Raw genomic sequence first — 72,089 nt, 5'->3', positions numbered from 1 at the left:
TGGTGTGGACTCCTGGGTTTTTCCTTTCCTGAACTGCTTTGTGCGGGTACAAAAATTCATAATTAAGTCCATTCGCATGCTCACGGCATCCCTTCATCAGGGGGGGCTTTCTTCTATCGACATCAAGGATGCTTACCTGCACATTCCAATATGTGCCTGCACCAGCGCTTCCTCATTTTTGCTGTGGGAGAGGAGCATTGCCAGTTTGTGGCATCATTACCCTTTGGTCTCCTCCCCACTCCTCTGGTCTTCACAAAAGTGTTGGCCCCAGTTCTGGCGTTGCTGTGTCTGCGGGGGATTGCGGTACTGGGCTATCTGGACGACCTCCTCTTGCGAGTGGAGTCCTCTGCCGCCTTTTTGGACGACGTGGAGAACACTATCCAGACCCTGAAGATGTTTGGTTGGCTTCTAAATTACCAGAAGTCTGCTCTGATTTTATCCAGAAAATTGAATTATCTGGGTCTGACTCTCGATTCAGCTCTAGCCAGAGTTTTCCTTCCTCTGGACAAACTCCAGAAGTTGCATGCTGCAATTCATCTACTGCTGTTCCACAGATGGTCCTCCCTCCGGACTTGCATGCGGGTGCTGGGCCTGATTGGTTTCTACCTTCGAGGCGGTTTCGTTTGCACAGTTTCATACAAGGTCCCTTCAAAAGGGGATCCTGGTGAAATGGGTCAAGTGTCCGAGGTCTCTGGACAATCCGATTCGGCTTAGCTGGGAAACCAGGGGGGGTCCCTGTTCTGGTGGCTTTGCTTTCCAGCTCTTTGGCAGTGCAAATCCTTTTTCTCCTTGTATTGGACAGTGGTCGCTACAGATGCCAGTCTGTCCGAATAGGGAGATGTCCTGGGACTGAGCTCCGCTTAGGGTTGTTGGATGCTGAAAGAGTCCATACTACCGGTCAGTGTCTTGAAACTTGGGGTGATCAGGCTGTGCCTGGATCGCTGGATGGATTGACTCTGGGGGCTCCCAGTATGGATCCAGTCGGACAATGCCAGGCTGGTGGTCTATGTCTACCACCAGGGCAGAACAAAGAGAGTGTTGGCAATCCTAGAAGTAGCCAGCATTCTTCGAAGTGCAGAACGCTCGTTCCGGGCCCTCTCCACCGTAAACATTACAGGAGGGAAAAACTGTCAGGCCGACTATCTCAGTCGGCAGGCGTTGGACCACGGAGAGTGGTCCTTTTCACACCTTGTTTTTCATTAGATAGGTCTCCGGTGGGGCTCCCCGAGGTGGATGTTGGTGTCCCGGCTCAACAGAGAGGTACCGAGGTTTGTGGCTATTCTGGAGGGCACCACGGATGGGCTGGTGGCCTCGTGGGGTCAGTATCGTCTGATATACGCTTTTCCTTCTCTCAAGCTTCTGCCGTGGCTTTTGCGCAGGTTTGAGGCCAAGGAGATTCCGGTCAGTCTGGTGGCCCCCGGACTGGCCTCACCTGTCTTGGTACACTGACCTGGTGCGACTGGTCGCCGATGTCCCTTGGAGACTGCCTGTCAGAGAGGATCTATTGTTCCAAGGGCCAGTCTTCCAATCCTGCCTTAGTCGCTGGCTTTGGCGGCCTGGCTGTTGGATAGCTGTTTGCTTAGTTCAGAGATTCTGACACTGCTGAAGGCTAGGAGGTCTACCTCTAGGAAGATCTACCATCATACGTGATACGTGAAAAGCATACATTTCGTGGTGTTAAACAATCCGGGTTCACCCTCATTCCTTTTCTGTGGCTCGGATTTTGACTTTCCTTCAATGAGGTGTCAAGCAGAAATTGGCTTTGAGTACAATCAAAGGCCAGGTGTGGGCCTTGGGGGTCTTCTTTCAACGACCCCTGGCCATGCACTCTCTGGTGCATACTTTTTTCAAGGGGCTCGACATCTGACTCCACCTGGCCAAGTCTTTTTTTTTTTTTTTTTTTCCTGCCTAGTGCCCTTCTCCTGTAGGGGACAATATAACCTATGGTTTGAATAATGGAGTGCTGTGTTCGTCAATTAACTCAGAGAAATATATTTTACAGTAAGTACAAAAGCACAAAAATCCAGTTCTTCTGCTACTGCTATTTGTCACTATTTTAGCGCTGCTTTTTTGTTTTTTACAATTGCACAGCAGCTGGTGTGTGTGTGTGTGTGTGTGTGTGTGTGTGTGTGTGTATGTATATGTATATATATATATATATATATATATATATATATATATAAATGTGTGTGGTTTTATTATGAATGGGCTGCTAACGCCCATTTCTTCTTGCTTTTTTTTTGTTTTGTTTTTTAGTAGTGCAATGTAACTGATGGTATATTCGTTCTGGTGCAGTGCATTGGGTTCTGGCACTAGAGTGCCATTCACAATGACAGGCACCACAATACCTCGGGGGCCTGATCTGTCCTATACTCTTAGCATGGTGGGAGGAAGGTGTGGAGAGTGGGGGTTTATTGTAATTAGGGGCCCGCAGAAGCTCTAAAGTAGACTTGGCTGGGGAGGGGGGGGGCCCGAGGGGCATCGGCACAGTAAGCTCCCAAGGGGGTGCCGGGTCCCTTGGGTGCCTCACCTAGGCCTTTAGGGGCACCCTGGTTATATCATTTTGGCACGATCTTGGGGCTCCCCAAGGAATTAGCTAGAACCCTGAGGTACTCTGCGCAATTTATGTACAAGTTGTGGTATAAGCTATACTTTCTCATGATGTATCATCTTGATCTATGTACTGCTAACGGAATATGTTGTTGTATGTTGAAAATATTTAATAAAAACTTATTGAAAAGACAGGCACCACAATATGTCACCCATAGAGCAGATGCGTTGCCACAACGCACAAGTAATATTGGGCCCCAAGTGTTCATGCACTTGCACTGTAAGGGTGGTTGTTTTGCTGTCACTGCATAAGCTTTGTTTTTTGCATCCAATATCTGTTTATGGTACATGTCATCCTCTTCTTGCACTATGCAGGCCTACCGAGTACAGGAGGATCCCTCAGCGTGGCCGGAGGGAAGAGAGCGGAGCCTACGGCTGCCCTGGCCGATGCAGATGCAGACCTGGAAGAGCGACTGAACAATCTGCGACGGGACTAACGTGTTAAATAACGTATTACATGGACTCCAAGTTTTATCTATATATTTTTTTCTGTTATGAGTGAGGATAATAGGTGGATAGGGTGGAACCTGGCGGAGGTTTAAATTAATGATTTGCGCATTTAACGCTTTGGCCTAAAGCCAGTTTCACGGCACCTATAGTGGATGCCAGTTTCTGCCCTCAGCTTTTGGCTGGTTCTGATTTCTTCTGTAGCTCAGACACTCCCTTTCCACAAAGATTATTTAAGTCCGAGAAGACTGTTCTGTCTTCATCTTGTGTCCTAATTCTGCCTTCATACTGGGTGACACATTATTATATAAAATATATACAATCTGTAAAACCAAAGGCTTAAAGAGCACCCGTGAACATAATGTCATTATTAAGGAAGCTGAGGGAGGTAGTCTCCATTCATGTTTTTCCAATAATGGGAGGTAGACTCTGTACATGGTTTTTCCAATAATGGGAGGTAGATTCTGTACATGGTTCTTCCAACAACGGGAGGTAGACTTTGTACATGGTTCTTCCAATAATGGGAGGTAGACTTTGTACATGGTTCTTCCAATAATGGGAGGTAGACTGTGTACATGGTTCTTCCAATAATGAAGGTCTTGGAGTGTTTTTGAGGTGTCTGGTTTAGGGCCCACCCTAGTGCTGAGTGCCTTAATGTTGTCTTTATAGTACTGGAGCAATGTTGAAAGATTATATTTCACAGGCCCAACTGTTATTTAGCATCTCAGGATAACATGGTAGGTGTAAAAACCCAAGTTAGGATTTGCTATATGTAAATTCAAAAAATGACTTCTCCTTTTGAGGCCTGTTAACAGGTGACCCAATTGTGGTTTTTAGGCTGCAGCCTCTCCTATCGTGGACCTCTCAGTAGTTATTCTGTTTTTATGGATTATGTTTGGGTCCCTAATACAAATAGCTTGAAACTGATCTGAAAAGTTTATTGTAAAAAAAATACGCCAATGCATTTCAGGGGAAAGGCCCCCTTCAGGGCATAATCATAACGTGTGGATATGCTGTTATCTCAGCCTCAAAGCAGTCATTTTAATTGATCTTGTCTGAAGTTAATCTCACACCTTATATTTAAGCCCTGAAGTAGGGAGAGGTAGTTCCCCCCAAATGCATTGGAGGTATTTTATAACAACTTCAGGCTCTTAGACCATTTGTACTTGGGCGTTCCTAACTTTACTCATAAGATGTAATTTGCATAGTCATCCTTCATAGCTGCAATGATAGTATGTATATTTAAAGGGGTGTGGTTTATTGGTGGAGGTGGTACAAATCCATTTGTATGAAAGGCAGGATTAACCCTTTTAAAAGGCACTAAGAACTCCATTACGGAATAAAACACAAGTCCCTACCTTCTCTACCCACCTCTATAAAAAAAAAGGCTGCACATTTTGGTGCTCTAAAGTTCTGCAACTGCTGAGGGTAGCTCAGGGGGGAAAAGATTATCCATAGTTGTCCTGCTTTTTAGTGTCATGTCTGTTATTACAGGGCAATTCCTACAAGCGGGCATCAGAAGGAGGCAGCGGCAAATAAAATGTAAACTGCAGTGACCTCTGTGCCATTAATCCTGCTATTCATCTGACCAATTTCTGGCCCTTGTCCTGATCTGGGTTGCGGAAATTGTTTGAAGGCCTCTGGAATGCGACTCTAGTGGAGAGGAAGAGAACTGCAGGCTAGCGGTCACAATGGTTCCTCAGACTTTGACTTTGGAACAGAGATTTTTTTTTTCTTTTTTTATATCCGGGTCACAGAGGTGACTGTAGCTTACATTTAAGTGTCATCCCTGTTGGCTCGCTCCTGAACTGATTGCTGATTTTGGGTGGCTCTCTGTTTTGGGTCTGATTTATCTTTATGGTGGTCTATCTCTGTATGTCCTTTATAGTCCATTCCTGTAAAGATGTGTCTTTGTATAATACATTTTACTATAATTAAAAAAGAATAAAAAAAAAATAAAAGTGTATTTATCATAAGACATTTAGTTCCTCTCCTTCAGTTTCATTCACTACGTGAAAAAAATTATTCTTTTATGGTATTTCTAGGTTATAACACCAAGGGATAGTTGATCCAGGGAATATCCCTTTTTCCTCTTGGAAGATGACGAAGGAAATGTTTTTTTCCCTGCAAATTTTTTTGCCTTTCTCTTGATCTATTGTGGGTATTTGATTGTGTGTGTGTGTGTATGTATGTGTGTGTGTATGTATGTATGTATGTATGTATGTGTGTGTGTGTATATATATATATATAATTTTTTTTTTTGTCCATGTTAGTTTATCTAGATGGACTTGGTCTTCAGCCTGACTATGTAACTAGAGTCACAGATGGCACTAGAAGCCTAATGGAAAACGAGGCACTGGATACAAATTTTATGGTAGATCTGAGAGAGTCAGTGGCTCTGGTAAGACTGCTTTTCAGAAAACAGGAACAAGGGGACCCAAAATTGAGAATCCACATATATTCAGTTTAATGAGAGCGCCAAACAAAAGGTCCAACAGCCCAAAATCCAGCACAGTGACTAACCAGCATTAGGTTAGTCAGTTAGAATCCCAACCACGGCATACCTGCCTGGAATTTACATATTCTCCCTGTGCCTGCATGGGTTTCCTTCAGGTATTCCGGTTTCCTACCACATACCAAAGATATACTGGTAGGATAATTGGATCCTGTCTGAATTGGCCTTAGTATGTGTATGTATGGATGCAAGTTGGCAACCTTTAGGTTGTACAGGGACTGGTAACAGGGACTGATGTGATTGTACAATATATAAAGTGCTGCATAAATTGAGAGTAAATGGGTACAGGATAACCCAAATCGATGATGAAAGAATACCCAGAAATAATCTGTAGATGTTACTGCACAGCTAGAATAGGTGTATCAGCAAAACACATATACAGTGCCTTGTAAAAGTATCCCCCCCCCCCTTGACTTTTTACCTATTTTGTTACATTACAGCCTTAAGTTCAATGTTTTTGTTAATCTGAATTTTATGTGATGACTAGAACACCATAGTCTAAGTTGGTAAAGTGAAATGAGAAAAATATATACATAAAACTATTTTTTAGAAATAGAAAACAGAAAATTGGCATGTGCGTATGTATTCACCCCCTTTGTTATGAAGCCCATAAAAACTGATGCAACCAATTACCTTCAGAAGTCACATAATTAGTGAAATGATGTCCACCTGTGTGCAATCTAAGTGTCACATAAACTGTCATTGCATATACACACCTTTTTTTTGAAAGGCCCCAGAGGCTGCAACACCTAAGCAAGAGGCACCACTCACCAAACACTGACATGAAGACCAAGGAACTCTCCAAACAAGTAAGGGTCAATGTTGCTGAGAAGTACAAGTCAGGGTTAGGTTATAATAAAATATCCAAATCATTGAGGGTCTCCGGGAGCACCAATCGAATCTATCATAACCAAATGGAAAGAACATGGCACAACAGCAAACCTGCCAAGAGATGGCCGCCCACCAAAACTTACGGACTGGGCAAGGAAGGTATTAATCAGGAGCTGCAGAGTTCCACAGCGGAGACTGTAGTACCTGTACATAGGATGACAATAAGCTGTACGCTCCATAGAGTTGGGCTTTATGGCAGTGGCCAGAAGAAAGCTATTACTTTCAGCAAAAAACAAAATGGCACGTTTTGAGTTTGCGAAAAGGCATGTGGGAGACTCCCAAAATGTATGAAGGAAGGTGCTCTGGTCTGATGAGACAAAAAATTTAACTTATCGGCCATCAAAGAAAACGCTATGTCTGGCACAAACCCAAAGAACACCATCCCCACAGTGAAACATGGTGGTGGCAGTATCATGCTGTGGGGATGTTTTTATTTGCCGGGACTGGGAAACTGGTCAGAGTTGAGGAAAAGATGGATGGTGCTAAATACAGGGATATTCTTGAACAAAACCTGTACCACTCTGTGCATGATTTGAGGCTGGGACGGAGGTTCACCTTCCAGCAGGACAATGACCCCAAACACACTGCTAAAGCAACACTTGAGTGGTTTAAGGGGAAACATGTAAATTTGTTGGAAAGGCCTAGTGACAGTCAAAGCCCAGACCTCAATCCAATAGAAAATCTGTGGTCAGACTTAGATTGCTGTTCACAAGCGCAAATCATCCAACTTGAAGGAGCTGGAGAAGTTTTGCAAGGAGGAATGGGCAAAAATCCCAGTGGTAAGATGTGGAAAGCTCATAGAGACTTATCCAAAGCGACTTAGAGCTGTGATTGCCACAAAAGGTGGCTCTACAAAGTATTGACTTTAGGGGGGTGAATAGTTATGCACATTGACTTTTTCTGTTATGTTGTCCTATTTGTTGTTTGCTTCACAATAAAAAAAATCATCAAAGTTGTGGGCATGTTCTGTAAATTAAATGATGCAAATCCTCAAACAATCCATGTTAATTCCAGGTTGTGTGGCAACAAAACATGAAAAAATGCCAAGGGGGTGAATACTTTTGCAAGGCACTGTATGTGAGTTACAGGACATTGATTCCAGGGATCCTGTAACCTTAGTACAGTTAAGGGCCATACACACTATAAGATTTTCTGAAGACTTTTTCCTTCAGATTTACCTTTTCTATGTAGTGCAAGGGCCTGCCCGATAGCATACAAATGTAAAGTGTTTAGGTTTGACCTCATATTATATGGTTTTGGTAAGTCTAAAGGAAAAAGACTTCAGAAAGTCTTATAGTGTGTATGGCCCATTACAAATCCTTCCTAGTTAATGTGCTATCTTTGAGTTCTGCCACTTGCAACATCTGAGCCCTGAAGAAGGGTTAGTTTTTTTGGACCCCCAATACACAATGGTAATAGGAACTGGATACTGGCTTTAACCCTTTCAAATGTTTGGACAGACAATTGAAAGAGATTGTCATCTTTATCCATTTAGGGCAAAGTGATTGTGTGAATGATAGCCCTACCCACCCTGAGCCAGTGATATTCACCTTACCAATGCTGCCCCCATCACAGCTGGCACCAGAATCTCCTTTGTGCACGAATTCTGAAACTAATGCCTCGTACACACGCAACGATTATCGGCCGTCTTTTGTCCAGTGTTGTTGTGTTGGTTGAAATGTGCTCTAGACTGCGCACGAATTTTCTCGGCCAACAAAAACCAACTTCAGAAGTGATGTCATGTGTTGGTTTACTTTCCGTGTGTTTTTTCTTCTCTGAGTATGCCCAGTCTTGCTCATCAGATTTCTGTCTGCTGAAATCTGTACTAACTGACGGAAAATCGGCCGTTCTGTTGACGGCCAACAAAAATTTTATAGCCTGCACACCAGATTTTTTTCGGCCGAAAATTCAGAGTCGGTTGTCTAAAGCATCATACTAACAAGCCGAAAATCGGCCGATCGGACGTTGGCCGAAAATTCACGGCCAACTATCAATGTGTGTGTATGAGGCATGAGAGGGAGAGTGTCACGTCCTTTGTTGCGTGATGCTGCCGTGTCCTAGAGATTGGTTGCTAGACGTGGTAGGAGGTCAGATGCCCCCCCCCCCCCCATTCCCAGCTGTTCCAGATATTTTCACCCAAAAAGGCAGCAGAAGGAGCTGTGGGGGAGTAATGATAATGGGGTGCTCTATATGGGATTTTTTTATTTTTTGCAATCCCGTATTGACAGATAAGATAAATGTACTATTCCTGCATGTTTTACATTTTCATTCTACTGTCTGTAGTTCTTCTGTAAAGTCAAGGGTGGCTAGCTGGATCTGGACCCCTCTATGGAGCAAACTTTACAATTTCCTCTATTGATCGCTAATCCACCTTAATCCTCAAAGAGGCCATTGATTAAGTCACACCTCGCTGTTAGGCCTGGTAGTCTGGTTTGAGCACCTTGCTTAGTCATCACATGACGTATGAGATCACTTGCGTTGGTGATTCAGAAAGAGGTGTGGCCTTTTAGTTCTCATGTTCCATCGCATGTCGTTGAACTTCAAACTTAGTCTGCCAGCTGAGGGTGTGTGTTTGTGAATGGAGCATTCTGTCTTATGGATCAGGTCACATGAGTATCGGTGCCTCAGCGGCTTTCCTTACTAAAAGTTTAGCAGGGTAAAAAGAATACTTTCACAGACTCCTGTAAGTTTGTGCTAGATTCAATCAACCCTGTCGCTCAGTTGTGGTAAAAAGACAAAACATCTTTTCTAAACCCAATCAGATTAGTTGGATAAAATTACCTCTATACTATCCTTTAGTAAATACAGGTGCATCTAAAAAAAAATTTAATATCATCAAAAAGTTTCTTTATTTCAGTAATTCAAATAGTGAAACTCATATTATATAGATTCATTACACACAGATTGATATATTTCAAGCATTTCTTTTATTTTAATGTTGATGATTATTAAAAAAGAATAGCGCACACATGCAAAAGAAATGACTATCAAATATGGAGACAATCCATAAATAAAAATGGGGATTTAGTCCCACCATATGGCCATATCGTGCTCAAGCCCACCACTACGTCAATGTTGATGATTATAGCTTCTAGCCATTGAGAACCCAAAATTCAGTATCTCAGAAAATTAGAATATTCCATAGGACCAATAAAAAAACAGCCGTCTGTCCTTCTCCCTGGGATGATCACAGAGACCATGTGATCCTGCTATATAGGATCACATTTCTCTGTGATCATTTAACAAGGCACGCCCCCCCACAGTTAGAATCACTCCCCTAGGCTCACATTTAACCCCTTGATCACCAACAGTATTAACCCCTTCCCTGCCAATGGCATCATTACAGTAACAGTGCATATTTTTAGCACTGATTACTGTAGTAATGTGACTGGTACCCCCAAAAGTGTAAAAAAATGTCAGGGGTCCGATCTGTCCGCCGCAATGTCGCAGTCCTGCAAAAAATCGCAGATCGCCGCCATTACTAGTAAAAAAAAAAAAACAATAAAAATGACATAAAAAAAATCTTTCCCGTAGTAAGTAGACGCGATAACTTGCGCAAACCAATCAAAATACGCTCATTGCGATTTTTTTTTTTTCTTCCTAAAATTGGCCTAAAATGTTAAAAAATGTAGATTTAATAAAATTTTTTTTTAAATGTCATATAAAAGAATGTGAAAAATATTTTTTTTCCCCAAATTTTCGCAATTTTTTTGTTTTATAGCGCAAAAAATAAAAATCGCACAGGTGATCAAATACCACCAAAAGAAAGCTCTATTTGTGGGGAAAAAAGGACCTGGTCAGGAAGGGGGTAAAATCTTCCGGGGCTGAGGTGGTTAATTACTGCATCAATGCGACGTCGCATGGAGGCAATCAGCCTGAGGCACTGCTGATGTGTTATGGAAGCCCAGCTTGCTTTGATAGTGGTTTTTGGCTCATTTGCATTGACGGGTCTGGTGTCACTTATCTTCCTCTTTACAATACCCCACAGTTTCTCTATGGGGTTTAGGTCAGGCGAGTTTGCTGGCCAATCAAACACAGTGATCCCATGATTAATAAACCAGGTATTTGTACTTTTGGCAGTGTGGGCAGGTGCAAAGACCTCCTGGAAAATTAAATCAGCATCTCCATAAAGCCGGTCAGTAGAGGGAAGCGTGAAGTGCTCTAAAATTTCCTGCTAAAGGGCTGCACTGACTTTGGGCTTGATAAAACGCAGTGGACCAACATCAGCAGAAGACACGGCCCCCCAAATCTTAACTGGTTGTGGGTGCTTCACCCCAGACCTCATGCAACTTGGTTTCTATGCCTCTACCTCCAGACTCTGGGACCTTAATTTCCAAATGAAATGCAAAATTTACTTTCACCCTAAAAGAGGACTTTAGACCACTAAGCAACAGTCCAGTCCTTTTTCTCCTCAACCTAGGTAAGACGCTTATGACATTGGCTCTGTTACCGGAGTGGCTTGACATAAGGAATGCGACCGTTGTAGCCCATGTCCTGGATACGTCTGTGTGTGGTGGCTCTTGAAGCTCTGACACCAGCTGTAGTCCACTACTTGCGAATTTCCTAATTCTTGAATGGTCTTTGCTTCACAATCCTCTCAAGGCTGCAGTTTAACCCTGTTGCTTGTTCACCCTTTTCTACCAAACTTTCTTCTACTCAACTTATTATTAATATGCTTGGATACAGCACTCTGTGAACAGCCAGATTCTTTAGCAATGACCTTTTTTGACTTACCCTCCTTGTGGAGGGTGTCAATGACTGCTGACTTGGCAGTTGTCCAGAAGACCGTCTTCTCCATGATTGTGTAACCCACTGAACCAGACAGAGAGACAATGTAAAGGCTCAGGAAACCTTTACAGGTGTTTTGAGCTGATTAGAGTCTACAATATTGAACTTTTTCTCAATATTCTAATTTTCTGAGATGCTGGATTTTGGGTTTTCCCTAGCTGTAAGCCATAATCATCAAAATTAAAAGAAAAAAAAATGCTTGAAATATATTATAATTATATAAATTAACTTTGTGATGATATTCTAATTTTTTGAGATGCACCTGTATATCCATGGGTGCAGGTCAGTTGCTGTCATTTATGGTATCAGTGCAAGAAAAAGTGCCCCGTCAGTGGGAGGAATAGTGCCCCATCAATGAAAGAAGTGCATGAATAGTGTCCCATCAGTGGGAGGAATAGTGTCTCATTGTTTGCATAAGTGGGAAAGAATAGTGCTCCATAGTGGTGTCAGTGGGAGGAATAGTGCCCCATCACTGGTGTCTGTGGGAGAAATAGTGTCTCATTGTTTGCATAAGTGGGAAAGAATAGTGCTCCATCAGTGGTGTCAGTGGGCGGAATAGTGTCCCATCAGTGGTGTCACTGGAAGGAAATTTGCCCCTTCAGTGGGAGGAATAGTCTTATTGTGTAAGTAGGGAAGAATAGTGCCCCATCAGTGGTGTCAGTGGAAGCAAACGTGCCTCATCAGTGGTGTCACTGGGAGGAATAGCGTCTCATTGTGTAAGTGGGGAGGAATAGTGCCCCATCTTTGGTATCAGTGGGTGAAATAGTGCCCCATCCTTGGTGTCAGTAGAAGGAGTAGTGCCTCATCTTTATTGGTTGGAGAAATAGCATCCCTTTCTTAGCAGAAGTAATTTTGCCCAAATGATTGTGTCAGTGGGAGTAATAGTGCTCCGTCACTGGTGTCTGTGGGAGGAATAGTGTCCCATCAGTGGTGTCACTGGGAGGACTAGTGTCTCATTGGTTGTGTAAGTGGGGAGGAATAGTACCCCATCCTTGGGGTCAGTAGAAGGAGTAGGGCTTCATCTTTGTTGGTTAGAGAAATAGCATCTCTTTCTCAGCAGAGGTAATATTGCCCAAATGTTTGTCTCAGTGGGAGGAATAGTGCCCCATCAGTGGTGTCACTGGGAGGACTAGTGTCTCATTGGTTGTGTAAGTGGGGAGGAATAGTACCCCATCCTTGGGGTCAGTAGAAGGAGTAGGGCATCATCTTTGTTGGTTAGAGAAATAGCATCTCTTTCTCAGCAGAGGTAATATTGCCCAATTGTTTGTCTCAGTGGGAGGAATAGTGCCCCATCAGTGGTGTCACTGGGAGGACTAGTGTCTCATTGGTTGTGTAAGTGGGGAGGAATAGTGCCCCATCCTTGGTATCGGTAGGTGGAATAATGTCCCATCCTTGGAGTCAGTAGAAGGAGTAGTGCTTCATCCTGGTTGGTTAGAGAAATAGCATCCCTTTCTCAGCAGAGGTAATATTGCCCAAATGTTTGTGTCAGTGGAAGGAATAGTGCCCCATCAGTGGTGTCACTGGGAGGAATAGTGTCCCATCAGTGGTGTCACTTGGAGGAATAGTGCCCCATCAGTGGTGTCACTGGGAGGAATAATGTCTCATTGTTTGTGTAAATGGGGAGGAATAGTGCCCCATCCTTGGTAGCACAGTAGGTGGAACAGTTCCCCATATTTGGTATCAGTGGGTGGAATAGTGCCTCATCCATGGAATCAGTAGAAGGAGTAGTGCCTCATCCTTGGAATCAGTAGGAGTAGTAGTGCCTCACCTCATCCTTGGAATCAGTAGGAGTAGTAGTGCCTCATATTTGGAATCAGTAGGAGTAGTAGTGCCTCATCCTTGGAATCAGTAGGAGTAGTAGTGCCTCATCCTTGGAATCAGTAGGAGTAGTAGTGCCTCATCCTTGGAATCAGTAGAAGGAGTAGTGCCTCATCCTTGGAATCAGTAGAAGGAGTAGTGCCTCATCCTTGGAATCAGTGAAAGGAGTAGTGCCTCATCCTTGGAATCAGTAGGAGTAGTAGTGCCTCATCCTTGGAATCAGTAGGAGTAGTGCCTCTTCCTTGGAATCAGTAGGAGTAGTGCCTCATCTTTGTTGGTTGGAGAAATAGCATCTCTTTCTTAGCAGAGGGAATATTTCACAAATGTTTGTGTGAGTGGGAGGAATTGTGCCCCATTATTAGTTGGAAGAATAATGCCCCAAGGGCCAGTTATAGGCAAGCTAAGGGCCACATCCAAACTACTAGTTGTAGAGATTTACAGGTTAAACACATTTTAGAAACCATTTTAATGCATTTTTTCTTCAGTATCCTGTAAAATAGTTTAGCTGATTATTTACAAAAGAAGCAATGTGAACCCATCAGGTAAAACACATTTTTATTTATTGATTTCCAAATACAAGTTCCAGATCTATTTGTCTTTGTGACATAATTCAGGAGCCATTCAGGATATTGTCAGGAGCTATGCCTGAGTTTCACTGACCTTTACATATAAATATGACACCTCCTGGAACGTACAGACAACATGGAGTCACAAAAGAGGAGAGGAACATACGGATCTCAGGCGTTGATACTAGTTTGTTGTCTCAGTCCTGCATGTTCTACATCAGTACGGGAAATGTTATCAAATTTATGACTATGTTCAGGTGTTCGGCCTCCTCCTAGAGGTCTGCGTTCCTGTAAGTGTATGCAAGATAGAATAAAACAAATGATCTTCAGTTGGAACACCCATGTAGATTGGAGCACCCCCATCTGGTCATCCTAGGGTAATGGTCGGATTTAGAGTAGACAGCACGATGGGGGATATGGAGGATTTGGAACAAACAGACCTTTTCACTAATAACGGTCCCTGTGGAAGGAAATATTGAAGGAAAATATCAGTAACTTTTATTTCTATACCTTTATTATAAGAAATGTGGCCATCTTGGTATTCGTTTATCTATGTGTATGTATACTATGTGGCCTCTTTATTTGGTACCAATGCTAGGACAGGGTCCTTTAGTAATCAAGCTAAGCTGCCCCCCCCCCCCCCCACACACACACAATTAGCTGTGAACGACTTCCAACAGTACTGGTAGCACATCCTGCCTTTTTTGTGCCCCCCTCCTGCAGAAGCCCCAAAGTCAGCTGCCTCACCTGCCTACCCTTCAGCCTGGTCCTATTATGAACCTCTATATAGTAACCTTAAAGCTGAACCCTAGGTATGGATTTTATTGCATAGTTACATTGGTCCAGTGAATGCTAAGTCCTGCGCCAAGTGGCTGTTCTTCTGCATAGTAACAACAGGAGGTTGCCTACTTAACATGGCCACCATTCACAGAACGCCTTTGTTTTTGTTTTAATGAATATGAGTCATATCATATATAAGAATATGATTGGACGAGGTGGATGGGTGGGGGCAGTGATCTTGGAAAGCACCTTGTATTGAAAAACATACAAGTGTTCTGTAAATGGCGTCTGAATGACCCCCTGTGTTTAATTTGCAGAATGGCAGCCAATCGGCACATGATCATTGTAGTAGTGCCAATAACTAAAGTGATTCTCTGCTTCCACAGCGGTCCGACTGATATAAAATATGCATACTTACCTTGGCTTAAGCTGAACCAATGTAGCTATGCAGTAAAGACTGTACCTGGAGTTCAGCTTTAAAGATGACCACACGGCCAATTACAAACTCGGGCACATTGTGACATACAAATGATATTCAGTTTGTAGAAGGCCTCTTTTACACAGGTGCTGAGGCCCTATACATGAACAGGCCATTTTTTGCAGTGTGTCTAGACTCCAGGTGCTCCATGCAGGCAACCCATTGAAGTCTATTAGGAAGAAGTGGCTGCACATGCACAGCCACTTGTCCTCATATGAGAGGCATGTGGGTGAGAAACCCAAATCCATAATTGGTATTGGGAAGAAGTGGCTGCACATGCACAGCCACTCGTCCTAATATGACAGGCATGTGGGTAAGAAACCCAAATCCATAATTGGATGTCAAACATCCAATTATATTTCAGTTTACTGCAGTCCAGAGATTTTTTTTTGATTGATCATTATGGGTTACTTTGCTTTACACATCACTGTACTTTATCTTTATTGTTGAGCAGTAATCATCCTGCCAACATGAACAGCAGTGTTTGTATCACTAGGGTGCTCAAGCATCAGCTTGGAGTTTGTATACTCTCCCAATGTTAGGCTGGGTTCACACTGGTGCGAACACAGAGCTTGCATGTCATTCGCGCTAAATTGCTGTGCAGATCACATGTGCAATGCAAATTCAGCCATAAAGTTTGTATGGCTGACTTTGCATCGCATTCAGGCCAAAATGCTACAGGACTCTTTTTTTTTAGTCCACACTGGAATTGGATTGCATGGGTGTTCACCCCTATGTAATCCGATTCCTGTACCATTTCACAGTTCACACTGCGATCTGCTAACCGATCTGGGAGTGTCAATACCTTTACATTGACACCCTTAGCGATTCGCAGATCTCAGTGTGAACCACTGTGCGATTCTGGTGCGATGCTGGAACCCATGCAGGATTGGCAGGGTTTTGTGAACCCAGCATTAATGTGGGTTGTTTACAAAGTTCATTTACACATTCATAGGTAATGAGTTTTAACGTAAAATGTACCTAGATCGATTATAGAAGAGACATTAGAGTGTAAGCTTCTCTGTACAGCAATGTGGTACATGTCTGGGTTATATACAGTATCTCACAAAAGTAAATACACCCCTCACATTTTTGTAAATATTTTATTCTATCTTTTCATGTGACAACGTTGAAGAAATGACACTTTGCTACAATGTAAAGTAGTAAGTGTACAGCTTGTATAACAGTGTAAATTTGCTGTCTCCTCAAAATAACTCAACACACAGCCATTAATGTCTAAACCGCTGGCAACAAAAGTGAGTACACCCCTAAGTGAACATGTCCAAATTGGGCACAATTAGCCATTTTCCCTCCCTGGTGTCATGTGACTCGTTAGTGTTACAAGGTCTCAGGTGTGAATGGAGAGCAGGTGTGTTAAATTTGGTGTTATCGCTCTCACTCTCTCATACTGGTCACTGGAAGTTCAACATGGCACCTTGTGGAAGAGAACTCTCTGAGGATCTGAAAAAAGAATTGTTGCTCTACATAAAGATGGCCTAGGCTATAAGAAGATTGCCAAGACCCTGAAACTGAGCTGCAGCACAGTGGCCAAGACCATACAGTGGTTTAACAGGAGAGATTCCACTCCGAATAGGCCTTGCCATGGTTGATCAAAGAAGTTGATTGCACGTCCTCAGCGTCATATCCAGAGGTTGTCTTTGGGAAATAGACGTATGAGTGCTGCCAGGATTGCTGCAGAGGTTGAAGGGTGGGGGGTCAGCCTGTCAGTGCTCAGGCCATACACCGCATACTGCATCAAATTGGTCTGCATGGCTGTTGTCCCAGAAGGAAGCCTCTTCTAAAGATGATGCACAAGAAAGAACACGAACAGTTTTCTGAAGACAAGCAGACTAAGGACATGGATTACTGGAACCATGTCCTGTGGTCTGATGAGACCAAGATAAACGTATTTGGTTCAAATGGTGTCAAGCGTGTGTGGCGGCAACCAGGTGAGGAGTACAAAGACAAGTGTGTATTGCCTACAGTCAAGCATGGTGGTGGGAGTGTCATGGTCTGGGGCTGCATGAGTGCTGCCGGCACTGGGGAGCTACAGTTCATTGAGGGAACCATGAAAGCCAACATGTACTGTGACATACTGAAGCAGAGCATGATCCCCTCCCTTCGGAGACTGGGCTGCAGAGCAGTATTCCAACATGATACCGGCCCCAAACACACCTCCAAGATGACCACTGCCTTTCTAAAGAAGCTGAGGGTAAAGGTGATGGACTGGCCAAGCATGTCTCCAGACCTAAACCCTATTGGGCATTTGTGGGGCATCCTCAAACGGAATGTGGAGGAGTGCAAGGTCTCTAACATCCACCAGCTCGGTGATGTCATCATGGAGGAGTGTAAGAAAACTCCAGTGGCAACCTGTGAAGCTCTGGTGAACTCCATGCCCAAGAGGGTTAAGGCAGTGCTGGAAAATAATGGTGGCCACACAAAATGTTGACACTTTGGGCACAATATGGACATTTTTACTTAGGGGTGTACTCACTTTTGTTGCCAGCGGTTTAGACATTAATGGCTGTGTGTTGAGTTATTTTGAGGGGACAGCAAATTTACACTGTTATACAAGCTGTACACTCACTACTTTACATTGTAGCAAAGTGTCATTTCTTCAGTGTTGTCACATGAAAAGATAGAATTACATTTTTTACAAAAATGTGAGGGGTGTACTTTTGTGAGATACTGTAAATGTATAATATGATAGTGTGTGCTCATGGTGAGGAGATTAGAGTGTAAGCTCCTCTGGTGAAGAGACGCATGTGACTGGCTCAGTGTTTTCTGTACAGCTGAGAAATATGCCAGAGCTACACTACTGTGCAAAAGTTTTAGGCAGGTGTGAAAAAATGTTGGAAATGAAGAATGCTTTCAAACATTTATATTTTAATTGTTTATGTTTATTAACTTGCAAAATGCAGAGTGAGCGAACAGAAGAAAATTCTAATATATTTAGTGTGACTACCCTTTGGCTTCAAACCAGCATCAATTCTTAAGATGGCCATACATTCTATACTTTTCTTATTCAATTTCCTTTAGATTTACCTTCAATTATGTAAAAAGGGACTGTCTGACTGCATACAAATTAAAAGTGTTTAGATTTTACCTCATATTATATGGTTTTGGTAAATCTAATGGAAAATTTACAAGAAAATTGTTTAACGCATGGCCAGCATTACACTTGCACAAAGCCAGGGATTTTGTAGGATTAGACTCAGGTGTATAATTAAACAATTATACCAAGCAGGTGCCAATGATCATAAATGTCATATGTAGCAGTGGCGGCTGGTGCTCCATGGGTCGGGGGGGGGCGTTTAGACAGACCACACCATACCCCCATACCCCCCCGGACCACACCAGCCCACACACTATACCACCCCCAACCCCCCCCCCCCCCCCGGTCGCTGGCTCACTCACCCTGGACATGTGGAGGGCAGGCAGGCAGCAGCGGCTTCCCCTTCAGTCTTCTGCTTCTCCTCCCTCCTTCTCCTCCTTGGCCAATGGCATTGCTTCGCCTTTTGGCCAATCGGGAAACCGGTCTCAGGACCCGCTTCCTTATTGGCCAGGTGGAGGATCCGTGTGACAATAGCGAATATTCATTCGCTATTGTCATAAAACTAGGTGGGCTCAGGGCGCAGTGCTCTGCGCCCCAAGCCCACCCTTTTTTGAGCCTATTAGAGCCTCTGGCTCTAATCACGTGCTTAAAAAAAAAAACCCTTTGGAATCCAAGCATCCGGCGCCCTGCATGTAGATTAGGGGGCTGGATGCATGGATGGTTGGGCGGCGCCCCTGTGCCCCCAATGGACGGGCCGTCACTGATATGTAGGTTAAAACACAGCCATTAACTGAAACAGAATTAGCTGTTTTCAAGGCTTAAAACTGGGTGAGGAGCAGCCAAACTCTGCTACTAAGGTGAGGTTGTGGAAGACCGTTTAATATATCACAGGTCATACACCATGGGAAGACCGAGCACAGCAACAAGACACAAGGTAGATATACTGGATCAGCAAGGTCTCTCCCAGGCAAAGATTTCAAAGCAGACTGGGGTTTCAAGATGTGCTGTTCAAGCTCTTTTGAAAAAGCACAAATAAACAGGCAAGGTTAAGGACTGTAGACACATTGGTCGGCCAAGGAAATTTGATGCAACAGATGAAGGACACATTGTTCTTACTTCCCTTCAACATCGGCAGATGTCCAGCAGTGCCATCAGCACAGAACTGGCAGAAACCAGTGGGACCCAGATACACCCATCCACTGTCTGGAGAAGTTTGGCCAGAAGTGGTCTTTATCGAAGAATTGCAGACAAAAAGCCATATCTCCAATGTGGAAAGAAGGTGAAGTGACTCAACTATGCATGAAAACATAAGAACTGGGGTGCAGAAAAATGGCAGCAAGGTGCTCTGGACTTATGAGTCAAAATATGAAATATTTAGCTGTAGCAGGAGGCAGTTTGTTCATGAAGGGCTGGAGAGCAGTACAACAATGAGTAAATGAGTATCTGCAGGCAACAGCGAAGCATGGTGGAGGTTCCTTGCAAGTTTGGGGCTGCATTTCTGCAAATAGAGTTGGAGATTTGGTCAGGAACAATAGTGTTCTCAATGCTGAGAAATACAGGCAGATACTTATCCATCATGCCATACCATCAGGGAGGCAAGTGATTGGCCCCAAATTTATTCTGCAGCAGGACAACGACCCCAAGCATACAGCCAATGTCACTAGGAACTATCTTTAACATGAAGAGGAACAATGAATCATGGAAGTGATGGTTTGGCCCCCACAGAGCCCTGATTTTTACCATCATCAAATCTGTCTAGGATTACATGAACAGACAGAAGGATTTGAGGCAGCCGACATTCACAGAAGATCTGTGAGTCGTTCTCAAGATGTTTGGAACAACCTACCTGCCGAGTTCCTTCAAAAACTGTGTGCAAGTGTGTCTAGAAGAACTGATGCTGTTTTGAAGGCAAAGGGTGGCCATGCCAAATTTTGATTTTGATTTCTCTTCTGTTCATTTACTTTTAATTTTGTTAATTGATAAAAATAAACGATTAACACTTCTATTTCTGAAAGCATTCTTACATTTTTTTTTACACCTGCCTAAACCTTTTGCACAGTATTGTATGTAAATGTACAATAATAATAGTGTGTGACTGTGCTTGGACATTAAAGTGCAAGCTCCTCTGGTACAGAGACTGGGTCAGTGTTCTCTGTACAGGACTGTGAAATATGTCAGAGCCAGGGCAGCCATCAGAAATTCTGGGGCCCCTTACACAGCTTTAGGCCTGGGCCTCCCTAGCCTTGACCACCTGGCCACTGAATGCCTATGGGAGGGAGAGGAGGAGAAGTGAGCATTTAGTGGCTGGAGGAGGTAAATGGAGTAATTGGTTCTTCTATATGCTGTGCCCGCCCCTGGAGCATGGGACCAGGTTGCAAATGTGTCCCCTGTAGTTATGCCCCTGGATGGGATCAGTTCTGGTGGTGATGGGAGGGGAGTGGGATGATGCCGGCCTGTGGCGGCACCAACTGTGCATGCAAGGAGAATTCCTGCACACACACATTGCCTAAACAAGAGGCCGCCACTGATATGGGCATAAATCCCAAACAGAGCGGTCATACATCAAAACTAAAAGAAGAGAAGCAGCGAGCAGTAGGCGGTGCGCCCCCCCCTCACAGTGGTGGAACACCGGGTCCCGGGCCCTCGGGATGCCTCGGCTCCCTACATGTGTATGGGCTGCTCCCCCTTATGGCGGCCCTGGTCAGAGCTATAAAAAAGTATAATGATCATAATGTGTGACTGTGCAGGGACTGATGTGACTGGCTCAGTATTCTCAGTAAAGCACTTCGGAATATGTCAGAGTTATATAAAAGTATAATAAATAGTGTGTGACTGTGGATGGGACATTAGATTGTAAGCTCCTCTGTTGCAGGGACTGATGTGACTGGCTCAGTATTCTCTGTACACCACTGTGGAATATGTCAGACCTATATAAATGTATAAAAATCATAATGTGTGACTGTAATAAGACATTAGAGTGTGAGCTCCTCTGGGCCAGAGACTGATGTCAGTGACTGTGTTCTTTATGATGAGGGGAGAATAGTGCACTCACCTTGGCTTTCATCAGTTCTGCAGTCCAAGGGATTTTATACATTCTTTGTAGGCTTGGATGAGCTCCTGGCAGTTATCTTCCCCTTTCTCTGCTACGCTGCATGAAAAACAAAACACATCATGGAAGTAATTGTAACAGATCTGCACAGGGCTGCCCTATCCACAGAATGCAATGACATATAATTAAAGGGAACCTGTCATTGATAACCACTTATCAGTTCCCCAACCATCATTCTGGTCTCCAAACTTTCTGTATCTCTGACCCAGATGGGTCTGACTGACAGCCAGGCAAAAAGCATTGTCAGATGCAATGGTAGCATCCGTTAAACAGGTTCCCTTTAGAGCTTCTAAACTAATACCCACAACATGAAGGTGTATGTAAACTCTAAAATTAAATTTCTATTGATCGGTAAGATATCCCATTGAAAGCATTTTATTATATGCATTCACTGAAGGCAACAAAGTTCATCCAGCCAATAAATAATCTGTGAGTTGATATCTTCCTGTGCTCTCTACCTCTGGACCATTATCAGCAGGGCCGCTGATAGGGGGGGGGGCCCACCAGTCCTTCTGTAGGGGGCCTGGGCACACAGGGGGGGGGCCCAACAGCATGGGGAATCAGTGTGTTCGGTCGGGGGGGGGGGGGGGGGCCAAGTATAGAAGGAAGCCCTGTGTGGCTCTCTGCAGCAGCTGCAACCTGCAAGCCAGTTTCTCCCCCTCCTGCCGGCTTTCAGCTGCTGTGGGTAGAGACACGGGCACAGGACATCGTTCCTGTAATGCTTCTCCTACACCGATCCCCCTCCCTGTTCTGCCTGCTTCTGATACCCCCTCTTTCCGTATGCCCCCCTTTCACTGTGACTGCCTCCCCCCCCCCCCCCCGGCGCTGCAGGCTTCCCTGCCATTTAAAAAAAATAACAATTGCAAAAAAAGAATTATAATTAAACATTGTAATAAATAATTTAAAAAAAAGTAAAATAAAATAACTGTTAACATTTTCAACATTTAAATTTTTTTTTTTTTAAATGTAATAAAAACAAATAAAAAAAGGCAAATTCACACAGGTTCTCTGTTATGTTTGCGTCTGCTTATAATGATTCTAGTGTACATTTATTGAAATTATTTTCTTTAAATATTAGGGGGGGTGCACAAAAGAAGTGTTAAAAATAAAAGAAAGCAAATAGAGCCACCACATCAAATGACTGGTAAGCTGATATACTATCATTTTTTGTTCTTGGGTTTAGATACCCTTTAACTTATTCCCATTAGGCATTATCTTGTATCAGCAAAATGATAGTAATACAGCAGCAGCTATTCATCCATGTGCTCAGTAGTTATCCTGTGATGGAGCGCCCTCTTGTGGAACACACTCAACCAGCAAAGTACTCCGAAGAACACATGAACTTTGCTCTGTTAGCCACTCACCCACTGGGCACTTAAACCCCCTTCCTAACCAGACCAATTTTCAGCTTTCAGTGCTCTCACATTTTGAATGACAATTACTCTTAAATTTTCGTCCTTTTTTTCACACAAACAGAGCTTTCTTTTGGTGGTATTTAATCATCATTGGTTTTTTTATTTTTTGCGCTGAAAAAAGACCGAACATTTTGGAAAAAAAATGTTTTCTTTGTTTCAGTTTTAAAATATTGTAATTTTTCTTCATAAATTTTGGACAAAAGTTATACTGCTACATGTCTTTGGTAAAACTAACCCAAATAAGTGTATATTATTTGGTCTTTGTGAAGGTTATAGAGTCTACTAGCTATGGTGCCAATCATTGAAAAAAGGATCACATCTGATGTACTGATGGCCTATCTCATTTTTTGAGATACTAACAAGCCAGGAAAGTAGTAATACTCCCCAAATTACCCCTTTTTGGAAAGTAGACATTCCAACATGATTAGTAAAAGTGATGGTGAGTTTTTTAAGTTGTAAATTTGTTCCCACAATTCTTCGCAAAATTAAGATTTTCTTTCACACAATTGTCATATTACCAAGTTATTTCTCACACACAGTATATGCATACTTGCAATTACACCCCAAAATACATTCTGCTACTCCTCCTGAGTATGGCGATACCACATGTGTGAGACTTTTACAGAGGTCCAACATGCAAGGAGCACCTCCAGGTGTTCTAGGGGCATAAATTACACATATAATTTCCTGACAACAAATCAATCACATTTTTGAAGGCCCTGGAGAACCAGGACAATGGAAACGCCCACAGCATTACCCCATTTTGGAAAGCAAACACCCCAACATATAATCTAGGAGGCATAATGAGTCTTTTGAACATGTCATTTTTTTCCACAAGTTTTTGTAAAAGTTGTTGATTTATAAGATATTTCTAACACATAGCATGTACATAGCAAAAATGACACCCCAAAATAAATTCTGCTACTCCTCCTGAGTATGGTACATGTGTGAGACTTTTACACAGCCTGGCCAAATACAGAGGCCCAACATCCAAGTAGCACCTTCATTTCCTGACTACCTATTAAACTTTTTTGAGGCACTGTAGGGCACTGATAAGCACTGATGTGGCATGGATGTGGCAGGGATGAGCACTGACGTGGCATGGATGTGATAGGGATAAGCACTGACGTGGCATGGATGAGCACTGAAGTGGCATGGATGAGTACTGATGTGGCAGGGATGAGCACTGATGTGGCATGGATGTGGCAGGGATGAGCACTGACGTGGCATGGATGTGACAAGGATGAGCACTGACGTGGCATGGATGTGGCAGGGATGAGCACTGAAGTGGCATGGATGAGTACTGATGTGGCAGGGATGAGCACTGATGTGGCATGGATTTGGCATGGATGAGCACTGACGTGGCATGGATGTTGCAGGGATGAGTACTGACATGGCACTGATGTGGCATGGATGAGCCACGGGTGAGCCCTGAGGTGGCATGGGTAGGCACAGATGAGGCATGGATGTGGCACGGATGGGCATGAATGAGGCATGATTGAGGCACAAGTTGGCATGATTGAGGCACGAATGGATATGATTGAGGCATGACTGAGGCACAATTGAGGCATGGAGGAGGCAGGTGTGAGCAGTGCTGTGGTCTTCCTCCACTCCTCGCACGCTGTACTGATCACTGTGTACAGTGTGCGAGAAGAGAACTGAACCGGACATGCGCTGGTATGTTGACAACCGATCGCTCCATCATTGGACAGTGTGATCATGTGGTAAAGAGCTGCTGTCATTGGCCCATTACCATGATCCGTGATGCAAGGACACCCAGGGGTCGCGCGAGAAGCGTAATTCTGGGAGGACATCATTGTACGCCCTCCCAGGTCAGCAAGTGGTTAAAAAAACGTCCTATGAAGGTGAAGACAATATACTAAATACAGGAGCAGAGATAACTGCCAGGATACGGCTAAATCGCGGAGCAGGGAACAGCACCAGGAATATTATACATTACTCATTATACAATGAGGTGCTTGTGACTGGACAGTGAATGGAGAAGCAGTGCAGTGATGAGCTCCTCTATCTGTCATTCTGCTCTCACCTTCTATCAACATGCTTCTTATCAGCACATGAAATGATTGGCTTCTGGTGCTGCTTCTTTCTCTCACACACCAGCTCTGCTGTACAGGGGCTGCAGGAGACTAATACCAGGTCACATTCAGATACAGTGGCGGCTGGTGCTCCATGGGCCGGGGGGGGGAGGGGTGTCTCGTCAGACGGACCACACCATACCCCCCCCCCCCCGGACCACACCAGCCCACACACCATATATCCCCCCCCCCCCCCCCCCGGTCGCCGGCTCACTTACCCTGGACATGTGGAGGGCAGGCAGCAGCGGTGGTGGCTTCCCCCTCAGTCTTCTGCATCTCCTCCCTCCTCCTCCTCCTTAGCCAATGGCATGGCTTCTCCTTTCGGCCAATCGGGAAACGGGTCTCAGGACCAGCTTCCTGATTGGCCAGGAGGAGGATCCGTGTGACAATAGCGAATATTCATTCCCTATTGTCACACAACTGGGTGGGCTCAGTGCACAGTGCTCTGCTCCCCGAGCCCACCCTTTTTTGAAGCCTATTAGAGCCTCTGGCTCTAATGACGTGCTTCAAAAAGAAATAAAAACCCATTGGAATCCATGCATCCGGTGCCCTACATGTAGATTAGGGGGCCAGAGGCATGGATACGGGGGGCGGCGCCCCTGCGCCCTTAATGGACGGGCTGCCACTGTTCAGATACATGCACTGCTTATATGCATTCATTTGTGACTTTCATATCTTCCTGGAATTCATCTTTGAATTTAAAAGTGGAACTATACTCCCCTTCTATCCAGCGACGCCGTCTTCTGGAGCTTCCTACCGTCATCTTTGGCTGGATCCTTAATACAAGAGAGATATAGTGTGTCTCTTCTGAATTAAAAATCCTGCCTTTTTGCCTTTTTTTTCTAGTCTAAAGTTCCATTTCAAAGTTCCACGCATGCGCAGTACAATACCCCTTTGCATAGGTACATTTACTGAAGTTTTTTTTATTATTCTTAATGATCGCCGTTTATTCTTAATGCAGTATTCCTATATGGTATGTACATTAAAAATACTAAGAACACTTTGGTTGACTCAAAAACATTTAGGGCCCATTCACACTTAAAGCTGAACTCTGCTATTGAAACATAAAATACCCTTGCAATGGGCCAACCCCACACTTTCTGGATTGCAAGGGTTAAATGCTCATTAAATGGAGGAGAAGAATAGGATGTAATAAATTCCTTATTCCTTAATCCTCAAGCTGCCAGTGCTCCCTGGCCTGTGGGTATAGGTCCTCACTGTCCTTACTAGCCCATAGGTCCTGCATTGTATGTGGTGATGTCAGAATGCCACTGCTGGCTGAAGCACATTTAAAAAATGCTTTGAGGGACGGGTTGCACCATGTAGAGGAAGGCTGCTGTAGTGGGAAATATGGTAAGAGTTATCCCTCTACCCATAAATTTAATGAGCATTTACCCTTGAAATGCAAGGAGGCCCCACTGCACGGGTGTTTTTTTTTTTTTTACGGTGCCCAGTTGGGTTTGGAGTGTTCCATTGCACTTTGTTATGGCATGGATTAACTTGTATTGCCTTGAGGCAGTCCATCATGTGTATGATCCTGTTTGGGAACACCGTGCACATAATCTTGTATTTTGCCTAATACGCTTATTTCCTATGATCATCAGCTCCATCTAGTGGCCATAATGCAGTATTTTTCTGAAAGGCCTTAACCACTTGCCTACTGCGGCAGGCTGGCTCTGCAGCACGAACCGACGAACCTATACGTTAGTTCACGGGAGCGTTCCTGTGGGCGCGCTTGCACCCCCATTAGATAGCAGGGAAGCCGATCCACAGGGCCAGCGGTCGCGATTGCCGCCGGGCACCCGCGATCACTCCCCGTGGAGAGAGAACGATGGTCTGCTGTTGTAAACACAGCAGACCGTTGTTCTCTCTGGAATGATCACAGAGCGCCTGTGTTCCTCCTATTTAGGATCACAGGTCTCTGTGTTGATTCCACAAGCCCATCCCCCTCACAGTTAGAAAACACCCCCTAGGCTTACACTTAACCCTTTGATCGCCCCTGGGTTAACCCTTTCCCTGCCAGTGTCATTATTACAGTAACAGTGCATATTTTTAGCACTGATTACTGTAGTAATGTCACAGGTCCCCCCCAAAAGTGTCAAAAATGTCAGTTAGAGGTCCGATCTGTCTGCCGCAGTGTCGCAGTCCTGCCAAAAAATTGCAGATCGCCGCCATTACTAGTAAAAATAAATAAATAAATATGACATAAATCTTTCCCCTAGTTTGTAGAAGTGATAACTTTTGCGCAAATCGATCAAAATACGGTTATTGCAATTTAAAATTTAAAATAATTTATGCTTATTTTATAATTTTTATTATAGCAGAATAGATATTGGCCTAAAATGATGACAAAATTCGATTTTTTAATGTTTTGTTTTATATCAGAAAGTAAAAATTGTTTTTTTTTTTTCAGAATTGTCGCTCTTTTTTTGTTTATAGCACAAAAAATAAAAATTGCACAGGTCATCAAATAACACCAAAAGAAAGCTCTATTTGTGGGAAAAAAGGACATCAATGTTATTTCGGTACAGCGTCGTACGACTGCGCAATTGTCTGTTAAATTAACGCAGTGCCGTATCGCAAAAAATGGCCTGGTCTTTAAGGGGGTAAAACCTTCTGGTCCAGAAATGGTTAACCAGGAAAATACCGCATTATGGCCACTAGATGGTGCTGACAATAACAGGAAATATACATATTAGGCAAAATATGGGATTATTTGTGATAGCTATGGGAATGCTGAAGACATATACATGTCAAATTTTTTCATTCATAGGCCTTTAGGACTTAGTGTATATATGGATGTTGGAATTTATAGCAAAACACACCTGTTAGCCACTTGAGTAACGAGTGCTGTTTTAAAATAGCACAGGGACAGTGTCTGTGTGTGTTAGTGCCATTTTATATGGCAGCCAGGCTCCAGGCTCATTGGTTCTCTCGGGTCCCCACAGCTTTGTTGCTCTGGAGCTGCCAGCTGTCTATGGTTACCAGAATCCAGCACAAAGCGCTGGAATGATTTTATTTCAGCTACTGGAATTTTGATCCTTCAACAGATCGCTCCATAAAGCACATGTAGAAGAAAATATAGATGAAATGTTTCAGCATTGTTTTTTAGGTGTGTAGAGTCATCATGGCCAACAGCTCTGTCCTGCCTCTCTCTGAAACAGTAGATTACCGCTTTAGTGTGTTATTGCCAACTGATTTCAGCCAGCAATAGATCACTACGGTATTAGAAGTGATATGTTGCTGCACAGGTCCTAACAGCAGTGCAGGGATAAGGGGTGGGCAGGAGGAGAGGCTGCCCGGGGCACTATGATAACATGAGAGGTGGGGGAAAGCGCAGCATGGAGATTGTTGGGAGGGGGACTTTGGGGACGGTAGGGGGTATACATTTTTCTAGGAAGGGAAATATGGGGGGATGCTAGGAGTTGGGATTTGGGGGAACTTGTGTTGGGAGGGGGATTGGGGGAAGAGGATTTGGGGGGGGGGGGTTGTGCCAGAATAAGGGATATGGTGGAGGGGATTTGTGCTAGGAGGGGAAATTTTTCTTTGGGGGGGGGGGAATTGGCTAGGAGGGGAAATTTGGGGGGGAGTGGGATTTGTGCTAGGAGAGTGGATGGGGGGGATTTGTGCTGGGAGGGGGGATTTGGAGTGGGGGAGATGGATACTGGGAGGGCAAATTAGAAGGGTAGGGGATTTGTGCTAGGAGTGATTTTTTTAGGTTTGTGTGGGGGGAATTTGCAGAAAGAGAGAGGGAGATTTTGAGCCCGGGGGGGAATGGGGGGGGCAAAGATTTTTGCAGGGAGGGGGGATTTCATGAGGGGGGTGGATTTGTCCTGGGAGGAATATGCTTGAGGGGGAAGCATGCAGATAAGTGCTCAATTTTTTAGGGACGATTTTTGTTGACATAATGCTCATACATTTTGGGAGGGGGACGCAGTTTGGCATGTTCGCCCTGGGCTCTAGGTGACCTTGTCCCGGTATTACAGTCACATTGGATGATCTAAATGACATTGACATTTACTGTGCAAACCTCAAATGCTCAAGACAGTGAATACAATGTCATTTGAATTTTTAGTGACTGCAAATACACTACATTACCAAAAGTATTGGGACGCCTCCCTTTACACTTTGAACTTTAATCACTTCTGGACCGGAAGGTTTTACACCCTTAATGACCAGGCCACCAGGCTCATCCATGTCTTTATGGACCTTGCTTTGTGCACTGGTGCGCAGTCATGTTGGAACAGGAAGGGACCATCACCAAACTGTTCCCACAAAGTTGAGATCATGAAATTGTCCAAAATGTCTTGTTATGCTGCCCTGGGACTCAAGAGGATTTATGGTGGCCATACACACTTCAATAAATGTTCATTTTCTTTTCTGATCAATCTCTCCTGATAAAGATACCTGATCTACTGTATAGCCATGCCAAAGACAGCAAAGTGGATTTTGATGGATAGTTGGAAGATACATTTGTAACTTTTATCAATCACATCTCTGTTTTCCCCTTGTATTCTCATAATCTGATCAATCAAAATTCGATCATAATTATGAACAAAGTATCTCAGTGATGCCGATCAATGCAAAACGACTGATTGACTAAGCTTGAACAATTCCAATCCAAATAGAGTGTATATCAATAAGAAGGAAAGTTAGGCTGTTTGCAGATTTGATAGCTTTAATCAAATTACACATCGATTATATAATTAAATATAGCATGTAAGGCCACCATTTCCAAGAAAAAGGCTGGGAATTCAAGTGGCTTAAATTCTGCGTATATTTGCTATGGCCTGTGTGCAAATGTTTGTGTGCATTGCGGGCAGATGATAAATTCACTGAGCATATGTTTTGCTCATCAATATACCATGATGCACTATCGTACACACATTTACAGATTTTTCATACAATTCTCAGAGTATCCAGCAGGGGGCAGAAGAACAGATCTCAATAAGATCAGATCTTGTAGGGAAGACTCCATCCACATTGCAAACTGTTACAATGTAACAAGCGCTGCACCTGGCTGCCCAAACACACAAGATACAATGATTCCACATAACAATCTCCTAGATAAAATAATCATCTTCAGAGATTATTATAACTATTATTATTAACCCCTTTATGCTGGCCAGAGCTGGCCCTTATCCTAGGCAGGCTGCGTTTGCATGCAGACATCTCTAGGTAACACCTATGCGTGATGCTGAATCTCCATGATTGAAAGACCTAAAATCCAATGAAGTCTAGGCAGCTGCATAAAATTTGTATGCCATATGAATGATTTTCAGATCCTTAAGAGAGATACTACCACCACCTGGGACTACCAAGTACTGAGCTTGGGGTGGCACATACACGTGCATCTCATAAAATTAGAATATCATCAAAAAATTATTTTATTTCAGTAATTCAATTCAAAAAGTGAAACTCAAATGTTTTCTATAGATGGGTTACATGCAGAGTGATGAATGCGTCAATTTTGCAAAAATAACAATATTTTTCACATTTTTTTATATGAAATTCCCCCCCAAAAAAATGTAAAAATCAAAATTTTTTTAAATTTTCTGCCAATTTGTTTTCTGCTACATATGTTTGGTAAAAAAAAATCGCAAAAAGCGTATTTTGATTGGTTTGCGCAAAAGTTATTGCGTTTATTAACTAAGGGAAAGATCTATGTCATTTTTGGTGTTTTTTTTTTAACGAGTAATGGCGGCGATCTACGATTTTTTTTGCGGTACTGCGACATTGCGGGGGACAGATCGGACCCTTGACTGACATTTTTGACACTTTTGGGGTTACCAGTGACATTACTGTAGTAATCAGTGCTATACATATGCACTGTTACTGCAAAATGACACTGGCAGGGAAGGGGTTAACTTTTTTGGGGAAGGAGGGGTTAAGTGTGTCCCTAGGGGCGTGCTTTTACTGTGATTGGACATGGCTACTGGTGTAAGAACAGTGATCAACGGTCCTACATAGTAGAACCGTATGATCACCATTCCTACACAGGGGAGAATGACAGGTGGCTTGATTACATCAGCCGTCTGCCTTTCTCCCTTCACGGCGGACGATCGCGAGTGACCGGCGGACATCGGGTCCGCCAGTCACACGCACAGACTTCCCAGGGAACGAGCCAGGGTGGGCGCGTGATCGCCCGCTATTGGCTCACAAGCAAGTGACAGGCTAGTGACGTACCGGTACGTCACTTTGCCTGGCCGGGGCTGATCGCTGCAGTATATGTACTTGCGGCGGTCGGCAACCGGTTAAAGCAGGTATTGGTACTTTTGGCAGTGTGGGCAGGTGCCAAGTCCTGCAGGAAAATTAAATCAGCATCTCCATAAAGCTGGTCAGCAGAGGAAAGTAGGAAGTGCTCTAGAATTTTCTGGTAGAGGGGTGCACTTACTTTGGACTTGATAAAACACGGCAGATGACATGGCTCCCCAAATCATCCCTGACTGTGGAAACTTCACACTGGACCTCATGCAACTTGGATTCTGTGCCTCTCCACTCTTCCTCCAGACTCTGGAACCTTGATTTCCGAATGAAATGTAACATTTTCCACAGTCATTGGCTGAGACAGTCATTGGCTCCCACTACTGTCAATCACAGCCAGTGAGCCAATGACAAAAGAGTGGCGGCGGGGCTGAGCAGTGCTCCGTGTGTGAATGGACACCAGAGCAGCAGATCAAGAGCAAGCCTGCTTGAGTGCCCCCATAGCCAGCTGCTTGCTCTAGGGGCACTTGGTAGGAGGAAGGGGCCTGGAGCACTGGTGGGGGGGGGGGGGGACCAAAGAAAAAGAGAGTCTGGGCTGCTCTGTGCAAATTCACTGCACAGAGCAGGTAAGTATAACATGTTTGTTATTTTATTTTTTTTTTATTCTGTTTTAATATCACTTTAGGCAGAAAGGGGTTGGGCCAGTGGTTTGTTAGTTAGTAATGGGAGTGAGAAGGACCATATACAAGGAGATGTAGAGTTGCACCTAAGTGGGGTAACCGATTGGTGGGATCCTGAAACAGAACTAAGAATGATTCATGTTACCATTGGTTGGAAACTATTACAAGCTAGAGGTATGAGACACCACAGCATAGCCCAAGTCCAGTCTAATATTTAGGAGGAATACAAACATGTGGCCACTGCCCCCACCTAAAAACGCTTTGCAGCAAGGAGCCCTGGAAGGGCAATTTATGTCAAACAAAACCATAGAAATTTCCAAGCTCAACTCACCAACCAGCCTGCAACCAACCGAATTGACCTGTTTAATGTGTTAAAAACAGGGATTTAGCCTGAACACATTTGCGAATACATGCGTAAACTACAGCACCCAATTTTCTGTAGTCCTAACTCTACTTCTCAGAGTCTCCACAATGGAAGCTGGTTGGTAAGTTGAGCCTGGAAATTTCTTTGGTTTTGTTTAATATTTAAGAGGAACTTTGTTCAGCTTGTAACCTGTTGCAATGCACATGCGATTGATAGAAGAACTGTAATATGAACATGAAAAGGAATTGCATGGTCTGCCATTTTATTGTTGTAGAAGTTGCCGGTTAAATAAATGGTCTGGTCAGATTTATAATGAATGAGCTCCTACTGTGAATGGGAATGGGAAACAAAGTAGTGTACAAACTTCATGATCACCCTTTGTGTAATTGAGAGTAAAGAATGAAAAAAGGAAGGAGCAGTCAGTTTAGGTGAGGAGGTGGTGGTGGCCAGTGAGGGAGCTCCAGTCAGACGGTTGGATTGGTAGCTGTATGGTCTACCCATCTAATCAGCAGGGTCCCTGTATTAGAGCCCACTGTGCAGCAGAACCCTCCTAAGGACTGGGCCTGGACCACGGGTGTACGAGGCCTCGCAAAGTGTAAGCAGCTTACCTGCATGCCTTTGGGTTGAAGAGTAAAGTGTACATTGTTCTACACTATTTCCCTCAAAAATGTCTCTGTACTCAGTGCCAGGACAGATGTCACTGGCAGGTAAAAAGATGTTATCCTTCCAGTGTGGGCCCTAGTGGAGTAGTTTGGCCTGTGGCCCCCATGGGGCGCTAACTCACAAATGGAAGCAGTTTCATCATAGTGTGGGGCCCAGCGCAGTAGTGTGGCCTGTGGCCCCATGGGGTGCTAACTCACACAAGCAAGCAGTTTTATCGTAGTATGGGGCCTAGTACAGTAGTTTGGCCTGTGGCCCCAGGGGGCGCTAACTCACACAAGCAAGCAGTTTTATCGTAGTATGGGGCCTAGTACAGTAGTTTGGCCTGTGGCCCCAGGGGGCGCTAACTCACACAAGCAAGCAGTTTCATCATAGTGTGGGGCCTAGTGCAATAGTTTGGCCTATGGCCCCAGGGGGCGCTAACTCACACAAGCAAGCAGTTTCATCATAGTGTGGGGCCTAGTGCAATAGTTTGGCCTATGGCCCCATGGGGCGCTAACTCACACAAGCAAGCAGTTTCATCATAGCATGGGGCCCAGCGCAGTAGTGTGGCCTGTGGCCCCATGGGGTGCTAACTCACACAAGCAAGCAGTTTCATCATAGTGTGGGGCCTAGTGCAGTAGTTTGGCCTATGGCCCCATGGGGCGCTAACTCACACAAGCAAGCAGTTTCATCATAGCATGGGGCCCAGCGCAGTAGTGTGGCCTGTGGCCCCATGGGGTGCTAACTCACACAAGCAAGCAGTTTTATCATAGTATGGGGCCTAGTACAGTAGTTTGGCCTGTGGCCCCAGGGGGCGCTAACTCACACAAGCAAGCAGTTTCATCATAGTGTGGGGCCTAGTGCAGTAGTTTGGCCTATGGCCCCATGGGGCGCTAACTCACACAAGCAAGCAGTTTCATCATAGTGTGGGGCCCAGTGCAGTAGTTTGGCCTGCAGCCATGAGGGGCACTAACAGATGGACATTGTCAGATGTCACTGGCAGGTAAAAAGATGTTATCCTTCCAGTGCGGGGCCTAGTGCAGTAGTTTGGCCTGTAGCCATGAGGAGCACTTACCCACACAAGCAAGCGGTTTCATCATATCAGCACCTAATGTAAAAATATATCACTGACAGCACACATTCCCCCTCTGCTGCCAAGGACAATCAGGCTGAGGAGGAAATCCCTAGATGATGCTGGACGTCCTCCATTCAGGAAATGAGGCAGACATTATCTCACTTGTTGCAGCTTGTAATGCACATTGTGAGAAGCTCACAGTGTGCAGTAAAATCAGAATAAGCGATTTCAGTCCAGGAGAAGTGCCTGTACAACTGTATAAGACTGAAGGGAAGGCTGGAGTTCAGCTCTTATATAAATATATGTACTGCCTGTATTGTTACACAAGAGGGCTGGGTTCTGTAGGTAATCTCAGTGTCTCAGTGCTGGAAGATCAGAGAGAATTCTGGGATGCCTTAGCAGCACATTCCGAAGTTTATAGCCCGCAGGCCAAGCTGTCCCCCTAATTTCCTGCTCCGCTCATACACGCACACAGCACACGGGTCACTGAGCAGCTGGCAGGAACATGCCAGGCAAACAAGTGCTGCAAGAGTTGACGAGAAAAGTATTTGTTTTTAACCTAAGGGCCACATAACTAACACCATCCTAACTCAGTCATCAGATATACTTTAAATGATACCATATGTCTGTAATAAATCCAGTTGATGAACATGACAGCCAGGAAATCAGCATTTTCGGAAACAGAAGCCAGAAATGTCAGCCTTCATCGGGCTCTTAGCACACATTTCCTCTCCTGTTCCTGAAGTTCTGTTTTAACTTTTAATGATGCAGATTAGATAATTGATATTATTTACTGAGTTTATTATTTCAACTGCTTTATGGACTCCGCATTGTCACAGGTAGAGTTACACTTTATCTATGTCTGAGGGAACCTCTAAGTCAGCTGTGCTCTCAGTTTAGCTCCCCGCATGTCTGTGACACCATTGGTGTCAGCTATGGCTCCTGATTGGTGTGCTGTATGTAGGTGACCATGAACCAAGCTTGTCTCCTCTTCCAGCCTTGTAGTATGTTCAGATAGCAGAGTCTGCCAATAACGTGTGCCTGGAGATAAGATGTCACATGTGTTCACAGCCGGCTCAGAGGGCGTTCACTTTCATGTCATAACCTGAAAGTCATCTGTCCCTATCACATGGTAAGAAGAAAAAATTCTCTTTGTTAACATGGTGAACAAGGGCTTTGTTAAAAAGTAAAGTCATCCTTAACTCTAATCCAAACCCTTTCACTAACACCATCACTGATCCTAACACTAACACCAACCCTAATCCTAACTCTAACCCTAACACTAACCCTAATCCTAAACCTAACACCAACCCTAATCGTAACCCTAACACCATCACTGATCCTAAAATTAACACCATCCCTAATCCTAACTCTAACACTAACCCTAATCGTAATCCTAACACCATCACTGATCCTAACACTAACACCAACCCTAATCCTAACTCTAACCCTAACACTAACCCTAATCCTAAACCTAACACCAACCCTAAACGTAATCCTAACACCATCACTGATCCTAACACTAACACTAATCCTAATCCTATCTCTAACACTAACACCAACCCTAATCCTAACTCTAAGCCTAATCCTAACACTAACACCAACCCTAATCCTAAATCTAACACCAACCCTAATCGTAACCCTAACACCATCACTGATCCTAACATTAACACCAACCCTAATCCTAACTATAACACTAACACTAATCCTATCTCTAACACTAACACCAACCCTAATCTTAACTCTAACCCTAACACTAACCCTAATCCTAAACCTAACACCAACCCTAATCGTAATCCTAACACCATCACTGATCCTAACACTAACACTAATCCTAATCCTATCTCTAACACTAACACCAACCCTAATCCTAACTCTAAGCCTAATCCTAACACTAACACCAACCCTAATCCTAAATCTAACACCAACCCTAATCGTAACCCTAACACCATCACTGATCCTAACATTAACACCAACCCTAATCCTAACTCTCACACATTAACCCTAACACTAACACCAACCCTAATCCTAACTCTAACACTAATCCTAACACTAACACCAACCCTAATCTGAACTCTAACACTAATCCTAACACTAACACCAACCCTAATCTTAACTCTAACACTAATTCTAACACTAAAACCAACCCTAATCCTAACTCTAACACTAATCCTAACACTAACACCAACCCTAATCTTAACTCTAACACTAATCCTAACACTAACACCAACCCTAATCTTAACTCTAACACTAATCCTAACACTAACACCAACCCTAATCCTAACTCTAACACTAATCCTAACACTAACACCAACCCTAATCTTAACTCTAACACTAATCCTAACACCAACCCTAATCCTAACTCTAATCCTAACACTAACACCAACCCTAATCTTAACTCTAACACTAATGGCCGGAAGACACGATTAGAATATCGCCCGATCATTCGACCACCGATTTATGAAAAAGTGTTCGTTGGTCGAAAACTTTGCCAACATACACGGGTCGAATATCGCCCGACCGTTGACCGCCGACCATCGAAACAGTGTTCGTCGGTCAAAAACGTTGCCTGTAGAACATCATGCGTGATGATGTTCTACAGATTTCAAATGAACGACCTTAACATCAACGTATAGAATATGGTTCATTCGCAAACGAGACGTTAGAATTTTTCGTTTTTTTTTAAACGGGATTTTTCGTTCACAATATCGATACCGGTCCATGGGCATCCGCAGGTAGGGGCAAGGGGGGGTAGTTGTTAAGCCACTTTATACCATCCTGTCTGGTCTGTTTAATAATCCTGTGTGCCTGTGTATGTGTTTTAAAAAAATAAATTAATTCATTATTATGTTCTCAATAAAGTAAAATATATTTTTGTACATTATACTAGTAAATTCATTTGAGTGCCTGAAAAGTCCCACCACCAGGGGAACAGATTTCTTTGTTCTAAAAAAAAATAAGCCGTTCTTTACCAGTTTTCAGAGGGCCAAGCACTGCTCATGTGACCCGTCGGCTCTCTCCTCTCCCCATCTGACAGCTGCCTGCAGCGGGCGGGGCCGAGGATTCCTCACTGATGTCAGTTGGGAGGGGAGGGGGAGAGGAGGAGAGAGGCGGAGGGTCACATGAGTGGCGAGTTGCGCTCTGAAAACTTGTAAAGAATGGCTTATTTTTATAAAACACAGACACAGGGGTACACAGGATTATTAAACAGACTGTAGCCGGGGAAATTAAACTTTAAATAAAATTACAGCAGCAGGAAGGGAGGGGGGGCACTGACACAGGAGCAGACAGGCAAGGAAGGAGAGGGGAGAGAGGACAGGAGGGCTGCAGATGACGGAGGCACATAAACTGACCACAGTGTCAGGGCTCAGCCAACCTGGTATACCGTGGTCAGTTTACAGAGGGGAGGACATAGCCAGGCAGGATCAGCCAGGTATTTTAGGTGATAGAAGGGGCCAAATTACACAGCAAAGCACTGTGCTGTATAACATGCTTTAAGGGAACAGGATAATTTTTTTTTTTTTTTTTTAACAAATGCTTTAAAAATAAATGCTGCTGTTTGCTTTTAAAAATAAGTACTCAAAATAACTATAATGACTAAGCCCCTCCCCTTCATGACATTGTTGAAATGGGGCGGAGCATTGATGACCTTACTATGTTGCCCCCCCCCCCTGAAAAAAGTTCTGCAGAAGCCCGTGTATCGGTCATTGATGGCTGGGCATTAACGGGTAGAATATCGAAAATTTCCCTTCAGCGAACGATCGGCCAATTTTCTTATCGTGTATTCCTGCCTTAACCCTAACACCAACCCTAATACTAACCCTAATCGTAACACTAAAGCCAACCCTAACACTAACACTAAAACTAACACCAACCCTAATCCTAACACTAACTCTAACACCAACCCTAATCCTAACTCTAACACCAACCCTAATCCTAACACTAACACCAACCCTAATCCTAACCCTAACTCTAACATTAACTCTAAAACAACACTAATCCTAACTCTAACACCAACCCTAATCCTAACCCTAACTCTAAGACTAACACTAATCCTAACACTAACCCTAATTGTAACCCTAATACTAACACTAACACCAACCCTAATCCTAACACTAACCCCAACCCTAATCCCAACTCTAATACTAACCCTAATCATAACACTAACCCTAATCCTAATACTAACACCAACCCTAATCCTAACCTTAACTCTAACACTAACTCTAAAACTAACACTAATCCTAACACTAACCCTAATCGTAACCCTAACACCAACCCTAATACTAACCCTAATACTAACACTAACACCAACCCTAATCCTAACCCTAAAACTAACACTAATCCTAACACTAACCCTAATCGTAACCCTAACACCAACCCTAATACTAACCCTAATACTAACACTAACACCAACCCTAATCCTAACACTAACACCAACCCTAATCCTAACCCTAACTCTAACATTAACTCTAAAACAACACTAATCCTAACTCTAACACCAACCCTAATCCTAACACTAACACCAACCCTAATCCTAACCCTAACTCTAAGACTAACACTAACACTAACCCTAATTGTAACCCTAATACTAACCCTAATACTAACACTAACACCAACCCTAATCCTAACACTAACCCCAACCCTAATCCCAACTCTAATACTAACCCTAATCATAACACTAACCCTAATCCTAATACTAACACCAACCCTAATCCTAACCTTAACTCTAACACTAACTCTAAAACTAACACTAATCCTAACACTAACCCTAATCGTAACCCTAACACCAACCCTAATACTAACCCTAATACTAACACTAACACCAACCCTAATCCTAACCCTAAGACTAACACTAATCCTAACACTAACCCTAATCGTAACCCTAACACCAACCCTAATACTAACCCTAATACTAACACTAACACCAACCCTAATCCTAACCCTAAGACTAACACTAATCCTAACTCTAACACTAACCCTAATCATAACACTAACACCAACCCTAATCGTAACACTAACACTAATCCTAATCGTAACTCTAACACAAACCCTAATCCTTACCCTAACTCTAATACTGACCATAATCCTAGCTCTAACACTAACCCTAATCCTAACTCTAACACTAACCCTAATCGTAACACTAACACCAACCCTGATACTAACATTAATCGTAACACTAACCCTAATCCTAACCCTAATCATAACACTAACACCAATCCTAATCACAGCTCTAACACTAACTCTAACATTAACCCTAATCCTAACACTAACTCTAAAGCTAACCCTAATCCTAACACTAACCTTAATACTAACACCAACCCTAATCCTAACTCTAACACTAACCCTAGCACTGACCCTAATCCTAATACTAACCCTAATTTCCACTCTAACACCAAGCGTAATCCTAACTCGAACACTAACCCTAATCCTAGCTCTAACTCTATCCATAATCCTAATTGTAATTATAATACTAACCCTAATGCAATCCCTTATCCTAATTCTTCAATTCTAAAGCTAACCTTATTCCTAGCCCTAACACTAAATGTAATCCTAACTCCAACACTAACTCTAATCCTAACCCTAACGTGAACCCTTATCCTAATTCTTACACTAACCCTAATCTTAAAGTGGAATTCAAGTCAAATTCTAGGTCTAAACTTACTCCCACCCCATGCCAAGCCTATTCTATCTACCCTGTAAAATAAAAGCTGTCTATACTTACCTTATTCTGCAGGCGGTTCGGTCCAGTCACATGATTGGGTTCCAGCGCCAGCTTCAGTGTAGAGGAGAATTAGCTGACAATGGATGCCCCATAGTAAACCTATGGGTGACAACCATAGCCCAGGCTCGTCGCTGCCTCTCCTCTACACTAAAGTTGACAGTGTGAGCCGATCATTACTGAACCCGAGTGACTTCAGTATAGACATCTTTTCTTTTATGAGGATTTTTCTTAATGATAACCTTTTTTTTTCTGACTAAGGCCGGGTTCACACTAGCTGTGGCGCAGCTCGCAGTGGGGGATCCGATGCATCCCTGTTCTTCGTTTCAGGTGCAAATCAGGTCCGAATTTTTGCCTGAATTTGGACCTGAAACAGAGCCAAATACGCACAGGACCCCTTTCCAGTGTGGACTGCGACCGCCCCAGAGCTGTGTGAACCGGCTTCATTGACAGCCAGTCATAGTCTCCAGTCACAGTCTCCAGTCACAGTCACAGTCTCCAGTCATAGTCTCCAGTCACAGTCTCCAGTCATAGTCTCCAGTCATAGTCTCCAGTCACAGTCTCCAGTCATAGTCTCCAGTCACAGTGACAGTCTCCAGTCATAGTCTCCAGTCACAGTCTCCAGTCATAGTCTCCAGTGACAGTCTCCAGTCATAGTCTCCAGTCACAGTGACAGTCTCCAGTCATAGTCTCCAGTCACAGTGACAGTCTCCAGTCATAGTCTCCAGTCACAGTGACAGTCATAGTCTCCAGTCAAAGTCACAGTCTCCAGTCATAGTCTCCAGTCACAGTCACAGTCATAGTCTCCAGTCACAGTCACAGTCTCCAGTCATAGTCTCCAGTCATAGTCTCCAGTCACAGTCTCCAGTCATAGTCTCCAGTCACAGTCTCCAGTCATAGTCTCCAGTCACAGTCACAGTCTCCAGTCATAGTCTCCAGTCACAGTCACAGTCTCCAGTCATAGTCTCCAGTCACAGTCTCCAGTCACAGTCTCCAGTCACAGTCACAGTCTCCAGTCATAGTCTCCAGTCACAGTCACAGTCTCCAGTCATAGTCTCCAGTCACAGTCTCCAGTCATAGTCTCCAGTCACAGTGACAGTCTCCAGTCATAGTCTCCAGTCACAGTCTCCAGTCACAGTCTCCAGTCACAGTCTCCAGTCATAGTCTCCAGTCACAGTCTCCAGTCACAGTCTCCAGTCACAGTCTCCAGTCACAGTCTCCAGTCATAGTCTCCAGTCACAGTCTCCAGTCATAGTCTCCAGTCACAGTCTCCAGTCATAGTCTCCAGTCACAGTGACAGTCTCCAGTCATAGTCTCCAGTCACAGTGACAGTCTCCAGTCATAGTCTCCAGTCACAGTCTCCAGTCATAGTCTCCAGTCACAGTCTCCAGTCATAGTCTCCAGTCACAGTGACAGTCTCCAGTCATAGTCTCCAGTCACAGTGACAGTCTCCAGTCATAGTCTCCAGTCACAGTGACAGTCATAGTCTCCAGTCAAAGTCACAGTCTCCAGTCATAGTCTCCAGTCACAGTCACAGTCATAGTCTCCAGTCACAGTCACAGTCTCCAGTCATAGTCTCCAGTCATAGTCTCCAGTCACAGTCTCCAGTCATAGTCTCCAGTCATAGTCTCCAGTCACAGTCTCCAGTCATAGTCTCCAGTCACAGTCACAGTCTCCAGTCATAGTCTCCAGTCACAGTCACAGTCTCCAGTCATAGTCTCCAGTCACAGTCACAGTCTCCAGTCATAGTCTCCAGTCACAGTCTCCAGTCATAGTCTCCAGTCACAGTCACAGTCTCCAGTCATAGTCTCCAGTCACAGTCACAGTCTCCAGTCACAGTCTCCAGTCATAGTCTCCAGTCACAGTCTCCAGTCACAGTCTCCAGTCACAGTCTCCAGTCATAGTCTCCAGTCACAGTCTCCAGTCACAGTCTCCAGTCATAGTCTCCAGTCACAGTCACAGTCATAGTCTCCAGTCACAGTCACAGTCTCCAGTCATAGTCTCCAGTCACAGTCTCCAGTCATAGTCTCCAGTCACAGTGACAGTCTCCAGTCATAGTCTCCAGTCACAGTCTCCAGTCATAGTCTCCAGTCATAGTCTCCAGTCACAGTCTCCAGTCATAGTCTCCAGTCATAGTCTCCAGTCACAGTCTCCAGTCATAGTCTCCAGTCACAGTCACAGTCTCCAGTCATAGTCTCCAGTCACAGTCACAGTCACAGTCTCCAGTCATAGTCTCCAGTCACAGTCACAGTCTCCAGTCATAGTCTCCAGTCACAGTCACAGTCTCCAGTCATAGTCTCCAGTCACAGTCTCCAGTCATAGTCTCCAGTCACAGTGACAGTCTCCAGTCATAGTCTCCAGTCACAGTCTCCAGTCATAGTCTCCAGTCACAGTCTCCAGTCATAGTCTCCAGTCACAGTCTCCAGTCACAGTCTCCAGTCACAGTCTCCAGTCATAGTCTCCAGTCACAGTCTCCAGTCACAGTCTCCAGTCACAGTCTCCAGTCACAGTCTCCAGTCATAGTCTCCAGTCACAGTCTCCAGTCACAGTCTCCAGTCATAGTCTCCAGTCACAGTCTCCAGTCATAGTCTCCAGTCACAGTCTCCAGTCATAGTCTCCAGTCATAGTCTCCAGTCATAGTCTCCAGTCACAGTCTCCAGTCATAGTCTCCAGTCACAGTCTCCAGTCATAGTCTCCAGTCACAGTCACAGTCTCCAGTCATAGTCTCCAGTCACAGTCTCCAGTCACAGTCTCCAGTCACAGTCACAGTCTCCAGTCATAGTCTCCAGTCACAGTCACAGTCTCCAGTCATAGTCTCCAGTCACAGTCTCCAGTCATAGTCTCCAGTCACAGTGACAGTCTCCAGTCATAGTCTCCAGTCACAGTCTCCAGTCACAGTCTCCAGTCACAGTCTCCAGTCATAGTCTCCAGTCACAGTCTCCAGTCACAGTCTCCAGTCACAGTCTCCAGTCACAGTCTCCAGTCATAGTCTCCAGTCACAGTCTCCAGTCATAGTCTCCAGTCACAGTCTCCAGTCATAGTCTCCAGTCACAGTCTCCAGTCATAGTCTCCAGTCACAGTCTCCAGTCATAGTCTCCAGTCACAGTCTCCAGTCATAGTCTCCAGTCACAGTCTCCAGTCACAGTCTCCAGTCATAGTCTCCAGTCACAGTCACAGTCTCCAGTCACAGTCTCCAGTCATAGTCTCCAGTCATAGTCTCCAGTCACAGTCACAGTCTCCAGTCATAGTCTCCAGTCACAGTCTCCAGTCATAGTCTCCAGTCATAGTCTCCAGTCACAGTCTCCAGTCATAGTCTCCAGTCACAGTCTCCAGTCATAGTCTCCAGTCACAGTCTCCAGTCATAGTCTCCAGTCATAGTCTCCAGTCACAGTCTCCAGTCATAGTCTCCAGTCACAGTCTCCAGTCATAGTCTCCAGTCACAGTCTCCAGTCATAGTCTCCAGTCACAGTCACAGTCTCCAGTCACAGTCTCCAGTCATAGTCTCCAGTCATAGTCTCCAGTCACAGTCACAGTCTCCAGTCATAGTCTCCAGTCACAGTCTCCAGTCATAGTCTCCAGTCATAGTCTCCAGTCACAGTCTCCAGTCACAGTCTCCAGTCACAGTCTCCTGTCATGCGAATTGGATGCAGGGAAACCCTTATTACATTATGCAATTTACTTTTACAATTTTCTTTTAGATTTACCAAAACCATATAATATGAGGTCACTAAACACTTTCAATTTCTTTGCAATCAGGCAGGCTTTTGCACTACATAAGTAAAAGGTAAATCTAAAAGAAATTGAATTAGAAAATTGTAGAAGAATGGGAGAAAAGGGGTATGGCACTGCCCAGAAATAGAATAATGGTGGTATGCAAAATGGATGTGCCACAAATGCATAAGATAAAAAGCAATGTAAAGGTAATGACACCCCAGATCGGTTCACAGATCGCAGTGCAAATTTTGAAATGGCTCAGGAATCGGATTGCATGGGTGTGAAGACCCATGCGATCTGATTCTAGTGCAGACAAGAAAAGGGTCCAGCACCATTTTGTATGGCTGAAATCGCATCACCAAAACATTGCATGTGATCTGCACAGCAATGCAGTGTGAATCGCATGCAATGTCTGCCATCGCATGAGTGTGAACCTAGCCTAAGGCCCCTTTCACACCAGTGGGTCAATCGGGTCAGTTTTTCAGGCAGACCCGATCGGACCACCCATTCTTCTCATTGGGGCAGCGGATTTCAGCAGACATGTGTCCACTGACACCCGTCGGGCATCTGATCTGATAAAAACAGACATATAGGGTGATACGTTCACCATCCATCGGATGACAATCAGATGGAAACGGACATGCAGTCCATTTCCATCGGACTGCCCTATAGAGAAAAGCAGGCTGTGTCCGTGTCCACTCTGCATAGCAAAGCGGACACAGACCTTTCATCCGCCTGCTCAGCGGGGATCAGCGGAGAAATTCCACGCTAAGCAGGTGTATTCTGCTTGGAAGAATCCATCTGAAAGGGGCCTAATACGCTCAACAAACAAAATCCCATTCATTTCAATGGCCCATGAGCTTCTTTTAGACAGATTAGAGGCAGATTGGCCCCATAGACTTATATGGGAGCGCCTGAAAACCGCTCAACATGAGCATTTTACAAGAGTTTTATCACATTTTTTTCTGGCAAAACAGCAGTTCTCCACCCCTAATCTCCTCCCTCTAGTGCCTTCTATTGGCTAAAATGAAATCACTTGAAGCTTGATAAGTAAAGTGAGTAAAATGCTTGTAATACTCTTCTAAAATGCTCGTAATACACTTGCAAATCTCTCAAATAAAAAAATGCCTAAAAATCGCTTTGCTCAGGTGTGAACAGGGCCAGAGAGACATAAAGTAACATTTTTATTTTTTCTCTGTCTTTCACCTGCAAATCAGCCATAATGAACTTCTTCTTCCCCTTCTCCCCATAACTGTTATTTTTCTGCTGGTTTTTCTTATCACTAATATTTAAAATTTTTTCTTTTTTATTTCTTTTGTTCGTTCATTTTTTTAATGTTGCATTTCAGAAAAAGCTCAAGACTGTAACAAAAAAAAAGTTATTTCTTTTGTAAGTGCCGGGTCACACTTGTGTGATGCGGGAAGGCTGCGAATTCGCAGCCTGTTCCCGCATCGCAAACGCACATCTGGCAGTTCACACTGCCATATGCGATACGCTGGGGGTGTCAATGAAGTGTTAACAACCCCCCCAGTTTGATCGCATATCGCAGTGCGATCTGACAGTTCGCACAGGATCGGATCGCACAAGTGTGAACCACTGTGCGATCCGATCCTGATGCGGCTGAAAAAATGCCTCATGTGCGACTTTTGTAAGGGTGCAGTGCGAATTTAGCCATACAAAGTGTATGGCTGAATTCACACTGCACATCCAATCGCATGTATTGAAGGAGCAGTGCGCTCCGATATTACATGCGATCGCCGCACACGCGGAAATGTGAACCGGCCCTAAATAACTTAGCTGTCCTTTGTGCCAGAATCATACGTTTAGTGTTGTTTTAGATAGGATGATAGAATGATAGACTAAAATGTAAGGCCCCGTTCACACTGGGGCGATCTGACTTCCCAGGGCGACCTCCGAGGTCGCGGTGTGAGCAGCGCGCCGTGACCTCGGAGCGGCCGGCACGGACTTCATAACATTGAAGTCAATGCAGGTCGCTCCGGGTCGCCCCAAAGAAGCTCCGGACCCTTTTTCTAAGTCGGAGCGACTTGTGTCGCTCCTATTAGAACCGGCCTGCAGCTTCTCTATGGAAGGCGTGTGAACAGGGACTCAACGTTTTATGTACAGTACATTAACTTTTTTTTAAATCCTAACACATATCAAAGTACAATGGTTGTAATTTTTTTTTTTTATCTAGAGATTGCATAAAAATTGAACTTTTTGCGAGACAATATTAGGAGAAGGAAGCCTGGCTTGCCAGGGAACAGGAGCTACTCTGCCCTCAGACACCTCTGTAATGGAGACACGTCACCCAGCGATGGGACCTTTCCTCCATTCTGCACCACAGCATAAGACTTGACTCTGCGTATTATCCCCGCATAACTGCTCCCCGGCTATCCTGCCTTTTATCTGCAACTAATGAGGCCCAGGCTGAGTCAGCGATCTGCCCTCCATTATTTGCAGTCAGCCCCGGCTCAGGGCAGGGAGTGTCTACCCCCGGGGTGGCTCTAGCCAGATAAACAGGCAGAGAACTGTCACCCCATATCAGGCAGCCAGGCGTGAGAGTGCGACTGCCAAATAGCTGCACCCGGTGTCAGCCCAGCCACACATCTCTGCTCCTGTTTTTTTTTTAACCACTTCTGGACCGGAAGATTTTCCCCCTTAATGACCAGGCCATATTTTGCGATTTGGCACTGCGTTACTTTAAAGAACAATTGCACGGTCGTGCGCCACTCCACCTAAATAAAATTGATGTCCTTTTTTTCCCACAAATAGAGCTTTCTTTTGGTGGTATTTGATTACCTGTGCGATTTTTATTTTTTGCGCCAGTGTTGGGGGTAACTAGTTACAAAGTAACTGATTACAGTAACATTACTTTTTTTGGTAACAAAGTAATATAACTAGTTACAATACTAATGTTGGTAACTACACTACTTTACTAGGCTATAGGAACGCGCTTTCCTGCGTTACCCAAGCCGTGCGATACAATCGTTATTTCGAAGAATAGAGAGGGATGAAGTTTATGACTTTTTGTTGCACTTTATGGTTTATTCTGTTTTTTTCAGGTTTTGTTCTCATGTTTCCCAAAGCCTGTGTTTATACAATAAACTCTATGCAGAAAGAGTGTCATGTATCTTCTTCTACACGGTCAATTAAGAAAGAGGAAAGTAAAGTAATAAGTAGTGAAGTTACTTTTCAAATGCAGTAACTAGTAAAGTAATCTCATTACAATTTACAGAAGTAACTAGTAACTAGTTACATTTTTTGAGTAACTACCCCAACACTGGTTTGCGCTATGAACAAAAAAAGAGTGACAATTCTGAAAAAAAAAATAATATTTTTCACATTCTGCTATATGACATTCCCCAAAAAAATAATTTAAAAATTAAAATGTTTTAACATTTTAGGCCAATTTGTATTCTGCTACATTTTTTTGGTAAAAGAAAATTGCAATAAGCGTATTTTGATTGGTTTGCGCGAAATGTATTGCATCTACTAACTTACGGGGAAGATTTATGTCATTTTTATTGTTTTTTTTTACTAGTAATGGCGGCGATCTGCAATTTTTTTGCAGGACTGTGATATTGCGGCGGACAGATCGGACCCCTGACTGACATTTTTGACACTTTTGGGGAGACCAGTGAGATTACTACAGTAATCAGTGCTAAAAATATGCACTGTTACTGTAATAATGACACTGGCAGGGAAGGGGTTAACAGTGTGGGTGATCTAGGGCTTAAATGTGTACCTATGGGCGTGTTTCTAAATGTGGGGGGCGTGGCTTGCGGAATGACCATAGAGACCTGTGATCCTATATAGAAGGATCACAGGCGCTCTGTGATCATTCCAGAGAGAAGAACGGTCAGCTGTGTTTACAACAGCCGACCGTCCTTCTCTCTCAGCGGGGAGCCATCGCGGGTGTCAGACGCCTGCCCGCTGCATTGGCTTCCCAGCTGACAAGCGGGGGTGGGAGCGCACCACCGGCGGCGCGTGCTCGCCCCCTAGCTGCAGGTGCGCGACCAACGTATCCCTACGTCGGTTTGCCTGGGAGAGCCACACTGCCGCAGTATATATTCGGTGACGGTAAGCCGGATAAATTCACAATTTTTGTCCCTTATCCCATCACACCGGGCTTCCAGGAGCTTTCCATATCATTCGGAACAATTTTGCATCATTTGACTTCAATGGGAGTTCTGGGTCAGAATTCAGCATCAGAAACTCACAAATTTCACAACAAAACTTTTTGAACTTTTCAGAAGTCTGTTGTAAATGGGCTCTCAGTCCAAATGAAGAATTTTGTGAGGTTTTTACCACAGCCAATTAGATCGGAGAAAGATCTAAATATGGTGGAAAAACTATGCAACTCGGCTGATAAGCCAAAACATAGCATATCCCAAATCTACAAGATTCTAACAAAGGGGACGTGTCAGGAGAAGCCTCCATTCATTATAAAATGGGAAAGGGAGATCGTGTCACGATTGTCAAAACATGAAACAAATGTCGTATTGAGAGCCGCACACCGTTCTGCAACAGACGTGGGCACCATGGAACTGAACTATAAGTGCCGGTTCACACTTGTGCGATTGCGAACGGATGCGATTGCTATGCAAATTTGCAGTGCAAGCTTACCTTGTGTTTTTCAATAGTACCAGCGTGATTGTAATGAAAATTTGATTGCGTTGATTATGTTAATTAAGCTCAGGAGGGGTGGAGCTGAGGGGAAAAATAAAACAAAAAATAAGAATTCGCACATATCTGAACTGATAATGCGAGTCCAGACCGATTTACATTGATGTCTATGGAGACTAAATTCGCAACGCAACGCTGTAAACTCGCACAAGACCCTTTTCATCATCGCATTATATTCGCATCTGAATTGCAACGCATAGATGTGAACGACCATCACGAATACAATGTATTTTGGGAATACATGCGAATCTAGACTTTTTATAACGCATCGCATTCGCAGTAAAATCGCACAAGTGTGAACCGACACTAAATGTTTGTCTAGACCAGGGTTTCTCAACCTTTTTTCAGTCAAGGCACCCTATAAAAATTATGGACAATGTTAAAACACCCCATTCTAAAATGTAAAAGACTATTTTAATAGCTTTACACAATGCAGCAACATCCACATGTAGGACACCCAACATTAGAGATGATTTATTCTTCCCAAAGCAAATACAGTTTTGCACACTAGTACTGACTAGTATTCCAATGTTTCTCTTCTTCAATTTTTCTCCATCAGTCAGCTATTGTCAGCTATTGTCACCCCAGTGCTGAGGGAGAGGGGCACAGGAGGGTCAAATAAGGATGCTGTGGAGGTGACAGACACCCTCCTTAATAACTGATGATGTCATTGGTTTTTAGGATGCCAGTGTCTAGAAAGTTGTAATGGTTCATAGTGAAAACCCGTGGCTTTATATAATTAAAAGGCAGGCATGGTCCACCTGCTGGCTTGTATACAATTTTTTTATCAATTTTTAGGCATTTTGCCAAGGCACCTCTGAAGACACCTCAAGGCACCCTGGTTGAAAAAGGTTGGTCTAGATGGTATATTGCACCAGTAAAAGCAAATGTAGGATTCCCAACATTAGAGGTGATTTATTCTTCTCAAAGCAAATACACTTTTGCACACTGGTACTGACTAGTATTCCTATGTTTCTCTTCTCCCTCAACTTCTCTCCATCAGTCAGCTAATGCCACCCCAGTGCTGAGGGAGAGGGGCACAGGAGGGTCAAACAAGGATGCCGTTGAGGCATCAAACATCCTCCTTAATAACTGATGATGTCATTGGTTGTTAGGATGCCAGTGTCTAGAAAGTTGTAATGGTTCATAGTGAAAACCCGTGGTTTTATGTAATTAAAAGGCAGGCATGATCCACCTGCTGGCTTGTATACAATTTTTGATACATTTTTAGGCATTTTGCCAAGGCACCTCTGAAGACACCTCAAGGCACACCAGGGTGCCTTGGCACCCTGGTTGATAAAGTTTGGTCTAGATTGTATATTAAACCAGTAAAAGCTCACAAATATCAATCAGAGAAATCGGATCAATGTTGGAGAAGATGCGGGGATCTAGGGACAATGTTCCATATTTGGTGGGACTGTCCCAAGATCCGAGACTACTGGTTGAAAGTCCGGCAAATTATTAAGGAGGTCAACGCGGTGACTGTCCCTGGCGATCCATGGTTGTGCTTGTTCCATAGAACAACACCATTAAAAAAATATAGAACTACAATCAGAGGCGTAACTAGAGCCTTCAGGGCCCCAATGCAAGAAACCATGAAGGGCCCCCCCAGATCCCTGGCCGGGGCCCTTCCCTTCAAGCCCAGGGCTCTTCCCACAAATCCTGGGGCTCTTTATTCTCGTTGCATGGCCTTTTATTACAGTCCCGCAGCAGGATCCTTTCACAAGTTCTGCAGTGGGCTCCCTTCCTGCAATCTTGGGGCCTCTCCACAGTGGTGCAATGGCAGGGCCCGGTCGCAAGTGTGACTTTTGCAATCCTGGAAGTTCACCCACTGGTTTGCTACTGGGCCCCCTGGAGCATGGGGCCCGGTAGCAATCGCAACCCCTGCAACCCCTGTAGTTACGCCCCTGACTACAATGGTTCAAATCCTACTGAATGCAGCAAAGGGAGTAATACCGAAAAAATGGTTGGAAGTAAAGAGTCCAACCCTTAAGGAATGGTGCAGCAGAATCGACCATGTTTACAATATGGAGTATATTGGTAGTAGGGAAGAGGAACAATTAAATTGCTCTTTAAAAAAATTTAGAAAATTGATAGAGAAAAAAAAAATCCAGTAAATACATTGAAATTTGGACAATGGATCTTTTATAGAAACAGGAATACCGGTCAAACTAGAGGAAAGACAGCGAGGAACATCAAACTGGATATTGATTAGATTAGATTGAACATTAGAAGGGGGACATAGAAGGAGGGAAGGGGGTATGGGGATTATTGAAATTACAGATAATGCTTTATGAAATATCTTTTTTTTTTTTTTACTTTTATTGTAAACAGCATTTAAAACAAATAAAAATATGTACAGTAAACCCCCCTCCATTGCGGGGGTTACGTTCCGGACCCAGCCGCGAAAAGTGAAATTCCGCGAAATAGAAAAACCCTATTAAAATGCATTGTAGGCATGTTTTTTTACTGTCACTGTACGTGTAGAAGCATTTTAAGGTCTTTAAACACACTTTTAAAACAATAGAAACTCATTTAAACACATAAAAGATACTAAGAGACATAGCAAGAGCTATGGAAAACACAAAAATATTTCATTTTTAATGATTTATATAGTAAAATAACATTACAAAAAAACGCGAATTACCGGGACCGCAAAAACTGAACCGCGATGTAGCGGGGGATTACTGTATATGAAAAGTCCAGCTATCATGAAATCAGATTGGGCCTCGTTGATCAATCTTTCTCAGACATGTTGCCCATACTAACCATTTACATTCTTCCTTTCTTACTGCAGTCCCACACAGGAAGCATGAAAGCAATGCTCTGATTGGTTGGTTTGGGTTCTTTTCAGCTGCGATGAATAAGGTGAGTGTGTTGCGGTCGCCTCAGATGCCCTTCGCGCCTCATCTGGGTTCCTCTTACAAAGCCCATTTGCTGGGTAGAACCATGCCAAACCAGTTGAAGAGCTGATCCCTGTAACCATGGCAATGTGTCCAGGAGGATGTGGGTCAGATGAGAACAGGCACCAGCAAAATCTGATGATGCTTTGAAATCGAGGTCGCAGTGATACAGCAAAAATATACCGCACAATCCTCTCAGATACAGAAACTGGCATTACTGGGGAGACTGTATCTGTGATTATGTACTGTGCTGCCTGACCCCCTGCTGGGTGAAGGGCATACATGACCTTTATTCTGCATTCAAAAATCCTGGCATGTCACAATATACAGCAGCTCCACTTTTTATAATTAAAAACCCATCATTGGTCTCGAGTCAGTGACTGAGCCTAGACTGAGATAAAGTCATGAGTCTGCTGCAGGCAGGAGGAGGCATTTCTTCAGTCTCCTCACTTTCAGTGATTTGTAAGTTTGTACAAGTCACAAGGTGAGAGCTTGTACCAGGGGCTGATCTTTGTCAGACATTTGTGAACACAGGAACCATAATTTAGATGATTGTGTCATTTTTAAACTGGTATCTCAGTCCAGGAGGTAGTAGTATGTGTGTAATGTGATCTCTCCTGCTGGGCAGGTTTATTACAGCACAACAGCGGTTATCCAACACTGCAAAATGCCACTGCGGTAACCTGGAGTAAGGTTGGCTGTAAATGTAAAATATGAAATAAATAGATGTGGAAAATTTCATATTTATCTGATTGGAAAGAAAAAAATATGTTTGTTCTTTATTGAATTAAAAAATCACATAAATATCAATAAATAAATATCACAATATTAATAATAATAAAATAATAATAAAAATAGTAATAATAAAATAATATTAAAAATCACAATAAATATAAATCAGCATTCCCTTTAAAGTGCTGGTGACGTTATATAGGAAAGCATCCAATGGCTTACTCTACTGAAGGACATAGCAGCTCGGATCTAATCATCCGGAAACATGTAAATGTAAATTTATGATAGATATGAGGAGGAGTGTCAAGGTGAAGGTCACTATACATACAATTGGCGGTATTCCTCACATGTGAGTCCTGTGCAGCCTGCTGGGTGACACCACCATTCACTGCTGAAACTCTGCAGGTTACTGTGTCACCATGCCGGCTCACTGAGCTGTCTTTCTCTGCCCCGCCAACTCCCAGTGCCTGAAACATGTTAGTTCAGCAAGTGTGCAATCAAACACTGCAGAATCTGGCACTCTTAAGCTGTTTTCTGCTCTGAAGGTTTCTGTCCCGGTTCACATATATGCGATGCGGGAACGCTGTGAATCCACTGCGGGTTCCTGCATCGCACTCGCAGGCAGATCCCGCAGCCATGTGCGAATCGCTAGGGGTGTCAATACTGAGTTAGGCTCGGTTCACACTTGTGCGATGCGGGAACGCTGCAAATATGCAGCGTGATCCCGCATCGCATCCGCACATCTGGCAGTTCACACTGCCATATGCGATACGCAGGGTGTGTCAAATAAATGTTAACGACACCCCCAGTTTGATCGCATATCGTAGTGCGATCTGACAGTTCGCCCAGAATCGGATCGCACAAGTGTGAACCACTGTGCGATCCGATCCTGATGCGGCTGAAAAAATGCCTCATGTGCGTGTTTGGTGCGGATACCGTGTGAATCCAGCCATACAAAGTGTATGGCTGAACTCGCATCCGCACATGAGATCGCATGTAATGAAGGAGCAGTGCGCTCCGAATTACATGCGATCTTGCAAACCGCATTAGTGTGAACCGGCACTTAACAACACCCCCAGATCAGTTCGCATATCGCAGTGCGAACTGTCAGTTCAGACATGAATTGGATCACATAGGTGTGAACACCCATGTGATCCGATTCTGGTGCGGACCCAAAAAAGGGTCCTGTGTGTGTTGTGTGTCCGAATGCGATGCAAATTTAGCCATACAATGTGTATGGCTGAATTTGCATCGCACAGACATCGCATGTGATTTGCAGAGCAGTGCGCTCCGAATCACATGCGATGTCTGACATTGCATGTATGTGAACCGGTAATTAGTGGGAAGATAAAATAAAGACAGATTTCTGGAGGTTATACTAGCAGCATTGGATTAGTAATGAGAAAAACAGAGTTGGTTTAAAAAGTAACTTTGTATCTTCTTTCTATGTTTTCTGACTATTTGTATGCAATAAATAAGCACATGACATGCAGCTAAGGTAGGAGTCATTGATCTGGCGGTGGCGGCGGTCCCTCACTATGTATGAGGTCAGTGACCCCGCAGAGCTGTAACTTGCAGCACGGTTCCTGTCTCTGGGAGTGAGAGCTCATTAAAGAGCAGTACACATTAGAGTCCCAGCAAGGACAGATTGGGGCCAATTTCCTTAAGGTGGAACAAGCATGCAGCAAGTGAAATCAAAAAAACTGCTGGAACTTTTCTATTTGTATTAGATCAGTGACTGAGAAAGTATTAGTCCCGGTTCACATTTGTGCGATATGGGAACGCTGCGAATATGCAGCGTGATCCCGCATCGCATCCGCACCCCTGGCAGTTCACACTGCCATATGCGATACGCAGGGGGTGTCAATTAAAAGTTAACGACACCCCCAGTTGCGATCGCATATCACAGTGCGATCTGCAAGTTCGCACAGAATCGGATCGCACTAGTGTGAACCACCATGCGATCCGATTCTGCTGCGGATAAAAAAAAGCCTCATGTGCGAGTTTAGTGCGCATGCGGTGCGAATTCAGCCATACAAAGTGTATGGCTGAAATTTGCACCGCACATGAGATCGCATGTAATTTAGGAGCAATGCTCTCCGAATTACATGGGATCTCCGCGATCGCACTAATGTGAACCGGGGCTTAAAGCCATTAGACCAGCATGGTAGCCAGGCACCTGGCATTTGTTAAAAAAAAAAAAGTTTTGATCCCTCGGTATAGAGTTCTCTGCAGTTCAGGCCAGTAGAACTAAAGAGCAAACCTTTTTGTTTTCTTTTTTTTTTTTCATTTTTAATAGAGTTATGCCTCATACACACGCACCGATTGTTGGCCGTGAATTTTCGGCCACCGTCCGATCGGCCGATTATCGGCTTGTTAGTATGATGCTTCCGACAACCGACTGCGACTTTTCGGCCGAACAAAATCTGGTGTGCAGGCTATAAAATTTTTGTTGGCCGTCAACAGAATGGCCGATTTTCCGTCAGTCAGTACAGATTTCGACAGGGAAAAATCTGATGAGCAAGACTGGGCATGCTCAGAGAAGAAAAAACACAGGGAAAGTAAACCATCACATGACATCACTTCTGAAGTTGGTTTTTGTTGGCCAACAAAAGTCCAGTGCAAGTCTAGAGCACATTTCAACCAACAAACAACACTGGACAAAAGACGGCCGATCGGTCAGCCAACAATCGGTGCGTGTGTACAAGGCTTAAGTCCCGGTTCACACTACCGCGACTTGTCAATCAAATTGGTTGCCTGACAAGTCGTTGTCCATTCTGTGCTATGGGAACCGTTCTAATAGGAGCGACTCAAGGTTCCTGTATTACTTTTGACACAAGTCGGAGCCACTTGCATTGACTTCCATTATGTGAAGTCCGTGCAAGTCGCGCTGAAGCCGCGGTGCATGGCGACTTCACTGGTCGCCCCAGAAGTCGGATCGCCATAGTGTGAACCGACACTAAGGGAATTCTATAACTCCTGTCAAATATTTTTCACTTCCCATCCCATAGCCAGAACAGAAAGTGAGAGGTAAACTATCCAAAGTGAGGGAATCCTCAATGTGAAGATTTCCCCTCTATTCCTGTTCTGGTGACAACACAGAATTTGAGATTTTCTTTCACTTTCAGTGATAACAGCGAACAGAACAATATTTAAGAAGTGAAAGAATGGGATTTTAACAGTGCCAAGAAAGGACCAAAGTTATATATAAAATACTAAACTTTTATTGAAACAATTAATTTAAAATGTTGACATATAATAAAATCATAGTATAGTATTCATACGGTTATTGTATGTATGCAGTAATTCCAACTCTACATGTTTCGCCAGTCTATGGCTTCTTCAGGAGACTTTTGTGAATACCGCATACAAAGTAACTAACTATGCAAATGATAATAATGACATGCTGCATATCAGGAAGGTGGTCAAAGAGGGATATCAATAAAACCGCAGAGAGGGATATGGGATATCCGGTATGGTCCAGAATGCCAGAAATAAACCAGAAAAAGGGAATGATCTGAATGAGCAGAAAGACCAATAAGGGAGGAATACCACGGACTACATCAATCCGACCAATTTTGAAAACATATCCTGGATTGGGTTCTTCAACAGATGATTAAATTGCAAATATCTCTCCAATTCTGGTAGCGTTCCAACATTCTTGGGTCTTTCCTAGGCAAGCCACTGTGAGAAATTTGCTATTAAATCGTCCATTGTAGATCCCAATCCAGGATATGTTTTCAAAATTAGTCGGATAGATGTAGTCCGTGGTATTCCTCTCTTTTTATTTTTTGTGCTATAAACAGAAAAAGAGCGAAAATTTTGAAAATATATATATATATATATTTTTTTTTTTTTTTTACTTTCTGCTATAAAACATATCCAATAAAAAAAATGTAAAAAATGAAATGTCTTCATCAATTTAGGCCAATATGTATTCTGCTACATGTTTTTGGTTAAAAAAAAAAAAAATACCAATAAGCAGATATTGATTGGTTTATGAAAAAGTTATAGCGTCTTCATACTACAGGATATTTTTTTTTTTTACTAGTAATGACGGTGATCAGCGACTTCTAGCGGGACTGCGATATTGCGGCAGACAAATCGGACACTAAAGCCCCGTACACACGTACCGATTGTCGGTCGAAAATGTTCGGCCGCCGAACGATCAGCCGATTTTCGGCTTGTTAGTATGATGCTTCCGACAGCCGACAGCGCACTTTCGGCCGAACAGAATCTGTCGTGCAAGCATTAAAATTTTTGTATGCCAACACCAGAACGGCCGATTGTTCGCCAGTCAGTACAGAATTCGGCCGACAGACAGCAGATTTGCAAGACTGGGCATGCTCAGAGAAGAAAAAACACACGGAAAGTTAACCATCACATGACATCACTTCTGCAGTCGGCTGTTGTTGGCCGACAAAATTCGTGTGCAGTCTTTTGCACTTTTCAACAGACAAGACAGCCCTGGACAAAAGACGGCCGATCGTTCTACTACTGACACTTTTACTGACACTTTTGAGGACCAGTGACACCAATACAGTGATCAGTGCTTAAAAATATGCACTGTCACTGTACTAATGACACTGGCTGAGAAGGGGTTAAACATCAGGGGTGATCAAAGGGTTGAAAGTGTTCCATTGGAGTGCTTACTAAGTAAGGGGGAGGTGCTTTGAATGGGGGGAAGACAGAGATCCATGTTCCTGCTTAGTAGAAACACAGGATCCAGGGCTGGGACAAGCGGTGGGCAGGAGGGTTGGGTGCCCTGGGCGCAATGGGTTATTGCAGGGATAGGGGTGCCCTGATCCTAACTCTAAGGTAAGGGGGGGCGCAGTTTGGCATATTTGCCCTGGGCACTGAGTGACCTTGTCCCACCACTGACAGGATCAGTATACTATATAAGCAGACCGCCCTTCTGCCTGTCCCCCGGACGATCGGCGGATCCCGCGGGACCCACCGATTGGCTCCCCGTGTGTTCAATCACAGAGAGAGCGGGTCGCCGGCGGCGCACACACCCCAGACCTGGAAGTGTCAGATCATGTACTAGGTAGGTACGTGATCTGGCACAGAGCGGCCGCTCTGACTCAGTATATGTGTGTGGGATGGACTAAAAGTGGTTAATGCAGAGAATTCATTAGGGTAAAAAAAAAAACCCTTAAGGCTTTAGAACCATTTTTGTATTAATTTTTAGTAGAGTGGAGTAGAACACCTGTGCCCCCATTAGGAAGATTCCCACATTTCCCATTAGAGAAATTCCCAAACTTTGGGTTGTCATCAGAACAGGAACAGTAGGGAAACATTCCAATGGGGACACTAGTTCTGGTGACAACCAGAGAATCCCTTACCTTGGAGGAATTTCCTCTCACTTCCTGTTTGGCTATGGGACAGGAAGTTAAAAGATATCTCCCTAATGTGACACAGAGGGCAAAAAGAAACAAACAGGGGTTATAACCCTCCCTTACTCCTTCCAAAATGAAAAAATACGTTTGCCTTTACTTCTAATTTAAAAAGGTTGAGATTGGTTCTAGGGAGTTGGTTATAGTTAATATACAGTACATATATATACCTACATATACATATAGTGATAGATACATATTTACAGACATATACACCTAAACAAATGTGCCTATTCCTCGGAAACAATGGGAATATGGAATTGCTGGGTTATATATAAATGATGGGTCAGGACAGGCAGGTAAAGCATGATAGAACTGTAAGCACAGAATAGTGTTGTCACCCTATTCATGGTAAAGCAGAATATAGAATGAAGGACCCAGGTGAAGGCGAGGACAAGGATTGTAGAAGTAACTGTTGGTCGGTATAACAACTTGAAGGCTGGGCTGCCCTTTAAGCCCATATATCACCCCCCGTCTTTGCTCCATAAATATAAGTGCTGTGTCTGTATTTCCAGCATGCTTGAATTACTCTCTCCGTCTCTGTGGACTGCGAGGCATCTGTACACAAGTGCCTGACCCGTACACTATGGGCCCTCCGCAAACTGCTGCCCACTGCACAACCTCGCTCCTGCTATGGCAGCATCAAAATTCAACTATTTCTCAGTTATCATACCTCCCAATCATGTGAGATAAAATAGAGGGATGCCATTTATTGCATAAGAACATGCACCCTTTTTATAAACATTTCATAAGCAAAAAATAATTGTTTAAACTTTTTTTTTATTAAAATAATTAAAAATAATGTTTAAGCTGATAATATTTTGCTTTCCCTTGTTCATCCTTCTTCTCATCAAGATACCAAAGAAATAAAAAAAAAAACAACTTTCCATTTTACAGCATACTTTATTTTAGACCTATAGATGTCATCACTGGGTCTCTGTGCTTCTCTATGCAATGACTCAGTTATTTCTAACTTTTTTGGCCTGTTAGGAGTAGGCAGGTTTATCCATTGCTAGGAGGGATCGGGTGGTTTGATTGCAGAAATATAAAATAGAGTAATGAAGGTGTAATGGGAGGAAGGAGGAAGAAGGGAAGAGTTCAGGGCCTTGACCTAGTCTGTGGCTTCCTCTTTGGGGGGCAGCTAGCAGCTGTTCTTCCATATGGAGCTTGCCAGGAAATTTGGTTTCTGCCTAGTGAGGATCGACTTGGAATTAACAACCCCTGTAGTGGGTGATGGATTTGGACTGGGTCAGTCATGAAAGATGGAGTAGGAATTGAAGAAGCCAATGATGAACATTGAACTGTTGTGTCCAACCTTCTGCTAAGTGAAGAAAATGTTGAGTAAGCTTCTCTTATTCTTTTGGGAACTCAGGGGCAGCACATACCTGGAGAGCTGAGACTGTGACCAGGTCTGGTCAGGAGACGGGTGGTGGTGTAGTAGAAGAGGGTCAGGAGATGGGTGGTGGAGTAGTAGAAGAGGGTCAGGAGACAGGTGGTGGTGTAGTAGAAGAGGGTTAGGAGACGGGTGGTGGTGTAGTAGAAGAGGGTCAGGAGACGGGTGGTGATGTAGCAGAAGAGGGTCAGGAGACGGGTGGTGATGTAGTAGAAGAGGGTCAGGAGATGAGTGGTAGTGTAGTAGAGGAGAGTCAGGAGACGGGTGGTGGTGTAGTAGAGAAGGGTCAGGAGACCAGTGGTGGTAAAGAAGAAGAGGGTTAGGAAAACGGTGGTGTAGTAGAAGAGGGTCAGGAGACGGGTGGTGGTGTAGTAGAAGAGGGTCAGGAGACGGGTGGTGGTGTAGTACAAGAGGGTCAGGAGACCAGCGGTGGCATAGTAGAAGAGGGTCAGGACACCGGTGGTGGTGTAGTAGAAGAGGGTCAGGAGATGGGTGGTGATGTAGTAGAAGAGGGTCAGGAGACGGGTGGTGATGTAGTAGAAGAGGGTCAGGAGACCGGTGGTGGTGTAGTAGAAGAGGGTCAGGACACCGGTGGTGGTGTAGTAGAAGAGGGTCAGGAGATGGGTGGTGATGTAGTAGAAGAGGGTCAGGAGACGGGTGGTGATGTAGTAGAAGAGGGTCAGGAGACCGGTGGTGGTGTAGTAGAAGAGGGTCAGGAGACCGGTGGTGGTGTAGTAGAGGAGGGTCAGGAGACCGGTGGTGGTGTAGTAAAGGAGGGTCAGGAGACCGGTGGTGGTGTAGTAGAGGAGGGTCAGGAGACCGGTGGTGGTGTAGTAGAAGAGGGTCAGGAGACCGGTGGTGGTGTAGTAGAAGAGGGTCAAGAGACTGGTGGTTGGTGTAGTAGAAGAGGGTCAGGAGACCGGTGGTGGTGTAGTAGAAGAGGGTCAGGAGACCGGTGGTGGTGTAGTAGAAGAGGGTCAGGACACCGGTGGTGGTGTAGTAGAAGAGGGTCAGGAGATGGGTGGTGATGTAGTAGAAGAGGGTCAGGAGACGGGTGGTGGTGTAGTAGAAGAGGGTCAGGAGACCGGTGGTGGTGTAGTAGAGGAGGGTCAAGAGACTGGTGGTGGTGTAGTAGAGGAGGGTCAGGAGACCGGTGGTGGTGTAGTAAAGGAGGGTCAGGAGACCGGCGGTGATGTAGTAGAGGAGGGCCAGGAGACCGGTGGTGGTGTAGTAGAAGAGGGTCAGGAGACCGGTGGTGGTGTAGTAGAGGAGGGTCAGGAGACCGGTGGTGGTGTAGTAGAAGAGGGTCAGGAGACCGGTAGTGGTGTAGTAGAAGAGGGTCAGGAGACCGGTGGTGGTGTAGTAGAGGAGGGTCAGGAGACCGGCGGTGGTGTAGTAGAGGAGGGTCAGGAGACCGGTGGTGGTGTAGTAGAGGAGGGTCAGGAGACTGGTGGTGGTGTAGTAGAGGAGGGTCAGGAGACCGGTGGTGGTGTAGCAAAGGAGGGTCAGGAGACCGGTGGTGGTGTAGTAGAGGAGGGTAAGGAGACCGGTGGTGGTGTAGTAGAGGAGGGTAAGGAGACCGGTGGTGGTGCAGTAGAGGAGGGTCAGGAGACCGGTGGTGGTGTAGTAGAAGAGGGTTAGGAGACCGGTGGTGGTGTAGTAGAGGAGGGTCAGGAGACCGGTAGTGGTGTAGTAGAGGAGGGTTAGGAGACCGGTGGTGGTGTAGTAGAGGAGGGTCAGGAGACTGGTGGTGGTGCAGTAGAAGAGGGTCAGGAGACCGGTGGTGGTGTAGTAGAAGAGGGTTAGGAGACCGGTGGTGGTGTAGTAGAGGAGGGTCAGGAGACGGGTGGTGGAGTAGTAGAAGAGGGTCAGGAGACGGGTGGTGGTGTAGTAGAAGAGGGTCAGGAGACCGGTGGTGGTGTAGTAGAAGAGGGTTAGGAGACCGGTGGTGGTGTAGTAGAGGAGGGTCAGGAGACGGGTGGTGGTGCAGTAGAAGAGGGTCAGGAGACCGGTGGTGGTGTAGTAGAAGAGGGTTAGGAGACTGGTGGTGGTGTAGTAGAGGAGGGTCAGGAGACCGGTGGTGGAGTAGTAGAAGAGGGTCAGGAGACGGGTGGTGGTGTAGTAGAAGAGGGTCAGGAGACGGGTGGTGGTGTAGTAGAAGAGGGTTAGGAGACCGGTGGTGGTGTAGTAGAGGAGGGTTTAGGAGACCGGTGGTGGTGTAGTAGAAGAGGGTCAGGAGACGGGTGGTGGTGTAGTAGAAGAGGGTCAGGAGACGGGTGGTGGTGTAGTAGAAGAGGGTCAGGAGACCGGTGGTGGTGTAGTAGAGGAGGGTCAGGAGACTGGTGGTGGTGTAGTAGAAGAGGGTCAGGAGACGGGTGGTGGTGTAGTAGAAGAGGGTTAGGAGACCGGTGGTGGTGTAGTAGAGGAGGGTAAGGAGACCGGTGGTGGTGCAGTAGAGGAGGGTCAGGAGACCGGTGGTGGTGTAGTAGAAGAGGGTTAGGAGACCGGTGGTGGTGTAGTAGAGGAGGGTCAGGAGACCGGTAGTGGTGTAGTAGAGGAGGGTTAGGAGACCGGTGGTGGTGTAGTAGAGGAGGGTCAGGAGACTGGTGGTGGTGCAGTAGAAGAGGGTCAGGAGACCGGTGGTGGTGTAGTAGAAGAGGGTTAGGAGACCGGTGGTGGTGTAGTAGAGGAGGGTCAGGAGACGGGTGGTGGAGTAGTAGAAGAGGGTCAGGAGACGGGTGGTGGTGTAGTAGAAGAGGGTCAGGAGACCGGTGGTGGTGTAGTAGAAGAGGGTTAGGAGACCGGTGGTGGTGTAGTAGAGGAGGGTCAGGAGACGGGTGGTGGTGCAGTAGAAGAGGGTCAGGAGACCGGTGGTGGTGTAGTAGAAGAGGGTTAGGAGACTGGTGGTGGTGTAGTAGAGGAGGGTCAGGAGACCGGTGGTGGAGTAGTAGAAGAGGGTCAGGAGACGGGTGGTGGTGTAGTAGAAGAGGGTCAGGAGACGGGTGGTGGTGTAGTAGAAGAGGGTTAGGAGACCGGTGGTGGTGTAGTAGAGGAGGGTTTAGGAGACCGGTGGTGGAGTAGTAGAAGAGGGTCAGGAGACGGGTGGTGGTGTAGTAGAAGAGGGTCAGGAGACGGGTGGTGGTGTAGTAGAAGAGGGTCAGGAGACCGGTGGTGGTGTAGTAGAGGAGGGTCAGGAGACTGGTGGTGGTGTAGTAGAAGAGGGTCAGGAGACGGGTGGTGGTGTAGTAGAAGAGGGTTAGGAGACCGGTGGTGGTGTAGTAGAGGAGGGTTTAGGAGACCGGTGGTGGAGTAGTAGAAGAGGGTCAGGAGACGGGTGGTGGTGTAGTAGAAGAGGGTCAGGAGACGGGTGGTGGTGTAGTAGAAGAGGGTCAGGAGACCGGTGGTGGTGTAGTAGAGGAGGGTCAGGAGACTGGTGGTGGTGTAGTAGAAGAGGGTCAGGAGACCGGTGGTGGTGTAGTAGAGGAGGGTCAGGAGACGGGTGGTGGTGTAGTAGAGGAGGGTCAGGAGACCGGTGGTGGTGTAGTAGAAGAGGGTCAGGAGACGGGTGGTGGTGTAGTAGAAGAGGGTCAGGAGACTGGTGGTGGTGTAGTAGAGGAGGGTCAGGAGACGGGTGGTGGTGTAGTAGAGGAGGGTCAGGAGACCGGTGGTGGTGTAGTAGAAGAGGGTCAGGAGACTGGTGGTGGTGTAGTAGAGGAGGGTCAGGAGACTGGTGGTGGTGTAGTAGAAGAGGGTCAGGAGACCGGTGGTGGTGTAGTAGAGGAGGGTCAGGAGACTGGTGGTGGTGTAGTAGAAGAGGGTCAGGAGACCGGTGGTGGTGTAGTAGAGGAGGGTCAGGAGACTGGTGGTGGTGTAGTAGAAGAGGGTCAGGTAGACCGGTGGTGGTGTAGTAGAAGAGGGTCAGAAGTTTTGTTATCCAATCTATATGCAAATTGATCAAGATGATCGAATTGGCAAATAATCATGTTAGACTTGATTTACATCGATCAAACCAAATGGATCACCAGGGCAGAAAAATATCAATCCTTTTGCATCGATCATCAGCACTGAGATTCTTTAGTCATGAATACAATAATATTTCAATTGATCCGATTACGATGCATGATGGAAACAGAGATGGGATCGATAACTTACAAGCATATCTTCCAACTATCAATCAAATAACTGTTGCCCGTGGCATAGCGACGGATTGGGTTGTTGACTATAGATTGATTATTCCTTTTGGGAGAGATTGATTGGAAAAGATTCCAATAATTTCTCAAAGTGTGTATGGCCACCAAAATAGAATATTGTACAATCAGATTGCATAGTGTATGGTCAGCATTAGAAGCCGTTAGATTGGTAAAGGCTCTGACATCTTTCAATTTTGGATGCATTGACCCTTTACAAAGTTGCATGGCCTAACATAAGGATCAGGATCATCACATTCCTCATCCCGGATCTAAATACAGATAAAAATGTGCTGTGTATGGGGGGACGGAGGACAGTATGGCCTCCTCTCTGATCACACACAGAGACCGGCGCCTGGATCCAGCCGCACACAGCAGCTTAGCTCTCCCGCAGTTACTCATTCACTCAGATCACCTCTAATCTGTTACATCAGAGGTGGCAACATCTGGACCCCTCCCCCTCCCAGGCCGAGATCAGTAACCTTCACCGATTTTTTAGGACAAATTTGATACTGTCATGGCGCATCTCCCTGCGTCATTCATACTGGAACATCCTAACTTTATCGACATCGACACAACAGACAAAATACGTCTTCAGAAGTCATAAAGATATTTCTGTTAGCAGCGATTCCCTGTTATGTAATGACTACGGGAAAACCCAACCAATCAACGTTATCGATGATGGACACTGACATCTAACGGACTTGTTTGCCATAAATAGTTCCGATTTATATTTAATGCATCAAATGACAGTTGTAAAAGTTTTGTTGGTGGTGATTGGCTGCAAATCAACAAAATAAAAAATAAGTTCATGAGAATGAGAAAAGTTGTTTTTAAATGTTAGATCTATGAGGCATAGAGTTTTTTTTTTTTTTTTTTGCGTTTTTATGTGTAGTGTTAGGCTGGATTCACACTGTGTGCAGCTCGCAGCAAGGGGTCTGGTGAGTCCCCGTTCACTGTCTCAGCTGAGATATTGGGATGCCTGCCTTTACACGCACATGAACTTTAATGGCATCCCAGTCTTAGTCCGTAGGGTTCAATATTGAGTTGGCCCACCCATTACAGCTATAACAGCTTCAACTCTTCTGGGAAGGCTGTCCACAAGGTTTAGGAGTGTGTCTATGGGAATGTTTGACCATTCTTCCAGATCATTTGTGAGATCAGGCACTGATGTGGATGAGAAGGCCTGGCTCTCAGTCTCTGCTCTAAGTCATCCCAAAGGTATTATCAGGTTGAGGTCAGGCCAGTCAGGTTCCTCCACCCCAAACTCGCTCATCCATGTCTTTATGGACTTTGGTGTGTGCACTGGTCCAAATCATTTGGTGAAGGGGAGATTATGGTATAAATACAACCTTCAGGCTTCTTACACACCAGTGCATTGTGGGAACACGTGTAAACTCACGCTCTTCCCATTGTGAGAACACAAGAGAGCTAAACCGTGCGCTTTCCTGCCATGCACAAAAGTGCGCTGCCCCTTTGCAGACGCACAGTGGTGGCATTATTTCTTAAGGGCACCCCCATGCATCTTGTATTTACGTTTGCTAAAACGCGCAGCACCATGCAGTTTAGTGCGGCGTTATTTTCAAATAGGTACAGGCACCTTTTTTGCTCGCTTCTCGGGCAGCCAATTGAAATTAATAGGCTGCCATAAACGCAACACGCAGGAACGTGAAGAAATGCGTGAAAGAGCGTCCATGCTCAATCTCCCCTCTTAGTGAAAACTGAGCCATAAAATGGTTTTGCTCTGGTGCAGGTGCTTTCCAAAACACCAATTTCCATGTCTTTCCTTGTAGCGATTGAAAGATCGATTCGCGCTTTATGGTGGCCGTATGTGGCGTGATAAAACTGAACAATCGATGTCCGCTTTAACAAAACAATTGAATCAGACATTGATTATGTGAGACAAAAACAACACGGCCGAGCGGCGAGCGACAGAGGGGGGGGGGGGTTATTTACTAAAACTAGAGAGTGCAAAATCTGGTGCGGCTGTGCATGGTAACCAATCACCTTCCGGGTTTTATTGCCAAAGCTTAATTGAATGATATGGAGTCAGAAGCTGATTGGCTACCATGCAGAACTGCACCAGATTCTGAGTGCTCCAGTTTTAGTAGATCTCCCCCATTGCAACAGGTTTTGGTGGTGGCTAAAAAAAAAAGTGATTGTACGAGGTTGATTTATGGCGGAATTTCATGTCTTTACATGTAAAACAATCAAACGTGATACACAAGGGTGTAAAAAGCGCCATTGATAGACCGTGTGCGGTTGATGTTTTCCAATACAATCGATCAACCCAAAAACCGTCACTATAAGACACTCATTCCTCAGTGGTGTCATCTATATCTTGCATTATTGATATACAGTTTGATTGTTTTGTCCAATCGGAGATCGATCGATCTGTGGTTACTCCGTCACCAGCATTCGTCTGATTTTGTAGCTTACATACAGGAAAATTCCTGAAGACGAGGACAGCTCCTCATTGTACATAAATGGTTAAACCAACGGAGGACTAAAAGCAAAGGGCCAGCTGGTTATGTAACCAATCACGTCTTCCCGCACAAAAATTGCGACGGATATTTCTGCAGAATTTTTGCAGTCTGTAGAAACCCCCCGGACGGGATAACAAATGAATAAATAAAAGGTACAATTTCCCCATAACTTGCATTCACGTAGGGAACGCCATCCCCGTTTTATAAAACAACCTATCCTATGTTTCGCGAATTTCCAGCGCACTGCAACTGAACCCCAAAAATTCAACCTCGCAGCCATTGCCAGGGGCCACTCACCATTTATCCATGGCGACCTTGAGTTTGACGCAGGGATCCTCCGCTGCCGCCGCCGCGCTCCCTTCCTCCACGGTCGGCACTGATGCTTCGCTGGCGCTGTCGGACATGTTGGATGGCGGGGTGTCGCTGGGAAGAGCTGGAAGCGTTCGGACGCAGCTGGATCACTCTGAGTGGATTACGTTTGATCCCCCCCTTCGTCCAGGTCCCTATGTGTGTGTCGCAGGCAGTGGACTGAAAGAATTTGTGTCACTCTGACAGGAGGTACAGTAAAGCCAGCCCATTTCCAGGGAGGGGAGATAAGAGGGCGCAGGGAGGGGGGCGGACTGCATGCCTCTTCTGTAACTTGGCTTCAGCTCATTCACAAAAAAAAAAAAATGTTGGTTGGGATCATCGATGACCTTTTGGTTTGATAGATCTTGGAGATCCGTGAATTAATCAGTAACAGATCAGTCTGGGACACGCCGTAAGGATTGCACAGTACACGGTACATGGTGGTGTCACTTCAAAACTTTCTGTGCAATGTTTGTATACGAAAAAACTTTCTGTGCAATGTTTGTATACGAAAAGAAACTTTCTATGCAATGTTTGTATACGAAAAAACTTTCTGTGCAATGTTTGTATACAAAAAGAAACTTTCTGTGCAATGTTTGTATACAAAAAAAACTTTCTGTGCAATGTTTGTATACAAAAAAACTTTCTGTGCAATGTTTGTATACAAAAAACTTTCTGTGCAATGTTTGTATACAAAGAAACTTTCTATACAATGTTTGTATACAAAAAAACTTTCTGTGCAATGTTTGTATACAAAAAAAACTTTCTGTGCAATGTTTGTATACAGAAAAAAACTTTCTGTGCAATGTTTGTATACAAAGAAACTTTCTATACAATGTTTGTATACAAAAAAAACTTTCTGTGCAATGTTTGTATACAAAAAAAACTTTCTGTGCAATGTTTGTATACAAAGAAACTTTCTGTGCAATGTTTGTATACAAAAAAAACTTTCTGTGCAATGTTTGTATACAAAAAAAACTTTCTGTGCAATGTTTGTATACAAAAAAAACTTTCTGTGCAATGTTTGTATACAAAAAAAACTTTCTGTGCAATGTTTGTATACAAAGAAACTTTCTATACAATGTTTGTATACAAAAAAAACTTTCTGTGCAATGTTTGTATACGAAAAAACTTTCTGTGCAATGTTTGTATACAAAAAAAAACTTTCTGTGCAATAAACAAGCAAGTGGGACATGTGCCACCGATTAAGCCGGCCGTATAGGGTACAATCTGATTGATCAATTTACAGTGAATCTGGAAAGTATTCACAGCGCTTCACATTTTCCACATTTTCTTAGGTTACAGCTTTATTCCAAAATTGACTGTTTTCCTCAAAATTCTACAAACAATACCCCATAATGGCAACTTAAAAGAAGTTTGTTTGATATCTTTGAAAGTTTATTAAAAAAAAAAAAAATCACATGTACATAAGTATTCACACCCTTTGCCATGACACTCATAATTGATCCTGTTTCCACTGATCATCCTTGAGATGTTTCTACAACTTGATTGGAGTACACCTGTGGTAAATTCAGTTGACTGGACATGATTTGGAAAGATGCCTGTCTATATAAGGTCCCACAGTTAGCAGTGCATGTCAGAGCACAAACCAAGCCATGAAATCCAAGGAATTGTCTGTAGACCTAAGAGACGGGATTGTATGGAGGCACAGACCTGGGGAGGGTACAGAAAAATGCCTGCAGCATTGAAGGTCCCAATGAGCACAGTGGCCTCCATCACTAGTAAATGAAAGAAGTTTGGAACCACCAGGACTCGTCTTAGAGCGGGCCACCCAGCCAAACTGAGCGATCGGGGGAGAAGGGCCTTTGTCAGGGAGTAGAGCAAGAGCCTCATGGTCACTCTAACAGAGCTCCATAATTTCTCTGTGGAGAGAGGGGAACCTTCCAGAAGAACCACCATCACTGCAGCATCCACCAATCAGGACTGTATGGTAGAGTGGCCAGACAGAAGCCACTCCTCAGTAAAAGGCACATGACAGCCCGCCTGCAGTTTGCCAAAAAGCACCAAGGCCCAAATGAAAGGTGTCATGTCTGGACTAAACCAGGCACTGCTCATCCCCTGGCCAATATCATCCCTGCAGTGAAGCATGGTGGTGGCAGTATCATGCTGCGGGGATGTTTTTCAGCGACAGAAACTGGGAGACTAGTCAGGATCGAGGGAAAGATGCAGATCCTTGATGATAACCTGCTCCAGAGCACTCTGGACCGCAGGCTGAGGCGAAGGTTCATCTTCAACAGGACAATGACCCTAAGCACAAAGCCAAGATAACAAAGGAGTGGCTATGGGACAACTCTGTGAATGTCCTTGAGTGGCAAAGCCAGAGCCCAGACTTGAACCGAATGAACATCTCTGGAGAGATCTGAAAACGTCTGTGCACTGACGCTCCGCATCCAAACTGATGGATCTTGAGAGGTCCTGCAAAGAAGAATGGGAGAAACTTCCCAAAAATAGGTGTGCCAAGCTTGTAGCATCATATCCAAAAAGACTCGAGGCTGTAATTGGTGCCAAAGGTCCTTCAACAAAGTACTGAACACTGTGAATACTTATACACATGTGACTGTTTTTTATTTTTAATACATTTGCAAAGATTTCAAACAAACGTAATTCACGTTGTCATTATTGGGTATTGTTTGTAGAGTTTTGAATAAAATAATAAATGTATTTCATCTTGGAATAAGGCTGTAACATAACAAAATGTGGAAAAAGTGAAGCGCTGTGAATACTTTCCGGATGTACTGTAAATACAACCTTATTTAGAGTATGCAATACGGACCTACCTAAACTACTCATTTCATTTGTATCCAATCAGGCTGCTCTTTGCACTACATAGTTGATGGTAGAGCTAAATTAGATTGTACAATCAGATTGTATAGCGTTGGGGTCACCATTTCCATTACCATCTGATCATACAACCTTTGAACAGCCAACCAAAAAAATAATAATAGTGCTGGGACAAGTTCATCTAGAGCCCAGGGCAAACATGCCAAACTCACCCCCCCCCCCTCGTCCAAGATTTATGCACATCATGTGTCAGCAAACCCCCCCCCCCCCAAAAAACAATTGAGCACCAATCTGCTGCATACTTACCCCCTAAACATAAATTACCCCTACTCCAAATAAAAGTCTGCCCCCTGCTGAAATCCCCTTCCCAACACAAATCTTTGCCCCACCCAAAACCCTTCCCCCCCCCCAGCTCAAATTCTCTCGTTGCCCATATGCCCCTAGCACAAATCCATCACCCCCCCCCCCCAATCAATTCCCCCCTCTTAGTACAAATCCTGTACCCCTCAAATTTCCCCTCTGAGCACAAATCATCTCGCTCCACTCCACATCCCCCCCCCCCCCAGCACAAATTCTCCCCATCTCCCCAATCCCCCATCCTAGCAGAGATCCCCCTAAATTTCCCATTCTAGCACAAATGCCCCCTATCATCCCTGCTAGCACAAATTCCCCCCCCCCCAAAAAAAATTACCTTTGATAGCACAAACCCCCCACAATTCCCCCTCCTAGCACAAACCTTCTTCCCTCATTCCCCCTCCCAGCACAAATTTCCCCAATCCCCCATCCTAGCACAACCCCCCCCCCCCCTCACCCCTAAATATCCCCTCCTAGCACAATTGTCCCCAATCATCCCTGCTAGCACAAATCCCCCCCCCCAAAAAAAAATTCCCCTCCTAATACAAATCCATTCCCCACATCTCCCCTCTAACCAATACAAATCTGCCCCCTGCGAAAATCTCCTTCCCAACACAAATCCTTGCCTCTCCAAAACCCTCCGTATGCTCCCAGCACAAATCCAACCCCCCCCCCCCAAATACATTTCCCCCTCCTAGTACAAATCCTGTACCCCTCAAATTTCCCCTCTAAGCACAATTCCTCTCGCCCAACTCCAATTCCCCCCCCCCACAGCACAAATTCTCCCCAATCCCCCCTAAATTTCCCCTCCTAGTACAAATGCCCCCTAAATTTCCCCTCCTATGCCCCTAATCACCCCTGCTAGTACAAACCCCACCCCCCTCCAAAAAAATATAGTAAAATCCTCTCTTTCCCCATATGGCCCCAGCACAAATCCAGCCCCTCCAAATAAATTGACCCCTCCAAGTACAAATCCTGTACCCCTCAAAATTCCCCCCTAAGCACAAATCCTCTCGTTCAACTCCAAATCCCCCCAGCACAAATTCACCCCAACCCCCCCCCCCAGCACAAATGCCCCCTATCATCCCTGCTAGCATAACCCCCCCACACTAAAAAGTTGCCCCTTAAGCACACATCCTCTCCCCACCTACCATATTACATTTTCTAACACAAACCCCACAAAATCTCCAATCCTAGCACAAATCTTCTTCCCTCATACCCCCTCCCAGCACAAATTCTTCCCAATCCCCCATTCTAGTACAAATACCCCCTAAATTTCCCCTCCTATGCCCCTAATCACCCCTGCTAGCACAAACCCCCCCCCCCCCCCCTCCAAAAAAATAAAATAAATAGAAAATTCTCTCCCAGCACAAATCCTTTTCTCTCCTACCAGATTACCTTTTCTATCCCCCCCCCCCCCCAAATACCCCCTCCTAGCACAAATCTTATTCCCTCACCACCCCCCCCCCCCCCAGCACAAATTTACTCCAATCCCCCATCCTAGCACAAATCCCCCATATATTTCCCCTCCTAGAACAAATGCCCCCAATCATCCCTGCTAGCACAAATCCCCCCCCCCCCCAAAATAAAATTCCCCTCCTAGCACAAATCCACTCCCCACCTATCAAATTACCTTTCCCAGTACAACCCCCCCCCCCCCCAATTCCCCTTCCTAGCACAAATCTTCTTCTCACCAATCCCCCATCCTAGCAAACATCCCCCCTAAATTTCCCCTCCTAGCACAAATGCCCCCAATCATCCCTGTTAGCACAAATCCCCCCACCCCCCAACACAATTCCCCTCCTAGCTCAAATCCACTCTCCACATACCATAATACCTTTTTTAGCACAAATATACCCCCTCCCAGTACAAATCCCTTCAAATCACCACTTCAAATGTCCCCTCCTAGAAAAAATGTAATCCCCTGTCGCCCCCCTAATTCCCTCTTCCAACACAAATCCCCTCCCCCCAACCTCCTTGTGGTGCTCCCCACCTCACATGATACCACAGTGTCCGGGGCAGCCGCCCCTCCTTATTCCGGCCTTGGAAGGACCTACCTATTCTAGCCAGTCCAACCAGGCAAGGAGATTGTACAATCAGGCTGTAACATATGTGGTGAGCTGTACATCAGCAGCATTTTTACTAATGTGTGCAATCGGCTTGTACACGTGTGCCATGCTCTATCGTCTTTGGGGAGAGAGGCTTGGCCCAGCCCAATGCAACGTTCAGTTTACCTCAACTAAATACATTCCCGATGCATCAAAACAAAAGGAGTGCAAAGTCATACAGGACTTTTTCTTTGAATAGCAGCCACAGCCTGAGTAGAAAAGCCTGTGCTCTGCCAGCATATTGCAAAGAAGTGCCCTTGCACTGAGTTTATAAGCAGTGGTCTCTCTGCAGAGGTCTGATACACCCTATCCTGAGTCAGAGTTAAAGCGGAGTTCCACCCTGGGAATACATTTTTTAATAAAAATACCCCGGGACAGTCAGGGCTAGGACATTCCACAATGGCTAGCCTCTGATCTGTCCCGGGTTGCACTTACCTTTTAGGAGAAATACTTACCTTGAAGAAGTATTGTCCAGCGCTGCCATCTCAGGTGTGGGCAGCTTGAAGCCAGCGCGATCCTCTTCTGCGTCCTCTTCCGTCTTCTTCGGTCCCACAATGCACTGCACCGGCCCCGCCGTCACTTCCGGTGCCGCAGCGTCATCCCTGCATAGCTTCTGGGCATGCCCAGAAGCTGTTTAGAAGGGAATGACGCGCACGCCCCGGAACTGACGTCGGGGCCGGTGCAGGCGCAATGATTCCTGGGAGCGATGACGTTCAGCTCCCAGGAATCATTGCAAAGCCAGGAAGTGACGACGGGCCGTGGCCGCCGAGGGGAGGAAGAAGGAAGTAAGGTAAGTATATTTTCTTCTATACGAGGTAAGTAAAAAAAAAAAAAAAATGCGATTATCCATTTGTTTTTCAGGTGACCCGGAGCGAGAAGATGGAGGTAAGTATAAATTTAGGGTGGAACTCCGCTTTAAAGCGCTCCAATCAGTACGGAGCGTGAGTTTGCTGATTGAAGAGATATACAGTAGGTCTGACTCAGCAAGAGGCATATCTAAGTTAAAAAGCCTCTACCTTGCCAGTATGCTGCAGAGAAGGGTCCTTGCTCTCTGTATGGAAGCTGTGGTCTTTCTGTAAAGGACCAATGTAAAGGAGGACCAATACACCCCCTGTTGAGTCAGACCTTTAGCAAAGTTCAAGATTGCTGCCAATTGGAGAGCTCTGCAGAGAGACCACTGTTTCCCTGCAGAGGACAAAGTTTCTTCTCTCTAGTGTGCTGGCAAGGGACAGGCTTTTCTACTCGGGCTGTGGCTGAGTTCTCAAGAAAACTCTTTTTAGAACTGTCAGGAAGAGGATGCTGGGATGTCTTCATTATTAAAGTACATCTAAAACCAGAACTTAGTTTTGGATGAAGTGGGGAAGAGTTAGAACCCCTGTCAGGTTTTTATTGCCGTTTTTGTACACTGTTGGGAGATTCGCCTTCTCTATTGTCCTTATGACCATTGTCCCTGGGATAGAAAATTATGGGAAATCCAAAATATTACTGATGTCACTAGAACAGGAGGTGCGTGGCAATCTTCCAATGGGGACACCTATCATGGTGACAACTGTCTAGGAAAGGGTTTATCTTGCTTGCTGTTGTGTTTCCAGAAAAGGAACAGAAACCTCTAATGGGACACAGACAGTTACCGCTCTCCTCCCCCCTGAAAAAAGAACCCCCCTTAACCGTATCCAAAACTACAAAAACAAAAAGTGTTGGCTTTACATGTACTTTAATAAGCAATGG

General features: G+C 44.8%; 1 protein-coding gene and 1 long non-coding RNA gene across 2 annotated transcripts in view; one reads left to right on the top strand and one right to left on the bottom strand.

Moving 5' to 3' along the window:
- Positions 1-3,157, top strand: part of CHMP2A (charged multivesicular body protein 2A) — a 12,486-nt gene extending 9,329 nt beyond the window's left edge. Inside the window, exon 5 of the mRNA XM_082274226.1 lies at positions 2,926-3,157. Within this exon, the coding sequence (XP_082130352.1) occupies positions 2,926-3,047 (122 nt within the window). The 3' untranslated portion in view covers positions 3,048-3,157. The remainder of the gene's footprint in view (positions 1-2,925) is intronic.
- A 10,449-nt stretch (positions 3,158-13,606) lies between these two features.
- Positions 13,607-65,299, bottom strand: LOC309568190. Its single transcript, XR_014226013.1, has 3 exons — positions 65,047-65,299; positions 21,001-21,096; positions 13,607-14,095 (listed from the first exon to the last, which is right to left on the bottom strand). It is a non-coding gene; the product is annotated as an uncharacterized lncRNA (long non-coding RNA).
- Positions 65,300-72,089: the final 6,790 nt, after the last annotated feature.

This window comes from Pelophylax lessonae, assembly GCF_965119305.1.
Source record: "Pelophylax lessonae genome assembly, chromosome: 12".
In the NCBI taxonomy this organism is placed as follows: Eukaryota; Metazoa; Chordata; class Amphibia; order Anura; family Ranidae; genus Pelophylax; species Pelophylax lessonae.
The sequence above is the reverse complement of the archived record's forward strand: the minus strand, read 5'-3'. Positions and strand labels throughout refer to the sequence as shown.